The sequence below is a fragment of the Gossypium hirsutum genome, chromosome A02 (assembly GCF_007990345.1).
Source record: "Gossypium hirsutum isolate 1008001.06 chromosome A02, Gossypium_hirsutum_v2.1, whole genome shotgun sequence".
Lineage (NCBI taxonomy): Eukaryota > Viridiplantae > Streptophyta > Magnoliopsida > Malvales > Malvaceae > Gossypium > Gossypium hirsutum.
This window is the reverse complement of record NC_053425.1, coordinates 99024614-99096702: the sequence shown is the minus strand read 5'-3', so window position 1 is coordinate 99096702 and position 72089 is coordinate 99024614. Positions and strand designations below refer to the sequence as shown.

The 72089-nt window shown below is 32.9% G+C and overlaps 1 protein-coding gene, 1 long non-coding RNA gene, 1 other non-coding gene and 1 pseudogene across 3 annotated transcripts; all 4 read right to left on the bottom strand.

The window, feature by feature from the left end:
- Positions 1-753: 753 nt before the first annotated feature.
- LOC121217201 (small nucleolar RNA R71) lies at positions 754-859 on the bottom strand. The gene has a single exon (XR_005913349.1). It is a non-coding gene; the product is annotated as a small nucleolar RNA R71 (small nucleolar RNA).
- Positions 860-27146: 26287 nt separating this feature from the next.
- On the bottom strand, positions 27147-35837 carry LOC107952317 (cyclin-D3-1-like; annotated as a pseudogene).
- A 1397-nt stretch (positions 35838-37234) lies between these two features.
- Positions 37235-42908, bottom strand: LOC107951679 (uncharacterized). Its single transcript, XR_001698552.2, has 3 exons — positions 40536-42908; positions 40151-40255; positions 37235-37603 (listed from the first exon to the last, which is right to left on the bottom strand). It is a non-coding gene; the product is annotated as an uncharacterized lncRNA (long non-coding RNA).
- Positions 42909-45157: 2249 nt separating this feature from the next.
- LOC107952318 (chaperone protein dnaJ 20, chloroplastic) lies at positions 45158-45625 on the bottom strand. The gene has a single exon (XM_016887581.1). The coding sequence runs from the start codon at positions 45623-45625 to the stop codon at positions 45158-45160; it is 468 nt and encodes a 155-aa protein (XP_016743070.1).
- Between the last annotated feature and the right edge of the window lie 26464 nt (positions 45626-72089).

The following is a 72089-nucleotide window of genomic DNA, read 5'->3' as shown; positions in this document are numbered from 1 at the left end:
TAAATATTTATTACTTGTTACGAATCACGCGATCAAGTTTTTGGCGCCGTTGCCGGGGAACTGAAATATTAGGAACACTAAATTTTTATTACTTTAGCCATTTATTTTTCTTTCAATTTTATTTTATTTTATTATTTATTAATTTGCTTTTTCTCTCTCTTGGAAGGTTTTTATAGTTTATGATTAGAAGAAACCCGTCGGGGCCATTACTTTTTGATAAAGAATTCGATCGTACAATTCGCAAAAATCAAAGAGAAATAAGGCAGAGCTTAAGATACACGGAGAACGAGAGAGAAGATGATACTAAATCCCCAACCGACGAGATGGCTGAAAACCAAGGCAATCAGCTACCTCCTACAATTGCTGCTAATCAAAATCCTGCTCCACGTACTATGTATGATTATGCTAAACCTTCTTTAACAGGAATTGAATCTAGTATAGTTAGACCTGCTGTAGCTGTAAATACTTTTGAATTAAAACCTAACACTATTCAAATGATACAGTAGTTTGTTCAGTTTGATGGTTTGCAGGATGAGTATCCCAATGCTTACTTAGCAAATTTCCTGGAATTTTGCGATACATTTAAAATCAATGGCATTTCTGATGATGCCATTCGTCTTCGGTTATTTCCCTTTTCACTGAGAAACAAAGTTATACAGTGGTTGAACTCGTTACCACGAGGGTGTATCACTACTTGGGAACAAATGACCGAGAAATTTTTACTAAAATATTTTTCGCCGACTAAAACGGCTAAATTACATAATGATATCTCTTCTTTTGTGCAGATGGATTTAGAAACACTTTACGATGCGTGGGAGAGATACAAGGACTTACTGAGAAGGTGCCCTCACCATGGGTTACCACTTTGGCTTCAAGTACAAACATTCCACAATGGCTTGAATCCCTCGACTCGGCAAATGGTTTACGCAGCTGCTGGCGAAGCCATCAACAATAAAACACCGAAAGATGCCTATGAATATATAGAGGAGATGCCACTGAATAACTATCACTGGCAAGTTATGAGGACTAAGCCAACAAAAATAACCGGCGTTTATAACATCGATTCAGTCACCATGCTCTCTAATCAGGTAGAACTTCTCAATAAAAAGATTAACGGCTTACTTCGTTCTACGCAGGTACATCCAGTAATGAGATGTAACTCAAGTGGCTGAGGTGTGCATACAGAATACCAATCCTTCAATCCTACAACTAAAGAAGAACAAGTCAACTATATGGGTAACAATAACTTTCGATCTCAAAATAACCCATATAGTAATACCTATAATGCAGGTTGGAGGAACCACCCAAATTTCTCCTGGGATGGTCAAGGGAATCAAAAGCCGCAAAATCCTCAGCCACCTTATCAACAAGAGAAGAAACCAAACCTTGAATAGATGCTTTCTAAATTCATCTCGGTGTCAGAATCTCGTTTCCAAAATACCGAGACAACACTTAAGAATCAACAAGTATCGATCCAAGGATTAGAAACTCAGATAAGCCAGCTTTCTAAACTAATCTCGGAAAGACCACCAGGAAATTTATTTAGTAATACCAAATCCAGAAAGCATGTCAAAGCAGTTACACTAAGGAGTGGGAAAGTGTTAGGGGGATCTGAAAAGAAGTTAGCACAAGAAGCCGTGGAAAGCGAAAGGAAGGAAGAAAAACTCGAAAATAGTGACAAACCAGTACCGGAGGAATATTCACCACCGGTTCCATATCTAGCAAAATTTAAAAAAGATCGCATTGATGCACAATTTGGTAAGTTTCTTGAACTTTTTAAGCAATTACATATCAACTTACCTTTTTTTGAAGCTATCTCGCAGATGCTTACATACGCAAAATTTTTGAAGGAGCTTTTCACAAATAAAAGGAAGTTTGAGGACTTATCTACAGTAGAACTCAACGAGGAGTGCTCCGCCATACTCCAAAATAAGCTCCCAACCAAACTAAAAGATCCAGAAAGTTTTACTATCCCTTGCTTAATTGGTAATCTGAATATTGAAAAAGCACTAGCTGATTTAGGCGGTGGTATTAATTTGATGCCCTATAAAATGTTCAAACAACTTGGTCTTGGGGAACCTAAACCCACTAGGATGAGTATTCAATTAGACGATAGATCTATTAAATATCCCAAGGGTATTATAGAAGACATACTCGTAAAAGTAGATAAATTTATATTCCCTGTTGATTTTGTAGTGCTTGACATGGATGAAGATGTAATGACCCGAATTTTTACAGTTATCAAAAAAGTACATTTTCGGGTCTCCGTTTCAAAAAGATAGATTTGTAAATATTTATTAAAAATATTTACGAAGTTAAGAGAGTGATTAATTAAAGTTTAATGAAGCAAATTAGCTTAAATAAAGGATAATTAGATAAAAGGATTAAATTGAATGAAGTGTGAAAGTTTAATTATAGAATAAAGAAAATTAAAAGGACTAAATAAGTAAATAAACCAAAAAGAGAACCAAGTGTATGGTAAAAATAAAATACAAGTATAATAAATATAATACACACATTTGTAATACATATATTTATTTGCTTATTATTTAAGTAAATATTAATGTATTTATTATTATTAAATTAATATTATATGATAAATAAATAAAAAGTTGACAAATGTATGGTATGTATAGTGACATGTGTGATACTAATATACATACATTTGTAAAATACATGTATATTTACTTATTATATAAGTATATTATTAAATTATATATTATTATTAAGTAAAAGATATTTATATAATAAATAGATTAATGAAAGACAAATGTAATAATATATGTGTATACAAATGTAAAATAAATTTTGGATATTAAATAGATATTTTATTATAGCTATTATTAAGTTATTATTATAATATATATATAAAAGAAAAGAAAAAAAGAAGAAGAAAAAGAATAGAAAAAGCAAGAAACGATGAAACGAAACAGAGAGCAGGGGAAAGAAAGAAGGAAGGAAAAAAAGAAAGAAGGAAAAAGGGAAAATTGGGATTTCAAGGCTTGAAAGTTAAATAGGTAAGTCAATTTAGCCCTTTTTACTTAATTTTGATGTTTTGGAAGCTTTGGGACAAGGTTTTGATGAAATTAAGTGAATATTTTGAAAGTTATTAGATTTTTAAATATTGTTCATGTTGAATAAAAAGATGAATTAGGGGTTAGATTGATAGGAATTCAAGTTAGAAATGAAATAAGGATTGAATTGTAAATTAATTCATAAGTTTTATGTTGTAGGGACTAAATTGATGAAATTTCGAAATTAGGAAAATATGCTGAAAATTTAATAGTTAAATATGAGTTTAGTTAAAAATTGAGTAGAAATAAAGTATGAATTAAGATAGAAAAGTAAGTGAATTTAGTTAGAATTAAATTGAAATTAAAAGTAGAAAATCAACATTTTGCACTAAGACTATTTTGGACAGCAGCAGTAGTCTAAGTTTGAAAAATCCCCCAAAATTGTAGAAATTGAATTAGAGGATTAATAAAATATGTAATTAAATCTTATTGAGTTTAGTTTCTTATAGAAGAAACAGTGTAAGCAATTGAATTGTGAATTATGAGATATAATGAATTTTGTGAGACAAGGTCAGAATGAATTCGGGTTCCCCTGTTCTGACTTTGAAAAATCACCAAAAATTGAATAAAAATAATTAGAGGCTTAAAGTTATATTTTTAGAATTCATAATGAGTCTATTTGTAGGAGAAATCAATGGGAATATTATCCGAGTTCTGTACTGTAATATAATTAATTTTTAGTGAAGAAGGGTTGGAACTGTCAGACAGTAGAATAGGGGTGAATTTAAAGAAAAAAATGTACCTAATGGCTAAACTAAAAATTATGAAAATTTTATGGTAAGAATATATATGAGTCTAGTTTCAAGAAAAATTAACAGATCTTAATTTTGAGTTCCGTAGCTCGAGTTAGAAATAATTTAGTGACTATGACACAAATGGACAGCTTGAATATTTATAAAAGTAAATAATAAAAATTATAGATAATATTACTTACAAGTGTGTTATATACACTAAGGATGTGGAATGGAGAGGAGGAGGAGGAAAAATATGTATGAATATTCATCTAGCATGGTTAATTTGCATGTTTTAGGCTCAGGAACTAAATTGAATAAAAGTAAAACTTTATGGGTAATTTTGTAAAAATGTCAGAAATGACCAAATTGCATGAAATGGATTATTTTATTATTTAAATTACAAAATTGAATGAAATTATTAATTTAGTTCAAGATCGGGGGAAAACATGTTTTAGGGATTAAATTGAAAAGTGTTGAAATTATGGAAAATTCTGATATTTTATAGAATTCATGGATTGTTATCAATATGTATGAGAATAATATCTAGAAATAATGATTAAATTGTAAGAATTTTATTTTCCTGACCCTAAGGATGAAATCGTCATTAATTAAAAGTTTAGGGGCAAAATGGTAATTTTTCCTAGAGCATTAATTAAATGCATTAGAATATGAAATGAATGAAAATGATAATCAAATTTATTTATAAAGATCCGGACGACTCAAAAATGAGACTTGATCGTGGAAAATAAAAGATATCGGATTAATGAAATTATAAACACAAACAAGCAATGAGGTAAGTTTGTGTAACTTGAATTGTATTTTAAATACTTGAAATATGTGGTTATGTGATGAAAATATGATTTGAATGTTCAATTCATGATAATTGATGAAATATTGCTAATACTCAATATAAATTGAAAATAAAGCCCGGTTGAGTGAAAGGAAAATTCGATGGATCTCTGAAAAGGAATTGACGGTAAAAAAGATCTAGCCCGGACGGGTGATCCCATTTTGATACAGCCCTCCCGAAGAATACGTGTAAAATGAATTTAGCCCGAACGGGTAATCCGAATTAGGGTCTGAATTTAGCCTGGACTGATAATTCAGATCCAAGCTCATTAGAGTAATTGTCATTGCAGGGGATTTAGCCTGGACTGGTAATCCCGACAATACTCTATGAGTTTATATTACAGGGGATTTAGCCTGGACTGGTAATCTCACTGTAAGGATGAGGTTCGCGGGAGTGTGCTCTCTGATATAAAATGTGTAAGACCATGGTTGAAAGATACCATGGTAACCTGATATGAAATGTGTAAGACCATGGTTGAAAGATACCATGGCAACCTAATATGAAATGTGTAAGACCATGGTTGAAAGATTCCATGGTAACGTGATATGAAATGAATAAGACCATGGTTGAAAGATACATGGCAACGTGACATGAAAAGAATAAGACCATGGTTGAAAGATACCATGGCAACGTGACATGAAAAGAATAAGACCATGGTTGAAAGATACCATGGCAACATGACAGAAAATGAATGAGTAAGACCATAGTTGAAAGATACTATGGCATCATGTCAAAGATAAATAAGACCGTGGATGGGAGACGCTATGACATCGATTGAACAATTGACATTCAGGTAATACTTATCAGATGACGAATGGTTATATGAAATAGTTGTGTGAAATGTTTACAAGAACTGGTCATATGGAAATATATGTACAAAATAGTTGAATGGAATAATTATGAAGATAAATAAACAAAATAAGTATAAGTACATGGAATATAATTTATGTCATGTTTGATATAAACTATTACCGGAATAAATATACATAAAATATATGGAAATGATGGAGCTTGAAATATTGATATAATGAAATGAATGATATATGCTTATGAAGAAACGGTAAGAGCATGATATGTTTCATGACATGTACATATATGATTATCTTTGTTATGTTTATACAAGGAAATTATGTAAGTTGAGACTATTATTAAACTCAAGTGCGATATGTAGAGAAAATAAGTATATCAATGTTGAATTTAGATGAAATGTGTGCAAGTATACTAACAATGATGTTGTTTGACGCTTAGACAAGTGCCAAACTATTGATTGAGCAGTAACATGTTTAATTATAATGAGCATTGAAATAGTAAGTACTTAGATGAAAATAAAATTTAAGATTTTGCAAAAATTTTTTATAATCCCGATTTAATTCCGGTTGGTTTCTAATGTATGTTTGGGGCTTCGAGGGTCCAATAGAGAGACGTTATGATTATTTCTAAAATATGAATAATAAATGACTCAGAATTATCTGAAAATGTTCAGTAAACTCTGGTAATGCCTCGTACCCTATTTCGACAATGGATACGGGTAGGGGGTGTTACATTTAGTGGTATCAGAGCTAACCAGGTTTAGCCGATTCGAGGATTAAGTCGAGTACTAAAAGGAGTCTAGAGGTACATGCCATAATTAAGTCGAAATTGAGTTGGGATCGAGTGCTGATATATTTGTTTGGAACTGTTTTATAGTTGAAAATGTTAGATGAACATATCAATGGTATTGATTACGAAATGAATACTAGAGACGAGTAGTCTCGTGAATTAAAAAGGAAACTGAATTGGTAATAGTGAGTATTAACTTAATAAGTGATTAATTGCTAAATGTTGACTGATGAAATGGTAGATAAAAGATGATATATAATTATTTAGCGTTATGACTGATGCATTTAGTGAGTAAAAAGAAACTGTGTTTGCTACGACATCTACCCTCCTGTTTCTCAATCGGTTCTCGAAGTGCTTTAAGGTACAAGGATTGATCGAACGGGTAAGTCATCTGCTATTAATACTCTGTGAACATAGTGTGGAAGAATTGACCATTTTAATTGGAAATGATCTTGGAAGAATTGAATCTGGTTAGAGAATGTTATCAGGATTATAAATGAATTGTTCTGTACACTGATTTGATGTTAAAAAGGTATAATATTTTTATTAAAGGATTCAGCTTACTATTTGGAAACTTTTTAAAAAGGGTTCTGACAGAAATATATATACTTCGGTCAGGGATTTCTTGATCAGGGATGTGAAGAATTTTTGAAGCTTAAACAAAGTTATATGATTGAAACTGTGTATGAAAGGAATTTGTTAAATGAATAAATGTATCAGAGAGTGTATTCTGACAGAAACTGTAAGGTATAAATGGTTTGAAGATGATTTAAATGAAGACATAAAGCTGAAAAATGTAGAATAAAGAGTGGAATATGTACTGGATATAATTCTTTTGATCATTATTTTAGTGATTACTCGAAGCAAGCTGAAAAAAAAATATTAATCAAACTTCAAGACTGAGTAACACAGCTACCATGTAACACCCCGAATTTGGGCCTAGAAGTATTGGGCCTTGAGTGGGGGTCCGAAAGGAGGTTGTATATAGGTATTTAATTGTACAATGAAATGAAACAATTAAATGTTTGCTTTAGTGGTTAATGGCTTTGAGAAGTGTTGGAGAATTCTTGGGTTTAAACTTGGGCTTTAGCAAAAATTTTGGTATTAAGTGAAAAAAAAGACTTGGATGCTTGGATGAGGGCCTTTTAAATTATTGTGTTAAATAAATGACACAAGGAAGCTTGTAGTCTAGTGGTTGTGGCGTCATTAAGGTTGTATAGGAGCCTGGGTTCAAGCCTTGGCTCTTGCAATTTATTTTGGTTTTTTTAAGGGAACCTGGACTTTGGCCTTTAGACCTTATAATTAATTGGGGATAAAATATAACACAAAAAGCCTTGTGGCTTAGTGGCAAGTAGCGTGTGGAGCATCTGAGGGGAGGCATGGGTTCGAATCCCATGGCAAGCAAGGAGCATTTATTTTGCTAACAGGGGGCGGCAAGAGTTGGTGTTGAATTTAAACTCTGATGTTGGAGGGATCCCACATCGGGAAACTAACATAAGAGTGGTTGCGAAGCTAGCTTTAAATAGAGGGAACCATGAGGAGAGTAAAGGTACCTTTCTTGGCTGATCCCTTTCGCTGCTGCGTGCTCGTTTGGGTTGGGCGTCGACTAAGAGTGCTCGGAGCTTGGATTAACTCCAGTCACCAATCAGGTGTGTATTTCTCGCTACTCTAGTTGTAGGATGGCTATTTCGGGCCGCATAGGCCGAAAGGGGTCATGTGGGCCTAATGGGCCTACGGGCCTAATTGGATAAGTTGTTTGATTGTGTAGTAAATATTAAACTAGGCTAGCTGAATCTCATATCTATGGCTAGATTTGGGTTAAAAGGGCCACACGAGCGTGTGGGCCCATTTGGGCCGAGAATAGGCTTTAGGCCCATTCGTATTGTTATCCCTGTTTAGAATACTTTAGTTTACCAAATTACTGAAATGCCCTCAAATTGTAAAATTACCAAAGTACCCTCGATTTATAGAATTACAATTTTATCCTCGATTTACAGAATTACCGTTTTACCTTCGATTTATAGAATTACCGTTTTACCCTCGATTTATAAAATTATCGTTTTACCCTCGATTTATAAAATTACTATTTTACCTTTGATTTACAAAATTACTAAAATACCCTTGGTTTACAAAATTACCAAAATATCCCCGATCAGTAAAATTATCAAAATACCCTAGTCTGTAAAATTGCTAAAATACCCCTAGTTTGTAAAATTACCGGAATACCCTCAATTTGTAAAATTACCAAAATACCCCTAGTTTGTAAAATTACCAAAATACCACTGGTTTGTGAAATTACCGAAATACCTTCAATTTGTAAAATTACCAAAATACCCCTGATTTACAAAGTTATAGAAATACCCTTGACTTTCTAAAAATTATGGAAATACCATTGGTTTACAAAATTACTAAAATACCCTTGATTTGTAGATTTACCAAAACACCCTTGTAGGATGAAATGACTAAAATACCCCTAATAGGTAAAAAGACCGTAAAGCCCCTATAGGGTAGAGTGACCGTAATACCCTTGTATGGTAAAATGACGAATTTGCCCTTATGTTCCGTATGACTGATGTGCTTAGGATTTACATATATTGATATTGGATTAGTTAAGTTTGAGTGACAGGTGGTGGTTATCGTAGGCGATTGATTTTGGAAACGTTTCAACTTTAACCCGTAACAGGTGTGTACTAACCCTCGTAATAGCTTAGATTAATATTTGCTGAGAAGCCGAAATGCTAAAATACCGGTATTTTAGGAACTTTTAATGTTGTGTTTGGGTATAGATGCGATAAATACGATAAGATCGGTGTTTGGATCGATGGAACAGGTAAGAACTCAATTTTGTGCAGATGGTAAGTTGGGCCTCAATGGGCTGAAATTGGGCCCAATGGGCTTTCGGACCCATTTGGGTAGAATTGATAGAAAATGGAATTTTGGAAAAGTTGCACGTTAACACGGTTAGTACTGTTGTAAAATTTGGGTTAAGTAGGCTAAATTAGCATTCGTAGGGCCAATTAGAGGTTTTGGGCCCAAAAGCCCGAATTTGATAAAGTGGGTTAAAGATCATTATTTAAACACTCGGAAATATTGATAATTGTAATGAACCTAGAAAACCCTGATATTTGGTAAAATTACGAAAATACCCTTATAATATGAAAAATGACTGTTTTGCCCTTGTGGGCAAGTGACTGACTTGGACTGTGTGGTTGACGGATTGATTGTGAATATATGTTGGTGATATGAATGACTTGACTGTGATTGTTTATTCAAATATGGGCATGATGTAACATCCTGATTTTCGGATTTATTCGCGATTTTCAATATTTTGTAATGATTTTAAAATTTTGTATTTGGATGTGAAATTAATATTTTTGAGTAGGTAAATGGGCTTATAGAAGGCCCATGTGTTGGCCAAAACCCGGTTGGATTTTTGAATTTTGGACTTAAAAAGGGTAGGGGGTTCTGGCTAAGTGGCCCTTAAGTGGAGTGATGGGTAAATTGCATCACAAATGAGCCTCTGGTAAAGTGGCAAGGGTGACGCCACTAGGCTCCTAAAAAAGTGGCGTGTGGAGCATTCGGGAAGGCATGGGATCGATTCCCTGTGTTGGCAAATAGATGCATTTATTTTTAAGTGCAGGAGGGGTAAGTGTTGGAGTCCAAGTGGATTCTGCTAAAGGAAAGTTTGAATCAGTCCAGATGCTTGAATTCAGGAGTGATAAGGGGAGAGATTTAAGGGATTGGGTGAGAGACTGGGAGTTGGTCGAATTTAGGGAATTGAAGAGGGAAAATTCGGCAGAGGGTTTAGGTTAATATTTCGGCACCTAGGGCTTTGTGAGGTGTCGTTTTCTTCTGCTCAGGCACCACAAGGGTTTTCTTTTTCTCTCTTTTCCTCTCTAGCCGAAACTTTCACCTATCCTGTTCTTCTTTCTCTACTTCCTTCTCCAAAGCCGTCCATCAAACCTACTATTCATCAGCACCTTTGCCGAAGTCGCAAAAGCCGAAATCCTGTGATCACTACTTGTGCCGATTTCTTCAAAGCCAGGTCCTTCTATGTTCTTTTGTTTTTATTAATCTACGATTATCTTTTCTTAATCCTAGATACTTGACGGCAATTCTACTTCAAGGTCATAGCCTCATATCGTCATCTCCTTCACCACCCAAAAGCCGAAAGTACCATTGGTTTAGGGGCTTATAGCCGAAACTTCTTCAACCCCTGGATTCGGGTTTTACCATTGTTCTAAGGATTAATCTGCACCGGATTGCGTGGAAATCAAGTAGGAGTAAGGGGTAAGTACTTATCATCTCAGATCTGTTCTTATTTTACGATGTTAGGAAAAGCCGAAGTCCCTAAAAATTAGGGAGGCTGTCGATTTGAGCATAAGGCTTTAAGGGTTTGTAACTGATGTTTTGTTTTGGTGATTAGAGTCTTCTTAAGCATTGGATCAAAAGCGTGAATCATTGGAACAATCGGATTCGGAGCTAGCTATCGATTTCGGCAAAAAGGTAAGGGTTCAAAGGCTTTTTAGGAACATAGGTCGACTTTGGTTGAGCAAGTTTTGGGTTTAGTGATTACGGTTTGTAAATAAGAACTGTGCTAATCAATTGTAGGACATCGAAAGGGATCTCAGTAGCAGTCGTCGCGAATCAGGTGTGTACCGAACACCCTTTCTTAGTTCAATTCGGTAAAAGTCGAAATGTCAAAATTTCGGCATTTCATGGGCTTGTGAGTATGCGAATGCTCTCAAAGACGTAGAGTAATTGTTAGATCTAGCACCGCAAGGTGGTAAGTAAGTTTGTGTGACGTCTTAACATACTTCGAAAAAAGAGGGCCTCGATGGGCCAAAACTGGGCCCAATGGGCTTACAGACCAATATGGGTAAGAGATGGGCAAAGTAGCATGTTAGTTAGATGGTGGAACCAAATTGCATAAAATGGCTAAAAATTTCTAAAATAACTTGTGTAGTTGCGTAAGTACGAAATTACCCCTAAAAAGCATAATTACCGAAATACCCCTAGGGTTTAAATTAGCTAAACTGCATGATTGATTAATACTGTATTGTACATGATATGCTTTATTAATATCTGTTGCATGGGATTGGGGTATTGATGGAGGAAGTATTGAAAGTGGTTCATCCACGTACTGGAGGCTTTGCCTCAACTTACTGATATTTGAGCACCGTTGCTGCATCTGTGGAGTGTAGGGTTGGGTGGGTTGAGATATTCCCCACATGGAGTGTAGGGCTGGTACGGGGCGGTGTAGCGGTTGGTGGGTTGAGTAGTCTCCCCAGATGGGTTTGCATGCATTACTATTATTGTTACCTATGTTACTGAACTGGGCCTATGGGCCACACTGTTTTGTAAAAAGGGGCTAAAGCCTTGCTATTGTATTCTGAAAAGGGCTTCGGTCCACTGTGTACTGTTATCTGAATGAGGCTTAGGCCCAATGGGCTCGAGCTTATTTGGGCTTTGGATAGGTTTCTGTATACACTGAGTTTTCCCAAACTCACCCCTTTTTTCTTCCATCCTTGCAGGTGAGCCCTAGTTGGTGGACTTGGAGCTAGGCGGGATTCGGAGTGGCCACAGATTTTCTGCAAATTCATTTTCTTCTGGTGAACTAGATTTTCCATATTTTCGTTTATGGTTATGGGTTTTTCTTTTTTGTAATAAGGCCGCTAATTATTTTTATGGTTTGGGTTGTTTCTTTATTATTTAATTCTATTATGATAAAACCGATCTATGATAACTAACGAAATAGATTAGCTCTAGGACGCGTTTTCAAAAAGATTAAGTGATTTCAAAATAACACGAATACGAGTAAGACTTCCGCTAAGCAAACGTTTTCAACCTTAATCATTTTCTTAAGATGGACCTAACCAAACGATTTTCTCAAAATTATACGAGATGTTAGAGTGTGGCAATGGCGGTGTGCATGTCTAGGATTGGATCCGAAGGGAGCTTGGTACTTAAGCAGTCCGACGGACTCACCTCCTCTTCTTCCTGGTTCCCTACCTGGTGCACAGCTTCCATTCACTTTAACCTATTTTTAAAAGTGTCTTTTACAACACCAACTAAGCTTTTCCAAGCTAAGTAATACGGAATATTTTGAATGCTTCGATGTGGCGCATCAGATCCGGTCATAACGTCTAGGCCGGGTTTGGGGTGTTACACATGACATTCTGCATACATGACATGTTACATTGGGTTGGGTTTTTATATGGATGGAGGAAGTGCAAAAGGGCTTATGCCCCAGTTTATTGAAAAGGGCTTATGCCCCAGTTTACTGAAAAGGGCTTATGCCCCAGTTTATTGAAAAGGGCTTATGCCCCAGTTTACCGAAAATGGCTTATGCCCCAGTTTATTGAAAATGGCTTTGCCCCAGTTTATCGAAAAGGGTTTTGCCCCAATTATTAAAGAGGCTAGGCCTCCAGATATATGATAAAGCAGCTATGTTGCCAGTGGTGTGTTGGATAGGTGGGTTGAGTTATTCCCCACATGGTGTGTTGGTTGGTACGGGTGGAGAGTAGCGGATGGTGGGTTGAGTAGTCTCCCCAAATGGGCTTGCATACATTCATTGGTATTTCATGTGATATTGAAATGGGCTTGCATACATCCATTGACATTACATGTGATATTGAAATGGGCCTAAGGGCCATACCGTTTACAGTAAAGGCTTCGGCCCAATGATATGATTTATGAAAAGGCTTCAGCCCAGTAACCGTTAAACGAAAGGCTTCGGCCCAGTATATGTCAAGACTAAATAGGGTTCGCCCAGATTGTACTGATATTGTGTTTTCACTGTTTGTTTGTTATTGGGATTACACACTGAGTTTTTGTAAACTCACCCCGTTTCTAACTGTTCAGGTAATCCCTAAGCTTAGATGGTTTGGAGCTGCGAGGGACTCGGAGATGGCCACACTACTGTTTTTGTTTCTTTTAATTGCAATAAGTAGCCGATTTATTTCTTTATAAGTTTTATCTTATTAATATTATTGTTTGGTTTTGGGTTGTAATAAGGCCATTTTAATTATTTTTCTGGGATTATTTTATTTTTAATAACTTTAATCTGTTTGTTAATAAATGGGCTAGACTTAGGACGTGTTTTCAAAATGATAATTGTTTTCAAAATAACACCACGCCACGATTATCCGATTTATCAAAGATTTCAACTTAAATAAATTACAACTCGATTTAACCAAGTGTGGCAATGGTTGTCGGCATGTCTAGGATTGGATCCATTAGAAGAGCTTGGTACTTAAGCAGCCTTTATGGCTCACCTCCTCTGTTACGGATTCCTACCTGGTTCCCAGCTCCTATTCACTTTGTTAGCTTAACAAAAGTCGGTTTTTAAAGCACTAAAATGAAACATGGGTTTTTAACTTCAATGTGGCACATCAGATTCGGCCATAACGTCTGGGCGGGGTTTGGGGTGTTACATACCAGAGATAGATCATCCTGTAACCTCAGAAATATGAGTGATAGTCGAAATGTGATAAAGGACTTCACTGCAAAATATGAAGAATGAACATCAGCCAGGGCATATGTTAATTGCATATAAGAAGATTTATCTCTACTGGATGTTATACAGGAACTTTCTTCTTTATTGACACTAATATGATTATTTTAAATTGATCTTGGTTTGAATATTCCTATGATTACATGAGTTCAGTATCCATTAAAGATTTGCCTGTTGGGTTTGCTGAAATTTTTGGATTGAAACATTAAATTATTGGATCAGTATTTATGGGCTGATGAGATCTGCAGGAACTGTTTGATAATGATACTATTGTTTTTTAATCGATTTGACGTTATTATTGTTTGATGTGACTTCAAGAATGGAATGATGAAATGTTTTGTTTCGAATTAGAGGAGATTGAATGATTTGTCTTTGTGATATTAATAATGTCAACATAGAAATGTGCCAAAAAGGGGTTATGGTACTTACTTTGCTTAGGTATTGGATATTAAAGTATTTAAGTTAAAATTTAAGGCAGTGGCAATAGTATGTGAAAATTTTGATATGTTCCCAGAAGAGTTACTTGAATTACTGTTGGTTAAGGAAATTGAATTTCCGTTCTTTTTTTTATCTGAGATTATAGAAAGAGTTGGACTGGTAATGAATTGACTGGTTTTACTTCTGCAATTACAGAAAATTTTATGAGATTTTTCAGGATTTGGTACTCAAAAGATATTGAAATTTGACCTGATTTGTTGTATGAAAAAGAAGAACCGATTCAGATACTAGATTGAAAGATGAAGTTATAATACTGAAGAAGCAACATGGGAACCGAAAGAAACAGTGAGATTTCTGTATCCCACTTCTTTTTAGGCAAATTTCGAGGACGAAATTTATTAAGGGGGAAGAATTGTAATGACCCGAATTTTTATAGTTATCAAAAAAGTGCATTTTCGGGTCTCCGTTTCAAAAAGATTGATTTTTAAATATTTATTAAAAATATTTACGAAGTTAAGAGAGTGATTAATTAAAGTTTAATGAAGCAAATTAGCTTAAATAAAGGATAATTAGATAAAAGGATTAAATTGAATGAAGTGTGAAAGTTTAATTATAAAATAAAGAAAATTAAAAGGACTAAATAAGTAAATAAACCAAAAAGAGTGCCAAGTGTATGGCAAAAATAAAATACAAGTATAATAAATATAATACACACATTTGTAATACATATATTTATTTGCTTATTATTTAAGTAAATATTAATGTATTTATTATTATTAAATTAATATTATATGATAAATAAATAAAAAGTTGACAAATGTATGGTATGTATAGTGACATGTGTGATACTAATATACATACATATGTAAAATACATGTATATTTACTTATTATATAAGTATATTATTAAATTATATATTATTAGTAAGTAAAAGATATTTATATAATAAATAGATTAAAGAAAGACAAATGTAATAATATATGTGTATACAAATGTAAAATAGATATTGGATATTAAATAGATATTTTATTATAGCTATTATTAAGTTATTATTATAATATATATATATAATAAAAGAAAAAAAGAAGAAGAAAAAGAATAGAAAAAGAAAGAAAGGATGAAACGAAACAGAGAGCAGGGGAAAGAAAGAAGGAAGGAAAAAAAGAAAGAAGGAAAAAGGGAAAAATTGGGATTTCAAGGCTTGAAAGTTAAATAGGTAAGTCAATTTAGCCCTTTTTACTTAATTTTGATGTTTTGGAAGCTTTGGGACAAGGTTTTGATGAAATTAAGTGAATATTTTGAAAGTTATTAGATTTTTAAATATTGTTCATGTTGATTAAAAAGATGAATTAGGGGTTAGATTGATAGGAATTTAAGTTAGAAATGAAATAAGGATTGAATTGTAAATTAATTCATAAGTTTTATGTTGTAGGGACTAAATTGATGAAATTTCGAAATTAGGAAAATATGCTGGAAATTTAATAGTTAAATATGAGTTTAGTTAAAAATTGAGTAGAAATAAAGTATGAATTAAGATAGAAAAGTAAGTGAATTTAGTTAGGATTAAATTGAAATTAAAAGTAGAAAATCAACATTTTGCACTAAGACTATTTTGGACAGCAGCAGTAGTCTAAGTTTGAAAAATCACCCAAAATTTTAGAAATTGAATTAGAGGATTAATAAAATATGTAATTAAATACTATTGAGTCTAATTTCTTATAGAAGAAACAGTGTAAGCAATTAAATTGTAAATTATGAGATATAATGAATTTTGTGAGACAATGTCAGAATGAATTCGGGTTCCCCTGTTCTGACTTTGAAAAATCACCAAAAATTGAATAAAAATAATTAGAGGCTTAAAGTTATATTCTTAGAATTCATAATGAGTCTATTTTTAGGAGAAATCAATGGAAATATTATCCGAGTTCTGTATTGTGATATAATTAATTTTTAGTGAAGAAGGGTCGGAACTGTTAGACAGCAGAATAGGGGTGAATTTAAAGAATAAAATGTACCTAATAGCTAAACTAAAAATTCTGAAAATTTTATTGTAAGACTATATATGAGTCTAGTTTCAGGAAAAATTAACGGATCTTAATTTGGAGTTTCTTAGCTCAAGTTATAAATAATTTAGTGACTATGACACAGATGAACAGCTTCAATATTCATAAAAGTAAATAATAAAAATTATAGATAATATTACTTACAAGTGTGTTATATACACTAAGGATGTGGAATGGAGAGGAGGAGGAGTAAAAATATGTATGAATATTCATCTAGCACGGCTAATTTGCATGTTTTAGGCTCAGGAACTAAATTGAATAAAAGTAAAACTTTATGGGTAATTTTGTAAAAATGTCAGAAATGACCAAATTGCATGAATGGATTATTTTATTATTTAAATTACAAAATTGAATGAAATTATTAATTTAGTTCAAGATCGGGGGAAAACATGTTTTAGGGATTAAATTGAAAAGTGTTGAAATTATGGAAAATTCTGATATTTTATAGAATTCATGGATTGTTATCAATATGTATGAGAATAATATCTAGAAATAAGGATTAAATTGCAAGAATTTTATTTTCCTGACCCTAAGGATGAAATCGTCATTAATTAAAAGTTTAGGGGCAAAATAGTAATTTTTCCTAGAGCATTAATTAAATGCATTAGAATATGAAATGAATGAAAATGATAATCAAATTTATTTATAAAGATCCGGACGACTCAAAAATGAGACTTGATCGTGGAAAATAAAAGATATCGGATTAATGAAATTATAAACACAAACAAGCAATGAGGTAAGTTTGTGTAACTTGAATTGTATTTTAAATACCTGAAATATGTGGTTATGTGATGAAAATATGATTTGGATGTTCAATTCATGATAATTGATGAAATATTGCTAATACTCGATATAAATTGAAAACAAAGCCCGGTTGAGTGAAAGGAAAATTCGATGGATCTCTGAAAAGGAATTGACAATAAAAAGGATCTAGCCCGGACGGGTGATCCTATTCTGATACAGCCCTCCCGAAGAATACGTGTAAAATGGATTTAGCCCGAACGGGTAATCCGAATTAGGGTCTGAATTTAGCCTGGACTGGTAATTCAGATCCAAGCTCATTAGAGTAATTGTCATTACAGGGGATTTAGCCTGGACTGGTAATCCCGACAATACTCTATGAGTTTATATTACAGGGGATTTAGCCTAGACTGGTAATCCCATTGTAAGGATGAGGTTCGCGGGAGTGTGCTCTCTGATATGAAATGTGTAAGACCATGGTTGAAAGATACCATGGCAACCTGATATGAAATGTGTAAGACCATGGTTGAAAGATACCATGGCAACCTAATATGAAATGTGTAAGACCATGGTTGAAAGATACCATGGCAACGTGATATGAAATGAATAAGACCATGGTTGAAAGATACCATGGCAACGTGACATGAAGAGAATAAGACCATGGTTGAAAGATACCATGGCAACCTAATATGGAATGAATAAGACCATGGTTGAAAGATACCATGGCAACGTGAAATGAAAAGAATAAGACCATGGTTGAAAGATACCATGGCAACATGACAGAAAATGAATGAGTAAGACCATAGTTGAAAGACACTATGGCATCATGTCAAAGATAAATAAGACCGTGGATGGGAGACGCTATGACATCTATTGAACAATTGACATTCAGGTAATACTTAACAGATGACGAATGGTTATATGAATTGGTTGTGTGAAATGTTTAGAAGAATTGGTCATATGGAAATATATGTATAAAATAGTTGTATGGAATAATTATGAAGATAAATAAACAAAATATGTATATGTACATGGAATATAATTTATGTCATGTTTGATATAAACTATTACCAGAATAAATATACATAAAATATATGGAAATGATGGAGCATGAAATATTGATATAATGAAATGAATGATATATGCTTATGAAGAAACGGTAAGAGCATGATATGTTTCATGACATGTACATATATGATTATCTTTGATATGTTGATACAAGGAAATTATGTAAGTTGAGCCTATTATTAAACTCAAGTGCGATATGTAGAGAAAATAAGTATATCAATGTTGAATTTAGATGAAATGTGTGCAAGTATACTAACAATGATGTTGTTTGACGCTTAGACAAGTGCCAAACTATTGATTGAACGGTGACATGTTTAATTATAAGAAGCACTGAAATAGTAAGTACTTAGATGAAAATAAAATTTATGATTTTGCGAAATTTTTTTTTATAATCCCGATTTAATTCCGGTTGGTTTCTAATGTATGTTTGGGGCTTCGAGGGCCCAATAGAGAGACGTTATGACTATTTCTAAAATATGAATAATAAATGACTCAGAATTATCTGAAAATGTTCAGTAAACTCCGGTAATGCCTCGTACCCTATTCCGGCAATGGATACGGGTAGGGGGTGTTACAGAAGATGTGGAAGTACCCTTAATTTTAGGGCGCCCATTCCTAGCTACTGCTAGAGCCGTGATTGACGTGGGAGAAGGTAAATTGGTACTTAGAGTAGGTGACGAGGAAATGATCTTTAAAATTTATGATGCTATGAGATTCTCTAGGGAACAGGATGATTCATGTTATTTCATTGACTCTATTGATCATATTACTCAAGACTCTTTTCAGGAAATTGTGCAAGAGGAGACGACAGAACCGTGTCTAGCTCAAGACGAAGAGATAGGTGTGGAACCTAATAACCATCCATCAAGACGAGTAGAATATGAGGGTATTAAGATAAACGATGAACTTAAGAAAAAACCCTCGATTGAAGAGCCTCCCAAACTAGAACTTAAACAATTACCAAGCCATTTAGAATATGAATTCCTTGGAAATAATTCTATATTACCAGTTATTATTGCTTCTAATTTGCAACCCAAGGAGAAAGAGGAATTAATCCAAGTATTAAAAGAACATAAGAAGGCCATAGCATGGAAAATTTCTGACATTAAAGGAATCAGTCCTTTTTTTTGCACCCACAAAATTTTAATGGAAGATGAATACAAACCATGTGTGCAAGCTCAAAGACGTCTGAACCCCAACATGAAAGAAGTTGTAAAAGCCGAGGTAATTAAACTTCTAGATGCTGGAATTATTTATCCTATTTCTGACAGTTCTTGGGTAAGTCCAGTGCAGGTTGTCCCCAAGAAAGGAGGTATGACGTTGTGACCAATGAGAAGAATGAAATAATCCCAACAAGAACAGTTACAGGATGAAGAGTTTGCATAGACTACAGGAAATTGAATGACACCACAAGAAAAGATCACTTCCCCTTGCTATTCATTGACCAAATGTTAGAAAGATTATCCGGACACATGTATTACTGCTTCCTAGATGGACTCTCTGGTTACTTCCAAATCCCAATAGCTCCTGAAGATCAAGAAAAGACGACATTTACATGCCCATATGGTACGTTCGCTTATCGTAGAATGCCTTTTGGATTATGTAAAGCCCCTGCTACTTTTCAGTGCTGTATGATAGCTATATTTGACGAACTCGTGGAAGATATCATGGAAGTCTTCATGGAAGATTTTTCAGTATTCGGAAACTCTTTCCATTTCTGCCTTAAAAATTTAAAACAAGTTTTAATAAGATGTGAAGAAATAAACCTTGTGCTTAACTAGGAGAAATGTCACTTCATGGTTCAAGAAGGTATTATACTAGGGCATAAAATTTCTAGTAAAGGGATTGAGGTGGATAAATCTAAAGTAGATACAATCAAGAAATTACCACCTCCTAGTTCAGTTAAGGCTGTTAGAAGCTTTTTAGGACATGCTGGTTTTTATAGAAGATTCATTAAGGATTTTTCTAAAATAGCTAAGCCTTTAGCTAAATTGCTAGAAAAAGATATACCTTTTAACTTCGATCAGGAATGTTTAGAAGCATTTCATACTTTAAAGGATAAATTAATTAATGCTCCAATTATAATTGCACCTGATTGTAACTTGCCATTTGAACTAATGTGTGATGCGAGTGATTTTGCAGTAGGTGCAGTACTGGGACAGTGAAGAGACAAACATTTTCAACCTATCTATTACGCCAAAAAAGCCTTAACAGCTGCACAAGAAAACTATACTACTATGAAAAAAGAGTTGCTAGCTGTGGTTTTTTCTTTTGATAAATTTCGATCATATCTCATATTGTATTAAGTTATTGTTTACACTGACCATTCCGCCCTTCGCTATCTTTTAACTAAAACCGATGCAAAACCTCGACTCATCCGATGGATTCTCCTTTTACAGGAATTTGACTTGGAAATTCAAGACAAGAAAAGAGATGAAAATTTAGCGGCTAATCATCTTTCCAGGCTTGAGAAATCCAATATAAGAGAACTAGATGATGTGGAAATAAATTATTCGTTCCTTGAAGAATAATTTTTCGCTAAATCTAATTCCGAGGTACCTTGGTTTGTAGACATCGCAAATTTTTTAGCTGCTAACATTATCCCAAAATGGTTAACACACCAGCAAAAGAAGCGATTCTTTAATGATGTAAAAAACTACTTTTGGGACGATCCATTTCTGTTTCACAGATGTGCAGATCAAGTCATCAGAAGATGCATTACAGGATAAGAAATATCAAAAATATTGGAACACTGCCACTCAGGGCCAACCGGAGGACACTATAGTGGAACTAAGACCGCATACAAAATACTTGAATTAGGTTTTTATTGGCCTTCATTATTCGAAGACGCTATCAGGTATGTTACTTTATGTGACAAATGCCAACGGACAGGCAACATATCTAAACGTGATGAAATGCTTCAAAACTATATGCTTTCTTGTGAAATATTTGACGTGTGGGGTATCGATTTCATAGGCCCATTCCCCAGTTCATTCGGAAATAAATACGTCTTAGTAGCAGTCGACTACGTGTCCAAATGGGTAGAAGCCCAAGGTCTACCTACTAATGATGCTAGAGTGGTAGTACGTTTTCTTAAAAAACTCTTTTCGAGATTCGGAACACCTAGAGCAATTATCAGTGACAGTGGCACTCATTTTTGTAATACCCAATTTGACAAAATCCTTAAAAAATACGGAGTTCATCATAGAACAGCCACCCCATACCATCTTCAAACTAATGGACAAGCTGAAGTAGCAAACCGAAAACTCAAACGGATCCTTGAAAAAATGGTAAAATCAAACAGAAAAGACTGGGCAACAAAATAGATGAGCCTTATGGGCTTACAGAACCGCTTTTAAGACTCCTATAGGGACATCACCTTACAGACTTGTTTTTGGAAAAAGTTGTCATCTCCCATTCGAACTAGAGCATAAGGATTTTTGGGCTATTAAATTTCTAAACCTTGATCCCGAACTTGCAAGAAAAAACAGGTTGATGCAGTTGAACGAGCTAGATGAATGGCGAGCCAATGCATACGAAAATTCATGCCTATACAAGGGAGCAACAAAGCGGCGCCATGACGTTCGTTTAAAGTAACGGAAACAATTTGAAGTTGGAGATCTTGTCTTACTATACAACTCAAGACTCAAATTGTTTCCTGGGAAACTAAAATCATGATGGTCAGGACCCTTCGTAATTCAATCTATTCATCCATATGGCACGATAGAGGTAAGTCACCTATCATATGGTACTTTCAAAGTGAACGGACAAGTCTCAAACTTTATAATGGTGAGGATTTTAAAGTCGATGGAGAGGAGCTACGACTCCACAAACCGCCCTGAGTATACTAACAAGGTAACAGTCGAGCTTAGACTATAAACAAGCGCTTCTCGAGAGGCAACCTGAGTACTAACAATTTTAAATTATTTTAAATTCAAGTTTTAAACATTTAGGTCACTAACAGAGTATTTGAAGCACAGGTTCCCAACACCACACGGCCGGTAACACGGCCGGTAACACGGCCGTGCTTAAGGCCGTGTGCCCAACATGGAGGGAAACACGATCGTGCGATACGGCCCTGTGAAAACAGGGTACATGATTTCCCCAAAACACGGGATGCGATACCTCCCCACGGCCGTACGACTTGGCCGTGGATGAACTTCATAAGTGACCACGGGGGTGGGATTGGAAAACCACGGACGTGAGACACGCCCGTGCCGTTCAGCCATGCACAACACTACACGGGCGCGCTAACATAACATACGGGCGTGGGAGAAGCGAACAAAGCTAGGCACGGCCGCTCGACATGGCCGTGTTTGACACACGCCCAAGATACTTCGGCCTGGGATAGTAGTCGGGCACGACCCAACTCGCGAAATTTGAAAAACACGGGCTCACCCTCAAAGTACACAGGCGTGGTCTTAGGCCGTGCAAACCTCCCCTATATAAGCAAACCACTGGTCATCTTCTTCCCCTTTTCAAAAACCTAGCCGAAATATACCATTCTCCACTTCCAAATCCCTATCCCAGCCACCCTCTCGTCCAGTTCATCCGGCGGCTTCATAGGCTGACATCTCTGAGCGCCTCACCCGAGTCGAGCAGCAGTGCTTTCAATGATTCGACAACAATGATGCTACTCTACAGTAGATTTGTCAGCACATCCACATCTCATCGCCAGTCCCACCTCTCGAACCATCCAGCGATGCAGATGTTTAGAATTATTTATTTATTTATTTATTATTTTATGTTTTTAATTTTTAATCGAAACTAATTTTTATTTCTATTAGATTTTATAATTTTATTTCTTTTTTATTATTAATCTTGGTTATTTCTTCTCGAGTCATTATTCTTCCTAATATCTCCAAAAATAAGTTCCTAATTTTATCCCAGTTATATAGAGCTCTTAAACTCATCATCACATAGGAACTACAACTCCACCAGGGAAGATTCTCCACGACTGCCATGTCCTGCTCGACCACGACCATAGCTACCAATAGATATAATATTCTTTTGGCGCAGGACTTATGGCCTAATGAACCTCTACGACTGCCAGAGTATCCTCCTCCACTCTCAAACCGATCACTTTCCAAAGATCTAAATTCGAGGAATTCATCATACAGGAAGTTTCACTTCTCTCCCTATCTTATTTTTATTCTCTAACATCTATCTTTGTCATTGAGGGCAATGTACATCTTAAGTGTGGGGGGGGTATTTATTTCACTATCAGAAAAATATCCCTGAATAATCACATTGTTCTCATGAAAAACTCGCATATCATATTTAGGAAAAATTTTAATTGATTTATGATTTTGATTGATATATCTTGAATTAAAACATAGGGATTTATGCATTGATTATTTAAACTTTAAGACATTAGAGAACCAAGCATGATTAGTTGATTTTTAAGAAATTAAAATTATAGGTTGTTTCCCCAAGTCTAGGTATTACTTTGAATTAGAATTCACAAGTCTAAACATCAAAAAGCCATAATTTTTGTGATATTTTTCGCCTTTTGAGCATCTATTCATCGTTTCATGCTCACTTTTATTATTGCTTTGAGTGTGTCAATATTGAACTGTTATTCTAGAACTTGCTTGATTATGCATGTCGAGACCACACCATTTGATTTGATATATCAAAATGATTAAGGCACTTAGGATTAACCCACTCATGCCATGAAAAGCCTACCTCCACGATTAACCCCTAGTAAACCCCCTTGAGCCCAACAAACCAATTCTTGTATTTCCCTTAATATTAACATTTAGCCCATTATTGTTGAAATCCCCTAAATTAATCCCTATTTTTGTCGAGATTTGAGTTGAATGGATTGCCTAGCTATGTTTTGTCTTGATATTTAGTCTATATTATTTAACTTGTTCTGAAAAAAAAAACTATGTATACATATCTGTAATTTCATATTCTAAGATCTATTGTACGCAAGTGAAGATTAACTCTTTTTTCTAGTTAAGGCAACTTTTCTAGTCAATCTCGATTCTAACCCTTTCTTTCAGCTTGTGACCACACCCCCTAACCAAGCCTCATTACAACCTTTTAAAGACCTTTTGATTGATGTATCAACTTAAATTACAGTAGTGGAGATTTGATTTTCATGCAAGCCTATGGTAATAACTTTTCATTATTGACTATTGAGTGTTTCATTTATTCTCCTTAAACACCTCGAGTGATTTGAGTGAATCTTTAGTGAGGATGTGAAACTCTGTGATATTCTGAATCAAAGGAAATTACTTAGATGCGAAGAGACACCTATGTTTGCATGATTAAATACTCAACTTGGAATGTTTGAAACTTTTATGTTCTTTTAGTTAGATTCTCAATGTATGATTACCTATGGATTATTTTGAGATATTATCGATAAGAATTATAAGTTGAGGAGAATTTATTTTGATTATGAGTTGAGGGTTTTGTTTGAGGATAAGCAAATGCTGAAGTGTGGGGTACTTGATAAACTGTAAATTATACATATTTTTACCCCATGTTTAATGCATTTTACAGATGATTTCTCATTAGAATTGGTGAATTTGATGCTCCTAATGCTTTAATTTCATGTTTTGTACTCAGGAGAGCACCAAGAGTCAAAAGGAGCCAAAAAGGGACAAAACGGACCAAATCGAGAAGATGACACGGCCTAAGCCTTGCCACACGGGCAGCTCACACGCCCGTGTCTTTCGAGGGTGTCGACCAAGGCTTTCACGATTCACACGGCCTGACCATTGACCCACACGGCCATGTGAAATTTAACGGATCAAACACGGCCTGGCAATCACGTCACACGGCCGTGTCACACAGGCGTGTCCCTGCTGAGCCCAAGTTAAGTCCAATTCGGAAAAGGCCACTTTGGAGGGTTTCTAGGCATTCCAAAGCCTATAAATACGCACTAGATGAGGAGAAAATGGGAAACAGATAAGAGAGGTAAGAATTACCCCAAGGAAGCCGATTGATCCATCTCAAAAGCCAAATTCATCATCAGGACTGAAGATCTCTCCTCAATTTCCCTTCAGGAGTTTTGGGTTTTCTTTATGCTTTGTATTCTTTATTCTTCTGAGATGTTTTCTTATTTAGTTATGAACTAAACCCCTAAATACCTAAGGGGAATGAAACCTAAGACGGATCTTATTATTATTTTCTAAATCGTATGATAAATATTTAACTTGTTCTTAATTATGTGTTATTAATTCTTGTTTTGATATCCCAGGATACTGATTCAAGACACGCTCTTATTCAAAGGAGGAATAGACTGTGTCTAAGAGTACATTTTTCATAATTAAGCGGAGTTGATTGCGCGCCTAGAAATAGGGTGACAAGATTTTGCCGGATTAGGGTGAAACCTAATAAGGGGATCCTTAGATCGAGTTAATGCGACGCTAAAGTGTTAATTAGAGAAAAGTCTCGGTTATTCAATCTAGGGATTAGACGTTATTAGTCTTGAATAGGGATAATAACATAACTTAGGGATCTCTACGGAACAAGTTGAATGAATAAATTGTCCGATTCGGAGCCAGAATAATAAGTAAAGTCTAGGTGGATTTTTCCTTAGGTATTGTCTCAAGTCAATCGATTTTCCCAAAAGCAATTCCCCAATTCTTTTCTCTTCATGTTCTTAGTTTAAATATTTAGTTAATTAAAACAAATCATTTTATCCTTAGGCTAGATAATAAAAAGATAGTTATTACTAATACTTTTGGTTCCCTTGGGTACGATATCCCAGTCTTGCCATTACAATACTATTGTTTGATAGGTGCGCTTGCCTGTTCGTCGTGATAATAGTTAATCTAGGTCTGATCTTCATTATAAATATTTATTACTTGTTATGAATCACGCGATCATAGCAAAAAGTCAATATTAGAGGAGACTATCTAAAAATACAGTATTTGATTGACAAATTACAATCTCAACGCTAAACATCTTGGCTTAAGACTAAGTTACATTTTCCTAAGCCTTGGATTATTATGTAGACTCAAGAAACTGGTCAAAAAATCAATGTTCTTTTTCTTTTATTCAGGGTTTGCTAGAATTGTTGGGTAATCGCATTAATATTAGATTAAAGAGAATGGGAGAGCTTAATCCAAAGGCCACTACTCTATGCTCATCATGGCAGGAGAATCTATAGAATCCAAATTGGCATCCAATTTTCAAGAGAAACTAACAAATCTAAAGTTGGAATGGGGTGAAGAGATTTATAATGCAGTGGTAACAGCTTTGAAAGAACTTTTTTGTAGTAACTTATTGCAATATGCTTGTAGTTGAAGTTTCTTATAGTGAACATCATGTTGTTTATTCAGAAGAAATTTCAAAGATTTTAGTTTTAGAAGAAAGTATGTACTGTAGTCTTCAGATTGGGTTTTCAAAGATGATTATGTTAACATTTTGATCAAACATAATGAACAGTTCTCTTGTTAATGTTTTTGTAACAATTTAAAATGTGTCCATTGTTAGGTCATTTAAATTTTGTATAATCATTTAAGGTAAGAATGTAAATGAGATATTAAAAAAGAATTGAATTTTATATGGTTTTTAATGGCGTTTGTAGGGAAAGCGTCACTAAAGATCATATTTTTAGCGGCATTTGTAAGGAAAGCACTATTATAACAAAAGGGGCATGCTAGTTTTGGTAAATCAGAATGCCAAGAAAAACTCTATAAGCATCGAATAATGTATCATAAACCAAAACTGTAGAAAATCATTCATGTCAAAGCTACTAGAACAATTGGATACCACATTGAAGAAAATTCAAAAAATTCTTTAAAAAGTTAATATATTTTCATGGGCTACAGCCAACAAAGTCTACAAACACTCAATTGAGTAATGACAAACTTATTACTTATTTTCGGGCTCTATTTTTATTAAAAGGTAGGTGTTGCTCAGACGGTAAAGACTTCTCCACCTTTCTCTTGCATGCATTTTGGGGTTGAAGTCTTGTTGACACATCAAGGATGAGCTTGTAATAGTAGTTTACTTTTTCCTGTTTCCCACCCAAACCAACAGTTATTTAGTGCAATGGAAAGATGCATAAGTAATGACAAACCTTTTACTTCTTTTCGAGCTCTATTTTTGTGATCTACTTTTCTTAAAAGGTAGGTGTTGTTCAGGTGGTAAAGACTTTTCCACCTTTCTCTTGCATGCATTTTGGGGTTGAAGTCTTATTGACACATCAAGGATGAGCTTGTAACAGTAGTTTACTTTTTCCTGTTTCCCACCCAAACCCAGCAGCTATTTAGTGCAATGGAAAGATGCATAAACAATGATGGAGAAGACACTGTATCAACTACCTTACTAATTTTAAAAACACTCAGCAGCTAGTTTTGGTAGTCAATGAGGTTGAAATCAACTTGGTTTAAGGCGTGCATCATGATGGAAATAGCCAATACAGAGGGAAGATAATGGGTGGATCTTGAATCTGAAAAAGAAAAACACCTGAAGCATAAAAATGGAGCAAATAGTGAGGAGAAAAACAGACGCAGAAATGGAAATATGGACTTACCAAAGATTACACAGGGAAGGAGACATTTACATCACTTAAGAAACTCGCAATGGTGGTGGGTTTTCGACCCAAGTCTTCTGATGATGAGATCTAGAAATGAAAGGGGTGTAACTAGATGCATCTTCCATTTGAGCGTCGAGAGCACCAAAAGCTCCATTCTACGTATATTTTTGGCCTCGAAAACATACTTTATGTCCACATAAAATAGAGAAACATGTTAGTGTGATGGTTTTGAGGGTGGAGGTTGTTGTTTTGAACATACTTGTAGGAGAGGCACATGTTTTGTTTCTTCAACTTTTGCAGCTAAAGTGAGGCAAGTGATAGCCAAGAGTTGGACCATCCATGGCTTATCTATTTGAAGCTGAAAGGTGCTTAATAACCTATCCAAATAGTTAATGGAAAAAACAACCATGAGAGTGGTAAGTGCATAAGAAGTTTGAAGAGGAAGCACCGAAAGATGAGACAGAAATTTAAGTAGACAGAACCATTAGCCCCTCTATTATATGAGGTTTCTTTATGTCTTAGCTAATATCGGTGTACTTTTAGGGTCTACTTAGCTATCTGCCATTTCTTTTTCAATTTTAGGCTTTTTTTTCTTGGGTTTCTATAGATTTTTGAATTTGGTGCTAATCCGATAGTGGAATGATGTATCATTGTTGAGAACAATGAATTGAAAAAAAATAGATTTTAAGATTTGGAGTTTAATTTGAATTTTCTCTTCCAGTTTCCAATATAATAAAAATATTTCTCTGCTAGTCTGCAGTATAATAGAAAGAACCCTAGTTTTGTTGGATGATTTGTTAGAAGACAGCCTTAGACCCAAAGGTAAATTTAAAGTAATTAACTGAGAACATTGACACTTTACCTGCAGTTTTGCTGGAACATTGAGAACCAAGAAAGTAGTCAAAATACATCTGAACTAGAACGTATAACTGAGGTACCCATATCTGGCATCTTTTATTTGCTTATGCAGTTAACATGGCAAGAATAAGTATTTTGAGTTAGTGAATATTATGGATATGTGCCTTGAATTTCCAACATCATTTACAACTTGGCATTAGTTGGCTCTGACAATTTGCCTAATTTTTTAACACTTGAGATCAAATTTCCACAAAGGAAATAACAGATATATGTTGTTTGATTAACTTATTGTCAGGACTTTGTTATTCATGTTACTATTTATACGGTTGTGTATTTAAAGGAAATTGATCCAAACCATTTTTTTTGAGGGATTTAACAAGAAATCAAACTCCTTATACACTATATTGCGCAGTAGCAGGCTTGCTGGGAGTCAGCGAGCTCCATTTCTTAGACATTTCCTTTTGCGAATGAATTTTAATTCATTCTTTAAGGTAGAGATAAGTGCAATCTTACCTATACTAAAGAACTTAGATCCTATACCATTCTTACAAGCTGTTTTGTTTCTATGAATAGGCAACTGCAAGGGTGTGCTGAATGTTTTCATGGCATTTTCTTCTTTCAGGTGTCTAACATGAAAGTAGAATACTTTCCTCCAAATGTGGAAATTATATTAAAAAATGAAATACCTACATATTTCTACATTCTAGTCTCAGGAGCAGTGGTATGTTATCATTATTTTTTGAATGTTTATGCCTACTATTTAACCTAAGATGCAAAACCTAAACTTTCTGAAACTACAGGCCTTACTCATATACAAGAACGGAATGGAATAGGTATGACTTTCGCTAAGTGTATAAATTCAGAAGGATTGCATTTATAGACTTGGAGCATAATATTCTCTATATTACTCATACTCGGGTGTAAATATTAAATACAAGAATGTAACTAATACGAGTATGTTCAATTCTTTTTGAAGTTTTTCCATGCATTTGGAAGGTCATTAGAGGGTTAATGTGTAACACCCCTCACCCGTATCCGACGCTAGGATAGGGTTTATGGTGCTACCTGACTTAAAACTCAGCCAACTGTATAAAACTGGGCCGTGAAATTTCAAACAATTTAAAAACTTCTCTTTTCACAAGCAACGATCTCGTATATGGGCTTACGAGGCCCAATCATATATCCAGGGTTGTTTGCAACCCAACCGAGACCTCATGAAAACTTAAAAAATTTTTGTGTATCAAGACTCCACATGTCTATGTGGGTATAGAATACACGACCATGTTTTAGGGACATGCCCGTGTCCCGAACCCGTGTCTGAAATCATAACCATTCTGCCAAAACCACACGGCCCACGAACACACCAGTGCCCTATAACCGTGTCCTTCACACGGCCAATACTCACAGCCGTGTCTCTTGCCCGTGTACTACAAGCATGCATGTTGACTTTATGACACGGCCTGGGCACACGCCAGTGTGGCCTACCCGTGTGCTAAATTGACTTTAAAAATTTAAGTGCAGGGGACACACGGCCATAACACACGCCCATGGGTGTGAACCGTGTGTTACACACGGCCTAGACACACACCCATGGGTGTGAACAGTGTGTCACACACGGCCTAGACACACGCCCGTGTGTCTTACCCGTGTGGACAAACTAGGCTATTTCCTAAGCCTTTTTGTCGCCCATTTTGCACAACCTACACGAGATCATTTCAATATATAAATCTCATCACAATGGGCACTAATTCATCCATAGAAAGAACATTATATGCATTCATCAAAATGAATAATAGCGATTATTCCAAGCTTGATTACAAAATGAAGGGCCTTTGACTTAAGCCAAAATACATGAATCATTCTCTTAATATAACATACTAGTCTAGCCCTATACATGCCACCATCAAAAATATAAATCCAACTATACCGGGTATTGCGGCCGATAGTGTGATCGATATCTCTGACTTTAAGGGATCTTTAAGTTAGCTTGATAACACTGAAAGAAGAGGGAAATGAAAGAGGGTAAGCATAAAGCTTAGCAAGTTGCATATAAATAAATATACAACAACAATCTCACTATTAGTCATCATACTTATAGCTCAAAGGTAAACATAATTTAACTTACTCATTATCATCTACTCGAGTCACATTCTCTAAATTAAGCTCGTTACTCATGCTTATCATACGGGTACCTGTACCACTCACAACATGATTATTCTTTCTTTATCAAAATTGATCTATAACTCTCATCATTGAAATGTTTGGAATACTACTAGATATTCTATGAACTTTCAACATGGGATATATTGCCAATGCCATGTCCCAGACATGGTCTTACACTGGCTCTTATATACGCGTGCTGATGCATGTCCCAAACATGTCTTACACTAGCACAACTCTTAGCTGATGTGTGTCCTAGACACGTCTTACACTGGCTGTCTCTATCAAGGCCGATGCATGTCCCAGACATGTCTTACACTGGCACTCATCTCTACGCCGATGCCATGTCGCAGACATGGTCTTACACTGGCTATCATAGTATAGCTGATGCATGTCCCAAACATGTCTTACACTAGCCCTCGTTTGGATGCTGATGCCATATCCCAGACATGGTCTTACACTGGCTCTCATAATGTAGCCGAAGCATGTCCCAGACATGTCTTACACTGGCGCACAAATCACCCAATGCCTTGGCACGAATATCCAGTTTGTATCATAATGTTTCAACGGGATATTTCTATTATATCAAATATTACTAGACATTCTCAACTCATAACTTGACAACTCATACAATATCAATTCAATGGCGATATGAATACAAGCATTAACAGTGTAGTTGTATCATTTACATACAACTTACCTCTGTTTACAAAAAAGTACTTAGCTATTCAGTTTAGTCGGTTTGCTTGGCCTTCCCCCGATCTAGGGTCGGATTTGGTAAATCTTGATCTATAATTACAATATGCACTCATTTAGTCATTAATTAGGATTAAGCAATCATAAAATTTACATCTTTGGTAAAATGACCATTTTGCCCCCAGATATTGGCAAAATGACCATTTTACCCTTATGCCCGAAAATCGATTTTCATCGAATTTATTTATATCTTAGGCCTAACTGAACTATTTTTACTATTATAGCAACTTCAAATTATCACTATTTCACATACTTATTAACTATTTTACAACTTATGCAAAATAGTTACTTTAGGTGTTTTCATGCTAACACCTTTTACAAAATTTGTTTATAACACAACTAGGACTCATATTCCTCCATAAAAACTCAATAAACATCACAAATCCTTTCATGGCAACACTCTAAAATCTTGACCATTTTGCAAGATATCACCCTCATTTGAAAACTCATGCTTCAAGGATCTCAAAAATGCAAAAATCATCAACAAAGGATGTGAGAATCACTTACTTGTGAGAGCTTTTAGTTGCTGAAAATTTTCAGCCTTCAAAACTCCATTTTTTCTGATATTTTCGGTGGAGAAGAGAGATGGAGAAGAAAGAAATGATAGCTAGGCTTTTAGGCATTATTTTATCACCAAATCATGACATCATCCACCTAATACTTTGACTATTTGCTTAAAACCCATCACATGGCTGGCCAACACTAACAAAAGGGTGTAATTGCCCTTTAAAAGCCCTCAATTAAAGTTCTTTAGCTATTTAACTCATTTGGGTACTAAAATGCAACTTTTACCTTTTATGCGATTTAGTCTTTTTTCGAAATTGGGATAGAAAACATTAAAGTTAGCTCACCAAATTTTTCATGCACTAATAAAATCATACTATAACATCAATAAAATAATAAAATAATTTTTCTAACTTCAGATTTGTGGCCCGAGACCATTGTTCCGACTAGGCCCTAAATCGGGCTGTTACATAATGGTTATATTCTTGTATCTTGTTTAAGATGTAGAACATGAATACTTCCAAAAAAAAGGAGAGTCAAAGAAACAAATAATATTCCTATTGGCTTAGAAAAAATGTGAAGGGAACTACAATTACAGATTTTCCTTTTGCTTTTGGTCTTTCTAATGTTTCTAGAGACAGGAGTGGGGTAGGCTCTATCAAAGTACGATTTTCAACGTGTAACAGAGATATTGTTGAAAGATGAACAAAGTGAAGGATGCTTTGTTTTAATATCAACCTGAAACTAAAAACAAAGCAAGTCAATTATTGACATCTTTTACTAATAGCCTAAAAAATGCACATGATGAATTAAACTAGGAGCTGCAGATATGGCAGGAGAAATTGGGGTAATTTTCAATATTCCCCAACCTTTTACAGTGAGAATGAAGACGCTCTCCCAGATTGTTCGGATAAGTCATCACCATTTCAAACAAATGATTCAAGCACAGAATGAAGATGGAAATATTATTATTGGTAACTTCATGAAGGATTGTAAACTTCATCTATCTCCACATATAGGCAATTTATAATCATGTTTACAGTATCAGCAGGAAAAAATTACAAAAGCAAAAGGGATTCAAGATGTGACCTATAAGTGAAAGTAAATTTTTAGAGGAAATCATCCACATAGGACCTAAAGCTGTTAAAGAAAATGTTTTAGCTAAAAGATATTTAAATTTGAGTAAATGGTTCCATGATTAGTTTGGGGGTAAAAGTAAGCAATGAAACCTCAGTTCTTTACTCTGACTCCTCTATTCACAGTACTTGCAAGGTTTAAAAGAAGATGTCCTAGAGGAGATTCCTTTCCTAACAGAATTGCTAGTTGACCAGAATCAAAAGTTATATTTTCATCCTAAAGTTGAACCTATTAGAGAAATGTAAGAATATGAGATTTTATTTTTTTCCTTTGCAGCATACAAAACAAAATGAAGAGCAACAAAACAGAGAAATATTGGATTCCCAAAATGAAAGTCCAGAAGGTAAATAAAGAGCACCATCATTAAGTATGTATAATAGAAGTAAGAAATTTCAAGCATATACCATTTAGAATGCTTTAAGTGCTTATAGCTTAGGGTTTACACAACGATAAATTATAAATTAATTGAAGAAGGATATAGCTCTTGTTAATTTTTTGAACTCAAACAATTTAAAACGTGTCCATTGTTAGGTCATTTAAATTTTGTATGATCATTTAAGGTAAGAATGTAAATGAGATGATTAAAAAAGAATTGAATTTGATATGGTTTTTAGTGGCGTTTGTGGGGAAAGCGTCGCTAAAGATTATGTTCTTTAGCAGTGTTGTGGGAAAAGCGTCGCTAAAGGTCATGTTCTATAAAAATGCCGTAAATTTAGTGACGTTATCTATAGCGGCATTTTTTGAGACGTTTATAAAAACGCCGCAAATTGTTTTAGGTAAGAGCCTCTATAGGCTTAAAAAATGTCGCTAAAAACCTATTTTATGTAGTGATAGTACATCACTTATAAAAAAAATGATAGAAGCATGAAAAGACTTCATTATTGATTTAAAAGGAGCAGCAAATTGAGAGTACAACCTTATCAAATGCTAGAATAATAAAAATGTACCCCCTTTCGATTAGAAGGGCGAGGGTCAGTTCCTTCTTGGTAATGGCATGTCCTCTGTTTAAGCCCACAGACAGACTAGTTTTAGGTTGACTTGGAGCCATCACCTAAGAGAATCATCACACATCACGGTAGATCAAAAATGAAATCAGTCTACGAAAGGCAAGTTAATTTTGTAAAACTCTTATTCATACCAAAGAAGAATGGAATGTAATTCATATTAGAGATCCCAAACAAAGAGCTAGGGGAAAGTAAAGAACAACGCATGGGGCTATATGCATTATAAATTTACCAAACAAAAGGACAAGATTTGCTTATCTTTATATAATTTATATCAAAAGGGGCATGCTGGTTCTGGTAAATCAGAATGCCAAGAAAAACTCTAAATACATCGAACAATGTATCATAAACCAAAATTGTAGAAAATCATTCATGACAAAGCTACTAGAACAATTGGATACCATATTGAAGAAAATTCAAAAAATTCTTTAAAATATATTTTCATGGGCTATAGCCAACAATGTCTACAAACACTCAATTGAGTAATAACAAACTTATTACTTTTTTTCGGGCTCTATTTTTATTAAAAGGTAGGTGTGGATCAAGCGGTAAAGACTCCTCCACCTTTCTTTTGCATGTATTTTGGGGTTGAAGTCATGTTGACACATCAAGGATGAGCTTGTAACAGTAGTTTACTTTTTCCAATTTCCCACCCAAACCCAGCAGCTATTTAGTGCAATGGAAAGATGCATAAGTGATAACAAACTTATTACTTATTTTTGGACTCTATTTTTGTGCTCTACTTTTCTTAAAAGGTAGGTGTTGCTCAGGTAAAAACTCATCCACCTTTCTCTTGCATGCATTTTGGGGTTGAAGTCTTATTGACACATTAAGGATGAGCTTATAACAGCAGTTTACTTTTTCCTGTTTCCCACCCAAACCCAACAGCTATTTAGTGTAATAGAAAGATGCATAAACAATGATGAACAAGGCACCGTATCAACTACCTTACTAATTTTAAAAACACTCAAAAGCTAGTTTTAGGAGTCAATGAGGTTGAAATCAACTTGGTCTAAGGCGTGCATCATGGTTGTAGTAGCCAATACAGAGGGAAGATAATGGGTGGATCTTGAAAATGAAGCATAAAAATGGAGCAAATGGTGAGGACAAAAACAGGCACAGAAATGAAAGTGGGAACTTACCAGAGATTACACAGAGGAGGAGACATTCACATCACTTAAGAAACTCACAATGGAGGTGGGTTTTCGACCCAAGTCTTCTGATAATGCGATCTAGAAATGAAAGAGGTGTAACTAGATGCATCTTCCATTTTAGTGTGGAGAGCACCAAAAGCTCCATTCTACATATAGTTTTGGCCTCCAAAACATATTTTGTGTCCACCTAAAACAAAGAAACATGTTAAAGGGTGTGATGGTGTTGAAGGTGGAGGTTGTTGTTTTAAACATACTTGTAGGAGAGGCACATGTTGTATTTCTTCAACTTTTGTTACTAAAGAGGGGCAAGTGATAGCCAGGAGTTGGACCATCCATGGCTTACCTCTTTGGAGCTGAAAGGTGCTTAATAACCTGTCCAAATAGTTAATGGAAAGAACAGCCGTGAGAGTGGTGAATCTATTTATAGCACTGACTTTAAGTATCCATTCCATAGCCTTTTGCCTATCCGTTACTAGGGACTCATGGGTTCCCACATAGAAACAAGGCGGCTGCTGTTCTGCTTCTTTGGCAAAAAATAAAAGAAACTCCTCATCTTCCTGCTGGTGTTCATTTTGATGTATTTCCATAGCTTAGTCATATTCTTAAGAAGGAAGAAGGAAGTGATGGAAGAGACTGTAGAGAGGGTAATAACATATTGAGTTTTTAAATAAAAAATTAAAATATTTTTAAATAATATTATTATTTTAATTATGAAATGACAATTTCAAATCAAACAAATACTATTACATTTTTTAATAAAAAATATTTTTTTTATATTTAATGCTCAAAAAATAAAAATTCTTTTTAAATACAATATAAAATAATTTTATGGCCTACAACAAACAAAGGAAGTAGTTAGTGACAGGAATAATCTGTAGGAATTCAAAAAGAGAAAAATTGGGTGCTAAAATGTTAGTTAATGAGAGAGTTCTTACATCATTTACGGCGTAGGCAATAGCTTGTCTACAAGCAGTTCAGGTGGGGTTAGAAATTGGACTCCGACATGTTATCATTGAAGGAGATGCACTCAATGTTATACGATAAGTAAAGGCACTAAAGAAGGATCGGTCAGTACTATGTTCGTACATACATGATATTCAAATATTAAACAGAGATTTTAAGGAATATCGTTTTTAAAAAATATCTAGATCCAGCAATGGAGTTGCTTATGAACTTGTAAAAGGAGTAGTTGAGTGTCTTAGGAGTACAGACCTGGGATATCAACTGCCGAGAAAGGCCATGATAGCACTGGAGGAAGACGTAAGGAGTTTACTAATGTTGCAATGAGATGAGAAGCTAAACAAAAATGGGGAATAATGTTAGAAATGAAGCACCATTAAGTACTTAAAGTAAATATTTTGATGATAAATAAGGAAACAGTAGGAGTAATGAGGGGAACAGGGCATATGAAAAGAAAATTAAGGAGCCTAGAAAAGAGTTTCTAGAGATGGTGCAGGTAATCAATAAGAAAGCCTCGGAAATGATAAAAGACTTTTTGAAAATGGCGGAGGCTGGTTGGATACCTATGCTAGGAATTGGAGGTTTTCCAAATAGGCCTGGTGGACTTTAGTCTTTAAGTTTTTTTGGGCTTGATATAAGCTTTTGCTTTTTCTAGGATTTGTGATCCCAAATAAGTGTTTTGTTTTTTTATTTGGTTTTTGTAATTAACATCGGGCCAAGGTCCATTTTTTATAACAATGTCCCAAATTTTATTTCAAAAAAAAAATGTTAATGTTGGTCATGTAAAGGGTTGGTGTTAGTGGGTATATCTCACATTAGTTAGGTAAAAGCTATGTTTTTATATAGTTTTACTTCTTGCTCTTATTGAGAAATTAGGTCATAGGCCTGTTAGAAATAGTTAGTCAATTTTAACTGATTCTATTATTAGTTTACAACAATTATTTCCCTCTGTATATGTATAAATACACTACTCCTGTAATCATTCAATTCAAGTAATAATTCACAAAGTTCTTTCTCAAAGTTAGTATAGTTAAGTTCTTACTGTTATTTACTATTCTCTAAATGTTGCAATAATTCATAAATTCAACCAATAAGTCAAGGATGTACTTCCGTTGACAAAGATAAAGTTTACTGTTTGACAAGATGTCACCTCAAGACCTAAAAAATAGTGAAGAGACCCCATGTCTTTGAGTGAGAACTCAATGTAAATTCGGTGAACAAACGTATCAATCTCGAGGGAAGAGTTACCTGTAATAATGATGTCATCAACATAAACCAAGACATACATACAAGACTTATTAGTGATACAGATGAATAAAAAAGCGTAAGGTTTAAAAGGCATAAAACCAATGGATACAAAAAATGCCTTCAACTTATCGAACCATGCCCTCGGAGCTTGTTGGAAGCCATACAATACTTTGTTCAGCCGACAGACAAGAGGTTGCCCATTTGCATTGGTTTGAACATAGTCAAGGAGGTGACTCTCTAGAACATTGAGAAGAATAAGAACTTAATTATACTAACTTTGATAAAGAACTTTATTGCTTGAATTGAATGATTATAAAAGTAGTGTATTTATACACATATAGAAGGAAATAACTGCTATAAACTAATAACATAATAAGTTAAAATTGAATAACTATCTCTAGCATTCACTTAACTACTATAACATTGAGACCCGAAGAAGCTGTCGGAGACGAAAAAAAATAAAAAGACAACGGTTTGGTAAGGATATCGACAACCTGATCACATGCAGATACCTCAACAACAACGAGAAACCCATTAACAACCTTCTCTAAAAAAATCGAGCTCAACATGTTTCAACTTTGAATGAAAGAACAGGATTGGCCGCAACTGCCACTGTATTGAAGTTATTACACAGAGGGTCGGTTCATCATCAGAATCAAATCAAAGTTCCTGTAGTAAAGATTTCAACTACGTAATTTCAGTAGCTGTAACAACCAACCCTTGATGCTCTGCTTCAGCTATTGACTTGGACACAACTTCTTGTTTCTTAGGGCACCACGAGATGGGATTCCCGCCAAAATACACACAATACCTAATGGTGGATCAACGATAATCAAAGTCTAATCCCTAATTTACATTGCGTATCTGACTAGAGACAACCTATTGGAAGATCGTATATGCAATCCATAGTTAACAGTGGTACAGGGATAGCACAAAATGCGTTTGATTGCTATAAAGTGACATTGGTCGAAGTGTGCATAAACTGAAAAATACGAGTAACAACATATACAATGTTAGGTTGAGTGAGAACCACATATTGTAACACTTTGGCAATAGTTCAATACTCATGAGGATTATCATGCAGGTTTTCCACATGTTTAGACAGAGGACACGAGCTAATCATAGGTGTATAGACGCCTTTAGCCTTGTCCATATGACAACGGTTTAATAAGTCAGTAATGTACTTTTGTTGACAAAGATGGAGTTTACTGTTTGATGAGAGAGTCACCTCAACACCCAAAAAATAGTGAAGAGAGACCTTATGTCTTTGAATAAGAACTCAATGTGAAGTCGGTGAACAACCATATCAATCTCAAGGGAAGAGTCAATGGACAGAATGGTACGAATTGTAGCCGGTTTAACAATGGGACTGAATGTTTCACGAAAGTCACACCTAGGAACTTGTGAACAACCTTTTTCAACCAACTGTCCTTTTCAACGAGCCACCGTACCATCGAGATTCTTTTTTATTTTAAATAACCATTTGCAACCAATCGCCTTTCAACCCAGAGGTAAGGGAGCTAAAGTCCAAATGTCATTATGAATCAAAGCATCATACTCTTCTTAAGCAATCACCTTCCACTCCTTACTAGCAAAAGCTTTGTCAATAGTACGCAACTCTCATTCATGAAGTTCAATGGTAAGTACCTACGATTTAAAAATTTTGGCCTTCGACCAAGTGACCATAGAATGAGTATTGCCGAGATGTGGTGGAGAACCAACCACAGTAATAAGAATTTTCGGTATGGGAGAAGTGTTGGAGTCACAACTCAAGCTATTGATATCATTGTTATTCAGAAGAGGGGAGTCTAGAGCATATGTGGGAATAGGGGTTGGCGAATAATTAAACGGAACATCACTCGAGCTCATCGTCCATGGTGGAGTAGATTGCATAAGAGGAAAAGAGGTGGTGACCCGATCGGATACCAGAGAAATAGACGAAGCATTAGAAGGAAACAAGAACCGGTCCTCATCAAATACTACATGTCGAGACACAAAAATCTGGGCATCTGGAGCAAGGTATTGATAACCTTTGTGTTAGGAACTATAGCCAAGGAAAGTACACAGTTGAGAGTGAAACTCTAACTTGTAGTGATTAAATGGACAGAGATACGAATAGCAACAACACTCAAAAATATGAAAGTGATCATATATCGGAGGAGTGCCATAAAGAACCAAGTATGGGGACTGATGTTTAAGAACCGAAGTAGGCAACTGATTGATTAAATAGACAGTACACAAAAACGCATAGCCTCAATATTTCATTGACAAATTGGCTTGAGCAAGTAATGTGAGCCCAACTTCTACTATATGATGATGCTTTCTTTCGACAATTCTATTTTGCTCAGATGTGTGGGGGCACGTAACATGATACAGAATTCTATGTTGAGCTAACAGAGATGTAAAAGAGTGAAATTCACCACCCTAGTCACTCTAAAATTGTTTGATGTTTCTGTCAAACTGAACTTAACCATTTTTTGAAACTGAATAAAATAGTCAATAGCTTGAGACTTCTTTTGAATAAGAAACAACTAAGTAAACTGGTTAAAAACATCAACAAAAGAAACGTAATACCAACTATTTCCATAATTAACAACAGCGAGTCCTCATAGACCAAAAACAACTAAGTCAAACAGATGATGATATACAATGATGGAATCTAAAAACGATAATTTGTGTGACTTTCCTTGTTGACAAACTGTACATACATGTTGCAATGTTTTAGTATTAACAAACACATTACAAGCTTTTAAAATTAAGTTGACAATGTTCGAAGATAGATACCTAAGTCGACGATGCCATACTCAAGTAACTTGGTTTTGGGAGACATGAAGGAATTAGAGCCCAACTCAGTATTAAGGACAGACATGTCAACACCTCGAACGAATCCTACATCAACCAGGGAGAATCGGTGTAAGCCCTCATATGTGTAACCTTGAAGCAAAATTTCTTGGTCTGTATATCCTTTACAAGACAATGAAATGGGTGAAACTCAAAAAATATGTTATTATCTGGAGCAAATTGTGAAACCGAAAGCAATTTTTTCAAATTTTAGGCACATGTAAGACATTAGTAAAATGCAACAATTTAGGAGAGGTAAAAATTTTACGATGGCTCAAACGTTCAATATTAGCACACATACCATCACCCATAAGTAGTAGAATACTACCTGAATATTCAATCGATTTATTCAACGTAGTGGCTTCCTAACACACGTGATTAGTGGCATCCGAGTTAGGGTACCATACAGTCGGCTCACCAGAACTAATTGACATAAGAATATATAGCTCAGCAGAATTTTCAGCTTGCAAAACAGGCCTTGTAGCATAATTACCATCAGACCCAGTAGCAGGCCTAACCAGATGGGATGCAGAAGTCCAAAAATTAGGCCAACATCACGTACAACATTATGAACAACAAGTACCTTAGAACCCAAATGTGCAGGCCTATATCCGGCAATATCACCAACACTTGGGTACCCAAAATTGTGTGGCCCACTTGGAGAAATACCTAAAGGACATGAATGAACATAAGGAGGTAGACTGGCATACACGGATGGCCCAGTGGGCAAAGACCCATAAGAAACATTTGTAGAAACACTATAAGGGAAAAATGAACTAGGGTTAGCCACCAAACCCTCTTAAAAGACCAGATATGCAATGAAGCCGGTAAGTCATAGGATGATGACAGAGGACTAAACATCAACGCCGGAGGGCTGAACGAGTTCACCGGAGGACCGTCAATTGAGTGGTCAAAGTGATAGTAACACATTTGAGTGAGATGCCCAAGTCTCTCGCAGATCTGACATTGTAGTCGACCATAGTTGCTTCGGCCATGAGCACGATAAGCTCTGCGACCACCATGAGAAAATAAACCCATAACTCGAGAATCAGACATCGAACCCGTCAGAGGAGCCAAGACCGAATCAAACACTTGGGAATGCTGCACCAGATTAGACTGAAGAGGGATCTTCGATACAAAACTTCTTTGCTGACTTTCACACTCCAACAGAATATCCATAAGTCGATCCAATGCCAAAGGTTCCGATGAGAAAGATGCAACCATAATAACCGAATCAAACTCCATTAGAAGACCCGCAATAACAATATTTATTTACTCATCGTTCGACACAGGGTGATCCAAAACAACAAGCAGATCACACAATATCTTGATCTGAGTCAGGTAATTTTTTACAAATAAGTGTCATTTCTTTAGCGAATGTAACGCATGTTTCAGCTGAGACACCTTAGCACCGGATGTTGCTGCAAACAACTGACAAGCCTTGCTCCAGACATCATGAGCTGTAGCGGCATCGTAAAAGAGGACAATTGTTCGTCACTAATTATGGATAAGAGCCACAAAGCAAGGAGTTTGTCTTGTTGATGAAAAGAAATAAAATCGGGATTAGAGAGCAACTTCCCTTCAGGGTATGGTATGAACTGAGGTGAAATCGAAAGCGTTCCATGGATATAACCAGTAAGACTATATGCATCTATAATGAGTTTCAACTGATGTTGCCATTAGATGAAGGTTTCTTCTTTAAGTTTGACTGTGTCGTGTCTAAGAAAGAATTGCACCACTCGATAAATTCGATCGCCATTAAGAGCACGCGGTGAAGAAGAACGAGGAACAGGAGCAGAGGTCGTCGGAGTCACTTTATTTGCAGACATTTCGAGGGAAATAGAAGTCACTGAACACAGCGAAAGACAGCCCAAAGAACCAGTGACTGACACCGTGAAATAGTGTGTACAAGAACAGTGAAGAATAGTAAAAACTTAACTATACTAACTTTGACAATGGACTTTGTAAATTATTGCTTGAATTGAATTATTACAAAAATAGTGTATTTATACACATACAGAGGGAAATATCTACTATAAACTAATAACAAAATCAGTTAAAATTGACTAACTATCTCTAACAAGGCCTATCACGCTTGTGTTTTGTCGTCGCTTGCCCATTCTTGTCTGTCTTAGACACGTATTGCGTGTATATCTTTTTGGATAAAAGTTTTATTATTTTTTGAAAAAATAATATCTTTAAACAGTTTATTTTTTCCAGTCTGAAAAATCTAGAATTTGGCTGTTGGGCAGAAATAGTGGGACAATTTCAAAACCGTTCTTGCATTTTTTACTCTTTTTCCTCTCCCCATTTATCATTTTGCCCTTCCATTTTTAGTATAAATAGAGAGCTAATTTTCTCATTTTTCACACTGAAAGAAAACACAACGCTCTCTGAAAAGCTCTTTCCTCCTCTTCTTTTCCGATTTTCTTAAACACTTTGTCGGTTTTTCCCCTCAATCACTTTAAAAAAAATTCTGCCTAGGAGTTTGAGTTTTAAGCAGAACTGACTATGACCCCTCCAAAGTTTTTTAGGAATTAATCATATTGTGGTTTCCCTAAGAAGAGTAAGAATTAATCATACTGTGGTTTCCTTGAGAAGAGCAACACCAATCGAGTTTCATCTTCCTTATTTGGGTGTACAAATATCGAAGCACTATGTTAACCGTGGGGGACGACGTCCACTACACAATTACACTAATCAAGGTGAATTCGTTTCTAAAACAGTGATTTACCACGGCATAGTAAATTTTTTATTTCTTAATTCATTTATTTATTTTCTAATAAGTGCTAATAGATTTTGTTTTGCAATTTATTTTTTCAACAGTTAATTCTTCAAATCCAAATCATAATTACCAATCTAAACCAGATCGTATATACCACAAACATATTACCAATCTAAACCAGATCGTATATACCACAAACTATCCTTCTATTACTTCCTTACTTAGTCAAATTAATGAACCAAAATGAAATGTTTCCCCGTTAGGAAAAACTAGCAGCAGAGAAAACAAACTTTCTACAAAAAGAACCAAAAAGAATAACATAATAAAATATATTAGCATTAATATACTATTTGGTAACTGAATTTAGTTTCAATATTTAATTTGGTATTTAAGTTTTTTTATTCCAATTTAGTATCTAAGTTTGGCTTTATTGTTGACTTTGGTATCTATATGTTTTTCAATTTGATACTTGAGTTTTTTTTTATCTCAATTAAGTAGTTGAGTTTGACTTTGATGTTCAATTTGATACTTGATACCTATGTGTTTTTCAATCCAGTTCATGAGCTTTTTTGTATCCCAATTAAGTACTTATGCTTCTTTTTTTTTTAACTGGAGCACGTGTAAAGCATTCATTGAGCCACATAATACCATTTGGTCTAAGTATTAAATTAAACATTGAATCCAAACTCAAGTACAAAGTAATGCAGTAATCCAAGATTTTATGTGAAATAAGAAAAAACAATGACAAAGTCATACGTAAAAGTACCACAAAACCCCCTATACTAAACTTTGGATTGTATTTTAGCCTTTCTACTGAAAAATAGGCAAATTAGTCCCTGTATATTAGATAAGTGAGCAAAATAATCCCTTTGTTAAAATATGTTATTTATATATAAGGTATAATAACAAATTTAGTCCTCAACCTTTACACAATTATTCAATTTGACCCCTACTCCTTTATTGGAAGTAAATTAGAAAAATATGAAACTAATTAGGCTAAAGGGTAAAAAAGGCCTTAGTAACAAATTTAAAAAAAAAATCAATTAAGCCCTTTTAAAATTTAAAAATTATTTAAAAATCATAAAAATTATAAACAAAATTTATAAAAAAAAAGTTATAAAAAATCTAAAATTATAAAATTTTTGTTAAAAAAAACAATACCTACCCATTAAAATCTATTGGTTAGAAGATTTCTTTTAAAAAACTGACCCCTACTCTTTTGTTGAGTCGGTACTGTTATTTTTAATAAAAATATATAATTTAAAAAATATATAACTTTTTTTAAAATTTTGTTCATAATTTTAAAAATTTAAAATGGCTTAATTAAATTTTTTTTAATTTGTTATTAAAGCCTTTTTGACTATTTAGCTTATTAGTTTAAAAAAAATTTACTTCCAATAAAAATGTAGGGGTCAAATTGAATAAATGTTTAAAGGTTAAGAGCTAAATATATTATTATACCTTATATATAAACACCAAAACAAATATTTAAAAGTACAATTTTAATATAGAGGCTTTTTTACTCACTCATCTAATGTATAAAGACTAATTTTATAAGACTTTTAACAAAAATCATTTAATACATTCTAGAAAGATTTAAACCGATCAAATATGAGTGAAACCCATAAAAAGAAAAACAACCAGGTCCTAACTAGATAAACATTATTGAACCAAATCTAGAAGGTACCAGATGAGTTACATTTGAAATTTATTACGGTATATGCAAGAAGGTACCAGATGAGGTATTTTTAACTGGATAAACATTATTGATCCAAATCTAGAAGGTACCAGATGAGGTACTTTTAACTAGATGAACATTTGAAATTTATTCTGGTATATACTGCCCACTGAATTACATTAACATGAAACAACCCATTAGTATGAACTTTCAGATAAAGCTTATAACCTTTACTCCAATGATAAAAAGATAATACTAATAAAATGAAGTTCAGATTATTAAATCTATGGGAGAGGCCCATGAATTAGCAATTTGGGTGTCTTAGTGCCACTTTGCTCAATATAAAATTAAGTTCGTTAAATTTCAAGTCCCCCACTCCCTTAGTGAGGCGCCAATAAGTGCACAAAAATAGGTTCTTAATTGTCGATTAACTAATAATGGAAATTAATGTATATTAACAATATGATTAATACAAATATCTGACTTAAACATCCAACATCTATGCTTTATTCTTCTAAAAGAAAATTAATGCAAAAGCCTTCAATTTCTACCTGTACATATTTTGCCTCCTCTGCATCCTAGCATGAGACCGTTTCTTTAATCCATCGAGTTGTTTTTCCCAAACATCTCTCGGAAATTTCGATATTCTATCTTCCATAAAATAATTCCTAGCTCCAACTAAACCCAATTCGTAATCATACAGTTTACGAGAAATTGGATCCGAAAGCGTCTCGTAAGCCATTTGGAGTTCCAAAAACCTTTTCGTGGATTCATCTTTGGAGGAAGCAGGACAAACGTCAGGGTGGTATCGAAGAACCAAGCTTCTATAAGCCTTCTTTATGTCATCCAAACCTACATTCTCAACAGGGTCGAGACAAAGCACTTGGTAAAAATTAGTGTTCCCTCTTTGCATGCATAACTTATCAGCTCTTCCCCTACATGATATAACATGAACCTTATAAGGCTTTTGCCTGATCCTGAACATGAAATCCGATGTTGTTGTTGTTGAAGCCATTGTTTTGGTCGTATTGAGATTCATTTGCATGCTTTTCTGAGTTTGAGAGAGAGAGAATAGAAGAGTTAAAAATATATATTGGGGGTCAAGTGTGTTTAAGAAAACAGCTGCGGGATATTTATATATAGAATTAAAACGCGGTTTCGGCTCCACTTGCCTTGGTTTTGGTAAAAGGCTAACATTGAACGCAATTTTGGCATGAAGGCGTCGTCCTTGGTGGGATGATTCTTTTATTACTATTTTTTTTTTACCAATTTGAGGGCTCACGTTGGTTTAATTTTTCTGTTAAAAAATATTATATTTACTGATTAACTAAATGTTTTATGTGTTGCTATATAAAATTTATAAATTAATAGAAAATTTGTCTGGAATGATATAGACCAATCAAAGTTTTAAATACTTATAATCTAATCGGGTAGATTTTAAATTAATTTTCAGCTCCAGTTATACGTTTACTTGCAACTAAATTTACTAATTAGCAGTATAAAAAAAAGAAATTTTTTACATTTAGAAATTCAGTAATTCATTATAAATTTATTTATATAAACTGATATGTCAAGTTACATTAAAGTTGCATTTGAACAATTAAAAAATTAAAGTTTTAACGGATTAAATTTTCAAGATTTTATGGAACATCCAATGAAATTAGATTAAATAAATTAAAGACATTATATAAAATTTAAGAATTCATAAAAATCATTTAAGGAGTTAAGGAAAAAAATGATAGTCATTAAATTGGTTTTGTAAGAACAAAGTAAATCTGAAATAACTAAGACATTGAAATTAATAATTAAAATACAATTTTATAATTTTTTTTAGCTAATTATATTTTAGTATTCGATGAAATCAAAGTCCTTATCAAAAAAATGGGAATAGTTGTCGTGTCCAATAAAATAAAAATTGGCAAAAGAAAATAGTGATCCCACGTGATCAAAGGCTGACCAATCATAAGCTAAGAAAATGCAGAAAAATGTTATAAGGTCAACACCAGTGGAGCCGTTAGTTTCATGAAATTGATTATTTTAACCAAAGCAGAAAACATATAACAAGACAAAATTCTAAGGGAACAATTAAAATATTAATTACCTTAATCAAATTATAGCTGTTCGGCTACATGTGTTTGGTAGCCTAATATTCTTTTTTTTCTTAGTTAAATTTCACTAAACAATTAATAAGTTTACGTTTTAATTATTCAATTTCAAAAAGTTATATAATGGTTATAAAACTATTCGGAAGTTTTCAGAATTGTTTGAAAGTTTTCTTTAAATCACTATGTTGCTATGTTCCTTTTTTTAAAAAAAATTAGCTAGTGAGCTTTAAGCAACAATTCGACAATCGTTACAATGGATTAGCACCCATCGATGAGTAGAAGCATGTACTTTAGATCCAAGTCGTTCTGATGGTCAGTGTTATAGATCAAAAAATAAAGTTGTTTGGATTTTGGTTAATAGATCCATTATGTTCAAAGTTCTTTCATGAAAAAAAAAAGCTAAATTCTAGAAGAGAAAGGGAAGGAGAGTGTCACATCCCAAAAAATGGGTTAGTAGAAATTGGGTTGGTGAAACCAAAAGTAGACACATCTTGTTTTTGGTTTAAGGATTGTGAAAATTCTATCAAGTGAATTAATGTGGTTCAGTGGATAGGCGTTGTGCTTGTATGTGTGAGGTTATGGGTTTGAATCCTTCCCTTGAATTTTTATTATTTTTTGCCCTAATCCTCTCCTTAAATCATATAGCATAAATAATATTTTCGCTTAATTGATGATAAGAATGAGTTTGTTAGTTCAATAGTAACGCTTTAGCTTATGCTTTGGTCTTGTGTTTGAACCCATGTGTTTGTAAAGTGGGAATATTTTTATTCCCATGCATTGTGCAGACCATGTGGATGAGTTTGGGTCAAATTCAAATTGTGGATAATCTAATTAGTTATCCGTTCTCACGTTCTTCTCCCCCACTCTCTCATTTTTTTCCATTTTTGTTTTCTAAAAACTTTGACTGCTTAGGAATTTCTCTGGCACCGTTTTTCTTTGATCCATTTTCTATTTTGTCGTTCTCCTTCTATTGTCTATTTTCTTTTTCGGGTTCTATCGTTTCGTGTGGCTTAACAATCATTCTTCTTCGTGTAAGTTTCAATGGTTTCTCTTTCATGGATATATTTTATTTCGCTAGTTTATTCGAGTGCAAAAGGTTTATTTGATTGTTGGTAAGGGGTCAATTTTGAAGAATTTTCTATTTTGTAAGGCAAGGATCGTAAGGTACGTACTTCTTCGATGAACTAAGTGTGTTTGGGAAGAATCTCTGCTCTAAGGTATGGATTTGATGTTAATTGGGGTTGTTTTGGGTTGTTAGGGTCGTGTACTCTACTGTTTGGTAGGAAATTTTAGGGAGTATAGGTTGTTTCCTTGTGTTTGATTCTCGTTTATGATGCTAATTCGCTTTGTGGGTGTCGTTTTAGGTGTTGGAATTACTATTGTTGTGTCGACATAAAAAATGAATAGGTGTTTGACTCGAACTTGTAAAAACAGTGAACAACAGAAAGTCGAAAAACTCATTGTTGATGTCACGCGGTCTGGGTTAATTGGGTCGTGGGAGGTGTGTGTGAGGCTGTGTAGGCCACACGGGCTGGCCGATTGGGCCCACTTTCTGAAAATTTTACCTAGGCCCGTTTGACTTTGAAATTCATAATTAGACTTTCCATAGGGCCCATATTGCTTAATTAAGGCTTGGAAACAAGGTATCTGTTAATATGCTTCTGTGTATGATATGTTTAAGGTATGTGAAATATATTTGCATGATTTGATACTGATAGTTCTGATGGTATGTCCTGATTCGCTATGTCTATATATGTGTGTATGATGTGTGATTATGTTAAATTGTATTTTTGAATTGGCTATATGACCTTGCATGTGACATTGTGGCTTTTTTGGTTAAGGTGATTTGTTATTTTGATTTATCTAGTTGCGAAGCATGAAATCACATGCTTACTAGTTTTTGTTAAGAAGATGAATGCATGTTCAACATGCTTATCATTTTGTTTCAGTTTATGCATGCCATGTCACATTGCATGAGGTTGAGATATCATGGTATGGAAGAAGTTCTGACAGTTTAATGATATGCATTATCTGGTGGCTTATCCACATTTCTGTCTGGCAGCTTGTCTGCATTTATGGTGGCTCAACCACACACATATGTTCTTCTAGCAGCTTGGCTACAATATAGTGGCTTGTCCACATATAACCGATCTAGCAATTTTAACTGCAACCTCTAATGACATTGGCCTCTGGGGAACTCTATTTGGTGTGTAGCGGAGTTGGATAGGATGTTTTCTGGAAAAAAAACCTGCATGACGTTTTCTGAAAAATACTGCATTGGCATAAGCACGCATTCTCAGTTTTGCTCAAATGATCATTATGAAATTCTCTGCGATTTTATGAATTGTTGGTTGTGTTCTTTGAATTCTTGGTTTGAGATTGTTACACGCTAAGCTTATTAGCTCACCCATTTGTTTAATCTTTGGCTTTTTAGGTAATCTTTGGACTTAGGACCGGACGACGTGCATGAGCTTAGATTGTTTTCTTAGTTAATTAAAATATGGTGGTTTTCGTAATTATCTATTTTGGACTTTTGGGATTGTAATATGTTTCTGGGTTTTTTTTTTAGTTTTTTTTATTCATCGGTATTTGATATTTCCGAACATAAACTGTAAAATCACACGAGTTAACAAAATGGATTTTGGTTTTCAATCCTCTATAAATTAAGTAATTTCTTAAGTGTTTTTATGTAAATGAATAAATAGTTTTTAACTAATGTTTTTCATATTTATATTTTCTAAACACTCATTGAAATAAAAAATTTTCAAAGGAGACCAAGTTAAGAGCTATTTTGTAAAATAAATAAGTTTTGTGTATAATTTCTAAAATAACATGCAATGGTTTTGCTAAAAATATTAATTTGAGAATTCTCGACTTCAAAAGCTAGGATTAAACTTTTAGGTTTTCTTTAAAAGTTAACTAATGTAATTCCTCTATATTCAGTCATATCATCTAGGCCAAGTTTGAGGTGTTACAGAAAGCTTTTGATTGGTACAAGCAATGCGAAGAGAGAAGGACATACAACAATGATTTTAATAGCGTATTGACTTGAATGAAATTTTTTCAAATAGACTGGTGATTATTTTGTAACTTTTTAAAGTTAAATGACTAAAATGTATCTTATTAATAATTTAGTCACCTTTGATGAAATTTACACTTTCTTGTTATAAAGAAAAACAACAACAATATCAACATCAAGAAATCCAAATAACAAGACATTAGCTGAAACACGAAGGGTTCGTAGAAAATCTAGTAGGGTTTTGTCTTTATACCAACTTTTTATGATTGAATTTTAATTTCCTTTAGATCTCTAATCAGATTTCTATAAACAAAGATATAAAGAAACAAAATAGCAGATAGGTATCGACTTAAAAAAATGAAATTTAAAAAAAAAAAAGTCATTTATGGTAAGCGGTCAAGAATATTACAAATAAAAAAATTATTGGAATAAGTTGTAGTGACATTTGAATTAAATTTGAAATTTGAAATTATTATAATTAAAAATATTTATCTAAAAATCATTCTTTTTTTAAACTCTAAAATCAGAAACGAAAAAAAAAACATCTATAATTATAAAAAATTTAATATTATAAAACTTAGATAAAACATTCATTTCTAGTCTATGTAATAAATCAATGAAAAAAATACAAAAATTGATTTGGAAATTTTAAGTCTTTGAGCTATAGTCTCCATATTGAGCAACCGGCCTACTTTAATATAAGTAAGGGTGTGTTCTCCATTACTTTTGGGATGAACTTTTTCTAAAAAGTGCTTTTCTCTTAAAAGCAATGAAGAACACATATTATTGGGGTAACTTTTTCAACTTTTGGGATGAGCTTTTTTAGAGATGAAAAAACAATAAATTTTAGTTTTTCAACCAAAAAGCATTTTTGGCTGTTATTTTACCTTTTTAACCTTACTTTTTGACTTAAAATGTGTTTGATGCTATTATTTTGTGTTCTCTTTCTTGGTTATTTAATATGAGTTTTACAAATGTGTTAAAAGCATTAATTAAAAATAAAAAATATTTTTTAAAATAATACAATTGTGTCAATATCTAATTACAAATATTTAATTATTATATTTAAATATTTAAATATAGTTTATATATTCTAATTAAATTTAATAAATAATTAATATTAATTACCTAGGAATATTTAAAATTAATATTATATATTAAAATATTAACAATAAGTTATAATAAATTATTTTTTTATATTTTTACTAAAATATCATAATATTAACTAATTTGAACATTATTTAAATACATATTTGTTACTTTATAATATCATGTCTAAAATGGACATTTTACTTTTCAAAAGCACTTTTTGACAGCAATATCAAATACTTAAATTTTTCCAAAGCACTTCTCAAAAGTACTTCTCAAAAGTATTTTTTAAAAGCACTTTTCAAAAGCAATGAAGAACTAAGTTGGTATTGTTACCTTTTGACTTTTGAAGTATTCTGCTAAATTATAGGAGATTTATTATTTCTGTCTCCAAAAATAAGTTTTTTAATTTTGTATAAAAGTATAATATGAATATGATTCCCAAAAATAATAATGTAATAAACGTAATGCATTTAATAAATTTTTACTAATTTTTTTATTTTAATATTCAATTTGATTACATTGATCATATGTGTATTCTAGTAAAAAGACATAGGTACTTAATTGGGACAGAAGAAAAACTCAAGTACCACTTTGAACATTAAAGTAAAACTTAGATGCTTGTATGGGGCAAGGAAAAACTCAAGTATCAATTTTAAAAATATTCAGTAGCAAATTGAGCATTGAAACATTTCATTCTTTAAGATTTAAAGGCATGTTCGAACATCAGAGTAATTGGATAAAAGTGTAATTATTATTGTAGTAATTACACCCTCTTGTAATTACAAGAATTCTAATTCTCTAGACGCGCGTGTTTAACTAATAAAGTGTAGTTACATCATAATTTCTTATGTAATATTTAGTAGTATAAATTGTTATTGCACAATTATATAATTTTAAATTCTAAAAGGATATTAATTATTATAAAAGTTATCAATAATACTTGAGAAAAAATTCTCTGAACAAGTAAAAAAACCTAAATCAAAACATTGTATATAATACAATAGTCTAAAAATATATTTGGCAATATAATTACTAATAAAATTAACAAGAAATTAAATGTCCTAAGCAATTTTATCTAATTAATTTAGCATTTCATCTTTGCTGAGTTATTCTAACATTAAACTTATACCTATTGTTATCATCAATTGATCATTGATTAAATATAAATAGTTTAAAATTAATAATAAATACTATATAATTTAATTAAATTTACTATAAATAATTTATAATAAACACTATATTTTTTTAATAAGTCAAACGAAATTATCTTTCAACAATAAAAAATTTAAATTATTTAAATGAAATTAGTAAAATAACATATATATTTTTAAATATACGTTCTAAAATTAAATTACTATTATCATTTTATAAAAATAACTTTTTAAACTCAAATAATGTAATTGGATTTGAGTATGATTATTTGTAATTACCCACGCAATTACCACAATTCTCCCTTTCTCCTTCAGAATGTAATTAAAGTGTTCTAATTGCATCTGATAATTATTGTAATAGATAAATAATTACAAATAATTACATCTATATGCAATTATGCGGATTAAAATATTAATTGCCTAATCAAATTATTGCAATTGGGGTACCTGTGTTTGGTAGGCTAACATGTTTTTCTTGTAAAGAAAAACAACAAAAACCAATCCTAATAACAATACATTTAGCTGAAACACAAAGTTTATGAAGGGTTGTTTATTGTAAGTGGTCAAACTTAGATAAAACATTAACTTTTACTCTATGAAAAAAAATACAAAAATAATTTGGAAATTTGAACACTTGGGGTTATAGTTTATACTCTTCTCCATATTCAGGAGCCGGCCAATCAAATTTTAATATAATAAGTTGGTAGTGCTACCTTTTTTTTTTTACTTTTGAACCATTCTGCTAAATTATTGGAAATTATTTTCAAAAGTAGCACATAGGATATTTCTTCCATCCCCTAAAAGTTAGATATAGTTATTTAATTTTGTATAAAAATATGAATATGATATGTTTAATGAATTAAAAATAAGGGTAAATTATAAAAATAGTTATTTTTTTGTCCTATTTTATATTTTAGTCATTTATATTTGAAATATTATGCTTTAGTCACTTACGTTATCGTTTTGTTACAAAGTGGTCACTCTACCGTTAAACTCTATTACCTCCATAACAGCAATCCTACGTGGCAGTTTAAATAGGTTTTAAATGCCAACTTGGATGTTCAGTTGCTGGGACGAAAATAGGTTTTTAATTAAATAAAATTAATTTGGACTGCCATGTAAGACATCCAAGTTGGTGCTTAAAACCTATTTGGACTGCCGCGTAGGACTGCTGCTAGGGAGGTAATGAAGCTTAATGGTAGAGTGACCACTTCGTAACAAAACAATAACGTAGTGACTAAAATGTAACATTTCAAATATAAGTGACTAAAATATAATTTGAGACAAATAAAAGTATTTTTTTTATAATTTACCTTAAAAATAATGTAATAAACGTAATACGTCTGACTCATAATTAATGTAATATATTTTACTCGTCTATAATAATTATATTTAAAATTTAAATGTAAATGAAGAATTCTTCTATATACCTTGTGTTAAAATGATAACATCATATTATGTTATAATTATTTTCTTTAATTAAGGGATAAAGTAATAAGAAATAAATAATAAATAAAAAGATTTAATCTTTGTGGATCACCAATTGAAAAGTTTATCTCTCAAAAAGAAATATTTTATTGATTAACAGTACAAAAATGTTCACCTCCAATCTGTTGTAAACAAGTTCAAACGTTAACTAATCTAGAAATTTAAAAATCAAAACTTGAAGAGAAAATTTTGAAAACTAGAATTAGAACTTGAAGAAAATCTAAAGAATGTCGTATTGGTTCAGAAGAATATTCAAGAGATAAAAAAAGATGCTAAATTTTCTTTCAAAATCAAGTCTAGAAAACGGTCTCAACTATCCAAGATCAAAGTTCAAAGACTTTTGAATTTAAACACTCTCCAAACCCTGTTTTCAAGATAAAGTCTTGAAGATTAATGAATCCAAATAAAATCAATTTCTCAAGAAAACATCTCCTCAAACTAAGTTTCAAAATTAACTATCAATGATCCTTGAAGGAACCGGTATCCATCTAATATATATTAAGATTATATGTTCATTTCATATTTCATATTTAGAATAAATTAATATATATTTTAGTAAATGAACTATATATCATTCTTCAATGTAGTATTTATGAGATTATTTTGTTCTTGAGTTCAACAAATCTTCTTTAATTCTACATTCCTAATCAAGTTTAAATTCAATATTCTCATCTTCTTTTGTTATTTTGAAAAAAAACATTCCTATAATTACATAATTTATTGAAATCTCTATTTAGAAACTCGAACATTCTCTAAAGTTTTTTTCTTTTTTATAAATTATGTATATCTTTACCTTCTTCTTGAGTGTTGTTGCCTCCATAATTTAACCATTTTGAATATTTTTTCATTATTTTTATCTTGGAATTGATTGCCTTTCTACCTCTGAGCACGGATTATTTTCTTTTGAGCTAATAATTTGTCTTATTAAGACATGAATTTGTATAGAAGTATTTTTAGTTAGTATATAAGATTTTATAACTTTCTTAACGTCATTAAATGCAACTGCTGATTATTTAAAAATGTTGTAAAAATGGATTATCTTTTGTACATTGTGTTCATGTTGGTTTTTCTTTTTACGAGAATCTAAAACATTGATTATTCATTCCTTGTAATTTTTTTAAAATGTAAAATGGATAATGATAAATGATAAATTTGGATAATGAATATGTAAAGGTTAATTTGTAAATATTTAAATCTATACTGTCCATTTTCATCTTATAAATAAATCTTGTTAGTATAAATCTTCGGTGAGGAAATCTCGAACACGAACGGAACTCGAACAGAAGAAGAAATAGGACAAGGCTCCAAGGCGGTATCAAGCCACTATCTTTAAGGTTATATTCGCCCCCACCTATCTTCGGTGTGCAAACGAGTTTCAAGCAAATTAACCTCGATGATACAATGAAACCAATGACTATTTGTATTTTGCACTGACGAGAATAGTCACTACACACTGAGCAATGTATGACAAGGAACTCAATTTCTATAAAGGATTTCTGCAGTAATACTTTATAGAATAATCTAATAATATTAGAATATGAAGGAAGGAAAGAAACAATATTAGAATTTGTTGGTATAATTTTCAAATGAAATCTCATTCCTATTTAGAGGAATTTTCATGTCTCTTCATAGAAACATCTTTCATGAATAGGTGTCTTTCTGAATAATAATGTCTTTAAAATAAACACATAATTATTCATTTAATTATAACTATTCAAATAATACTATTTAAATAGTTATAATTCTTTTTCAAAAAATTAAATAATATAACTTTTTAATTCATTACACCCATTCATTTATAGTTATTGGAACACTATAAATATTTGAAAATATTCCAACAAATCTATCTAAGGATTAAGAGACTCATCCAAGTTTGAAAACCCACTTGAAATATAGAAATGTTTGAAGAAAAATATGAAGCTAAAAATTGGGCTTGAGTAAAAGCTCAACCTGATCGATCTATATATAATATATATTTATATTATTATTTAAGTTCTTAACTAAATTGTGTCACCTTCAACTGGGTCACCAATTCGATTATGAAAACTATAGAAATGTCCTTTCGTAATTAAAATAAATTATATTATTTGATGGTACTTTAATCTTTTTATTTAAAACCAATAAAAATAATGCATATTGTACAATTTGAACCCAAACCAATTACATTAAAATCTTTAATTTACCACTCAACTAAAGCTTTATTTTAATGTTTTTATATATTTTAATTTTATTATGCATACTTTATTACTTCCATCAATTGTATATATTGATAATGTATTGAATTGACGTCACAAGTTAATTCGACACTAACTCATAAACAACTTAATCTATTTTTTTAATATTAATATCATATATATTTCATATATTATTAATTAATTTTAAGTCATACATTTCATTATCTATTGTATATTATTTTTAAATATATATATGCATATTTAAGTATATTCGTCTAATGGATAAAAAAACAGTCAAGAGTGCTCTCTCTGGCGATTCAGAGAAATAGTTCGTAACTATGGCTGGGTTGAGGGTGAGTTGTAACGGCCCGTTTTCAGTGAAATCGGAATAGTAATTTTGGGACCATAAATCTGACGTTGAAATATATATTTTAGTATTATTTTAATGTCTACAACATGTTAGTAATATGGTATAAAAATTTCGTTAAGAAATTTTATTGTTTGCATGCTTAATTTGATTAAAAAAAAAGACTAAATTGTAAAAGGTGCAAAACTGGAGTTCTATAAGCTAAAGGGATTTAAAAGCTATGAAATTAAATGGTTAGAGGGTTTATGTTGTAATTAAACCATTTACATGTTGAGTGGACAAATATGGACATTTATTAGGTGATTTTAAAGGTTATATATCAAGGTTAATTAAGTAAATTAGTAAATAAGTAATTAAAATAAGATAAAGAAAAGAAAGATATCATTTTTTTTCCATCTTCACCACTGAAAGTCAAAGAAGAAAAACATCATGGAAGCATGCTAGGTTTGGCCATGGCATTCTAGCTTGAATGTAAGTCGTTTTTGTCTCGTTTTTAATGATTTCTATGTTTTTGGAGTCATTGTAGCTTAATCTAGCTAGCCCAAGGACTAATTTACAAAATTGTTGAATGCCTAGGGTTTTACCATGAATGCATTTTAGTTTTTTGTGATGTTTAATGGAAGAAAATGAATCCTTATTGTTAGATAAATAACTTTTGTTAAGTGATTTTTGATAAATTTGTCAATTAGGGGTTAAATTGAAAAATGTGAAATATTCATGGTGTAATTTGTGAATTAATGAAATGTGTGGGCTGCAATAAGCTTGTATGATATTTGGATAGGCTTGGGTAGGGATGAAATTGCATGAATTTCATTTTACGAGCCTAAGGACTAATTTGTATAGAAATTAAATTATAGGGGTAAAATTGTAATTTTTTTAAAATGTGAATTTGAGTTAAATTGAATAGAATGATTATTGAATTGAGCTGAATTTATTCATTTATATCAAGATAAACCACATACAGCTTTAGATCGAGACAAAGAAAAGGCTTCGGATTAGTCGACTTCATTTTTTCTACGTTTATCATCGAGGTAAATTCATACGTTTAAGTTTCGTTTTTATTTTATGAATTGGATGCTATTATTGTATAATATTAAATTGAGTGTTGACGAAAAAATCCAACGGTGTAACATCGATCATTGACAAATGGAAAAGAGATAGCTTTGGCTATTGATTATGAAAAGGATGGTGACGATTATCGAACTATGACAAGGGATGGCTTCGACTATTAAACTATGAAAAGGGATGGTTTCAACTATCGAACTACGAAAAGGGATAGCTTCGGCTATTAAATTATGGAAAAAGATGGTGACGACCATCGAATAATGAAAATGGATGGTGACGACCATCAGATTATGAAAAGGGATAGCTTTGGCTGTCGAATTATGAAAAGGGATAACTTTGATTATCGAATTACGAAAAGGGATGGGTCAACCATTGTATTATTACCTCGTGTGAACTTCAGTAAGAGCTTTCAATGTAAATTACATTAGTTTGATAAAAGGTAAGTAATGTCTACCTTATAAAAGCTAAGAGTATGAATGTACATATATAAGTTTTTGAATTAGTTATTCTCATGTTGGATTGGGTTTACATGCTTTGTGGTTGTATATTGTATTGGCAATGTTAAACTGTATGTGTTACGAACTTACTAAGCATTACATGCTTACTTTGTGTTAATTTTTCTGTGTTTTGTAGTTGTTGGAAGCTCATTCAAATTGGAAAGTCGTCGGAGATCTATCACACTATCTATCGGCTCTTTCGGTACTTGCGGATGTTTTGGTTATAATGGCATGTATAGGTATTTTGACTAATGTTGGCCATTTGTTTTGGTTGTTGGAATAACCATATGGTTTGGCTTGTGACTTAGCATTTTGATGTTGATATGAGCTTAGTTTATGACATGTAAATATTAACCTTATTATGGTCAATGTTTGGGTTAATATGTTTGAATTATGATAGATAAATATGCATATTGTATAAGCCTTATAACTTGTTGTGGTTTGGTATCTTGTTATGAAAGGTATATAAATTTCTATTGATGTTAGTGAATGAATGGCATATTTTATACTATTTGATAGGCTTTGGTAAGGTAATTCAATGGTTTGAATTTATGCAAGTTTAGTTGAAAGTTAGATAGTCATTTTAACCAATTTGAATACATGGTTAAACATGTTTATATATTGTACTTTGAGGTGCCTAAGGGCATATTAGTTGTATGATGTTATACCATATGTATATGACTTGTTTATGCTTGGTTTTGGTGCCTTATTAAGGTATGTGCATATGTGCATTTTGGTTATACATACATGTTAGTTTGGGTGAGAAAATGGCTTGTAAAATGGCCTATTTTTTTTGTCCACATGGGCAAAGACACGGGCATATGTCTCAGCATGTGTGACAAACGGCCAAGTGGGATGCCATGTGTCCCCTGTAGCTTTTGAAAGGTTGCAAGTCAAGCTGTTACACGGCCTAGCACATGACTTGGCACACGGGCGTATGGGGTTATTTTGAAGGGTACACAACCTGGCACACGAGCGTGTAGCTTGGCCGTGTGACCCATGTCAGTGAGTTACACAGGCTGGGACATGGCTGTATGTCCTTACTTCGAATGCCCACACGGCCGTGTGTTTCATGATTTTCTAAAATATTCTCTGACTTTCTGATTTAGTCCCGACTTGTTTCTAACATGTAATTAGGGCCTCGATGGCTCGTTTAAGGGACAATATGTATGTTTTGAATTGGTTTCAATGTGTTTATTAATATGATTTAGAAAGTTTGAAATTTATATCCGTTTAATTTGAAAACTCCGGTAATGCTCCATAACCTTGTTCTGACGACGGATACGGGTTAGGGGTGTTATATGAGTGATGACTTTGATAAGGGAGTATGATGAAGGACGAGATTTCCCTTCTTAAGGACGAATTTGTTTAACTATCAATGAAGAGTTCATCGGTGGTCCCAGTTGGAAATTTGTCGTTAATATGTTCTGTTTGGACAAAAAAGTCTTATAATCCTAATAGTTTCAGGGCGCAATTAAAAAAAGCATTTGGAATACGATGAGGAAATTTGAAATCAAAGTGGTAGGTCAAAATCCTTCTTGATTCCTTTTGGTAGTGAAGAGGATTTGGATGGGATATTAGAGGGTAGACCATGGTTTTTTTTACGTCAACTTATTATTTTTTATAGGTTAACGAAACATGTTAATAGAGATCACATTTGCTTGGTTTGGTCTCCTTTTTGGCTTAAGATTTGTCCTTGCCTACCTAAATGTGATAAAAAGGACCTTATGCATGCTATTGGGTCGACTTTCGGGGGGTGATTTGATTAGAAATACAATGAGATTTTTGTCGCCTAAAGACATAATTTGATGCACAGAAACCTTTAAGAAGAGGCATTTTCATTTCAACGAAAGTATGGAAAAAATTTTAAGTGCCTTTCAAATATGAAAAGCTACCAATATTTTGTTTTGGCAGTGGCAAAATGAGGCATGGACTAAATGATTGTGAGGAAATTTCAGCCAAATATAAAGAGAATGGAGTTGATGAATTTTCTTACTCTACAGCGCTAAGGGCAGAATAGTCGCTCGTAGGAAAGGAATGTTTACATTTTTGGTCCTCTTCGAAATAAATGTTGCAACAGTGTAACTATACAGGGAGGAAAAATGATGTGAATTAGGAAATAGGCAAACTAGTGAGTTTTTGGAACAGAAGATGGCGGAGGTCTTGTAACATCCTAATTTTCAGTGGTGTCAGAAATAGTGATTCGAGACCACTAAATTTGACGAGAGAGTTCGAAAATTATGTTATTTATTATTTACAAGTCAAATGTGATTTTAGGAATACTTTTGAATTAGTGATTTGTGTTTTAGAAGGAATTATTAGGTTAAGTGATTTCGAAAAATGAGGTATCGAGACCTTAATTTCATAAACCGAGCCATAAATATTTTTATAAATATTTACGAAGTGTTATTAAGTTATTATTAAAGTTTCGTTAGAAAATTTTAACGTTTAGATAGTTAATTAAATAAAAAGGACTAAATTGAAAAAGGTGCAAAACTTTCTAATTAAAGAAATAGTAATTGAATGGCTTAAAAAGTAAATAGGAAGGACTTAATGAGTAATTTAACCTAAGTTAAGAAGCTAAACGGCGTAAGTGTAGAAAATGAAAAAGAAACAATGTGAACTAAGGACAAAATTAGAAATTTTGCAAAATTAAACAAATAAAATAGCAATTAAAGGAATATCTAGACATTTCTTCATATTTCTTCAGCCAAAAACACCATAGAAGGTCTCTAAAAGCTGGTTTTTCATATTTTTCTACAAGTGAGTTCAATTCTTGCTCTTTTCTTGAAATTTTTGTATTTTTAAGATTTTTATAACTAGGTCCAATTGTCTATTTCATTAGTTTTTTATTTTATGGTTAATTTTGAAAGTTACCATTGATGAGTGCTGGATGTTTATGAGGAATTAACATGGAATTGAAGCTTCAATTTGGTTATATGATGATTTTATCAAGTAATTTTAATAGAAATTGATTTTAGGATCAAATTGTGAAAAAGATTAAAACTTAGGGTTCGGTATTAAATTATGTTTATCAAAGGCTATATAATAGCTTATAATATTTATATAAAGTGTTAATTGAGAAAAATTAGTTTATTTGATAGGCTAATTGGTGAGCGACTAAATTGCAAAAACTATAAAAGTTAGGGTATTTGTGTAAATTTTGAAAATTGAAGGGTGTAAATTCTGAAGTGAATTAGAATTGAAATATATTCTAATGAATAAATAAATTTTATATTTTAGATCAAGAGCCCGTAGATCAACGAGAAAAAGGGAAATTAGCATAATAGTACCTAACTACTACAAATTCCACAATTTAGCCCAAGTAAGTTCGTATGGCTAAACTTTAATATTATTTGTTAAATTTGATGAATAGTAATTTTTATTTATTCATATCATTTGTTGAAAATAACAATTATTGTTAAAATTATTAAATTTAAATGAGTGTTCGAAGTGAACAGAACATAGGATTGAGTATAATCGTTCAATGCAATAGAAGATTTGACGGTAAATTACTCATATCAGTAAGACGTTCACCAATTTGATAAAGGGTGGTAATTTGGTAAGTGACATATGGAATTATTGTTTGTAGACTCAATGGTATTATTGAATTTGAGATGAAACAAGTGAATTCATCAATTAAAGTTATGGCTGGTAGGAAATGTGAAATGAATGGTTTACTTAAATGAATTGTTGTTGTATGTTCAGTAATATTCTTTGTAGATTTTGTTATACACTTTATGGTTTATATAGCATGTATAGGGTTGAATTAGAAAAGAACTAAATTGAAGTATGGTTGTGAATGATATTTATACATATATATATTTGTATGCAAGTAATTAGTAGAAGATTTTGGTAAATTAATGAAATGAGCTATATTGGTAAGTTAAGTAAATGAGTTTTGTAATGTTAAGTTATGTTTAAAACATGATTTTTGGCTTGTGTTGATTGCTTGATTTGGGCCTATTTAATGTATTATAATGTTGTGTATAGGTTGATATAAAAAAGGGTGAGAAAAATAGCCTTAAAATGGCCTATTTTCGTCCACAATGGCAGAGACACGGGTCTGTGTCTCAGCCCTGTGTGACACATGGACGTGTAGTCTGGCCGTGTATCCCCTGCATATTAAAATTTCAATACAGAATGCCCAGGTTTTTACACACGGCCTAGCACATGAGCATGTGGCTTGGCCATGTGACCCTTGCACTTCGCACACAGTCGAGCACACGGGCGTGTGGTTGGCCGTGTGACCCAAGTCAGTAGCTACCCTAATTTGAACATGAGCTTAGACACGACCGTGTGCCTCACATCAAATGCCCACACAGCCTAAGACACAGGTGTTTTACTTGGCCGTGTGATCTACATGGCTTAACCATACGGATGTGTGTCCCCTATTCTTAAGAAAAATTTTAAAAATTTTGAGAAAAATTTCCTGAGTGTCCAGTATAATCTTGATTCACTTCTAAAGTGTATTTTAAGCCTCGAAGGCCCATCTAAGGAAAAAAAATGAGTATTATATGAATGATTCTTGATCTGTATAATAAAAGTAATGAAATATTTGTAAATCAGTCTATAAAGTCCAATAATGCTCCGTAACCCTGTTCTGGCGACGGATAAGGGTTAGGGGTATTACAGGTCTCGTTGGAGATGGAGCGAACAGCTATAGCAAAAAATCCTTCAATTTTGGAAACTGCTGTTAATTACCAGAATTTAGGGAATTTGATGCCTCCTTCACTCCCTAAAATTTTGGAGGATACATTGAGAGGGGAGTTGTCTAAGGAGTTAATTGAGGATGATATGCAAGGGGAATGAGATAAGATGCAATCAAAGTTGGGCCCCATTAATCTATATGTGGAATTTTGTTATAAAACAAAAATTACTAGTTGGAAACGTGTCGCTAAACTAAAAAATGAAAGTTTCAAGAAGGACCAAGTGGTATAGGAAAGTGAAATATGGGAATAATGGACCCTAAAAACGTGGGACAACAAGTTTTGAAAAGGGAAAATGATAAAAAATAGAGAATTATGGAAGGAAATTCTGATGTTCTTGGGGTTTTGAAAATGGAGTCAGATTCGTTGGAGCATATTGATGTTTCTTTTCAACAAGGATCGACGACTGCCAATTGGTAAGCCGACCGGGAGCAATAAAAATCTTATGTTGGAATGTTTATGGATTGGGGAGTCCACGGGTAGTACGAAGACTTCGACAAGTGGTGAAGTCTTATTATCCCCGTTTGGTCTTTTTTTTGGAGACTAAAATTGATGAAAATAGAATTGAGAAGGTGAGACAGTGTTGTGGTTTTAATTATGGGATTGAAGTGGGAACGACTGGTTCAAGGGATGTGTTATGTCTAACTTGGAAGGAGGACGTTAATGTTGAGTTGAAGAATTATTCAAAAAAATCACATTGATGTACTCATAAAAGAAAATGTTAATGATAAGCAGTGGCGTTTTACTGGCTTCTATGGTGGACCTTATGCGTATTTTAGAGAAGAAACTTGGAATCTTTTAAGAAGGTTAGAGAATGATAAGAATTTTCCTTGGATGGTGTACGGAGATTTCAATGAAATTTTATATTCTTTTATACTCATAAAAGAAAATGTTAATGATAAGCTGTGGCGCTTTACTGGCTTCTATGGTGGACCTTATGCGTGTTTTAGAGAAGAAACTTGGAATCTTTTAAGAATGTTGGTGGGCTACCAAGGGAGGAACAGAGAATGGAGGCTTTTCGAAGAGTAGTTGATGATTGTAAATTAAGGGTTGTGGGGTATTTGGAAATTGGTTCACTTGGGAGAGTGGAAACTTACCTGAGACTAATATTAGTGAGAGGTTTGGATAGATGGTTGCTAATGAGGATTGGTTGAGCATGTTCCCTCACGCGACAATCAAACATCTACTGCATTCTGTCTCGGATCATTACCCAATCCTTCTTAATATTGTTAAAGAATCAAGGAAAAACAAGGCAACTATGTTTAAATTTGAGGCATGGTGGACGTTAGAAGAGTCTTTTGAAAGAGAAATTACGAGACTTTGGAATTTGGCCAGAGGTTCTATCTTTGAAAAATTAAAAGATCTAAGTACCGGTTTGATTAATTAGTAGAAGAGGATGAATGAGAATCGTAATAAATTGAAGTATGCCCTTTCTAAAAAATTGGATGATCTTATGATTGAGGATCATGATAATGATAATTTGGCGGCACTCACTGATGTCAAGATTCGATAGAACTTTGAACTTGATAAGGATGAAACTTTTCGAGAACAGCATGCAAGAACTAATTGGCTTCATTTGGGAGATAAAAACAGTACTTTTTTCAATAGATACACTTCATTTCAAAAAATGAAAATACTATTGAAAGTTTGTAGCGTGAAAATGGTACGTTAGCAAGCACGAAGGATGAGATTGGGGAGCTTGCTACAGATTATTTTCAAAATCTGTTTTCTTTGAATGGGATTGGGGATCTATCGCATATTTTATCAAGGGTTAATACAAGCATCTCTGAAGAAGAGAATCTCTTCCTTTTAGCAAAGTTCATGGAAAGGGAAGTTTACACAGCTTTCAAAGAAAGGGCCCCACAAAAGTTTCGAGGTTTGATGGTTTCCCAGCTATGTTTTTCCAGAAGTACTAGCATATCGTTAAGAATGATATTCTTACTTACTATTTGGGTGTTCCTAATGAAGGTAATGATCTTGAACTGCAAATCTTACTGAGATCGTTCTTATTCCTAGAACCCAAAATTCCAAAAACTTAACAACTTTTAGACCCATTAGCTTATGTACTGTTTTATATAAAATTGTGGCAAAAGTTTTAGCAAATAGACTTTAGAGTGTTGTTAAGAACTACGTTGATTATGCTCAAAACGCTTTTGTACCGAAGAGATTGATATTTGATAATATCTTACCTGCTTATGAATTGCTACACACTTTTCGCCAAAAGTGTACTGGTAAGAAGGGCTATATGGCAGTAAAGTTAGATATGAGTAAAGTTTATGGCAGGGTTGAATGGATTTTTTTAGAAGCTATAATGTTAAAGATAGGTTTTGTTGCTGATTGGGTAAGGCTCATTTTAAGGTGTATTTTTTCGGCTTTTTATTCAATAATGGTGAATGGTTGCATGGGAAGACGTTTTTAGCCTTCAAGAGGCCTTCATCGTTCCTTTTTTATTTCTCATTTGCAATGAAAGACTTTTAGCCTTGATGAGGCTGGCTATAGAGGAGAGGTTTTTGAAAGGGGTACATGCTAGTAGAGGAGGGCTTAGAATCTCACTTTTTTTTTTTTTTTTGCAGATGATAGTATCCTTTTTGGGGAGGCAACAACTAGAGATGCTCTCTTATTGAAAGATATTCTTAAGGAATATGAAATTTGTACTAGCCAACTTATTGAAAGATATTCTTAAGGAATATGAAATTTGTACTAGCCAAAATATGAACTTGAATAAATCATCAATTTTCTTTAGCTCAAATGTGCCTGAGAGGGAGAAGAACCGAGTTTTAAATTTTATGAGAGTGTATTTTTCAAGCAATGCTGAGAAGTATTTGGGGTTGCTGAATATGGTAGGTAGAAATAGAAAAGCATCTTTCCAAAGTCTAAAGGATAGGATTAAGGTGAGAATGAGAATTGGAGTACAAGGCTATTGTTACAAGGAGGAAAGCAAATCTTTATTAAATTTGTGTTGCAAGCAATTCCCACCTATACAATGTCGTGTTTCTTATTGCCTAAGTCTTTTTGTGGTGAAATTGAAAGCATTATAGAGAAATATTGGTGGCAAAAAGGACAAGGGAAGCGTGGGATTCATTAGTGTGAATGGAGGCATATGTGTAAGTTGAAGGAGGATAGAGGGATGGGTTTTAGAGACTTGGAAATGTTTAATATTTCTTTGCTATCCAAACAGGGGTGGAGGATTATAAATCGTCCAAATTCACTTATTACTCGAGTGTTGAAAGTTAAATATTTCCCAATATCTGATTTTATGGATGCTTAATTAGGGACGAATCCGTCATTCACATGGAAAAGTATTTGGGCAGCTAAAGGGGTTTTAAAAGACGGCTTATGTTGGCGTGCGGGTTTGTGAATAAAATCTCTGTATTTGATGATGCATGGATTCTTGGTAATGCAAATTTTAGAGTGTCTAGTAATAGTTGAATTTTGCAGAATTTAATGGTGTCGCGATCGAAACTGGAAGTAGGGGTTAATAAGAGATATATTCATGCAGTTGGATGTTTGATCATATTCTTCGGATTCTGCTTGCTCAGGACGCCTATGAGGATTTTCTGACCTGGGGTGGGGAGCGTTCAGGGAGTTCTCGATTCGTAGCGCCTACAAACTATTACAAAAAAATTTGGAGGATCCTAGTGCTTATTCATTACAGACCAGATCTAGTGATTTCTATAAGCTCTTATGGAAACTAGTCCTTCCGAGAAAAATTAAAATTACATTCTGAAGGATTTCTTGGAACTATCTATCTATGTTTGCTAACTTAAACTCTAAGAAGTTAATCGCAAATGCTTGCTGCCCTCGGTGTTTAGGTGTGGACGAATCAATGGATCATCTATGCCGATGTTTGGTCAAAGTTAAACTGTCAGCAATTTTTGAATAACTATAGTCTAGAGTTTAAACAATGGCTTACTTGGATTTTTGAATCTTGTACTACCCATCTGAGGAAGTTAATCTACTGTGCACTCTGGGTTATTTGGAAGGATAGAAACAGAAGGATTTATGAAAAGAAAGTCATTACAGGTAAAGACACTGCAAATTTTATTTCTAGCTATATAGGAGAACTTGAAGGGTTGGAGAAATATACCAATACAAAGAGTAAGGAGATTGTTACTTGGATAACACTGACGAGTTTAGTCATCAAAATAAACTTTGATGGTGCTTTTGATGGTCGGAGTTTTTGATCAGCGTCAGGAGTGGTTGCTAGGGATGAGGGTGGAACAGTACTTTTCGCTTGTTTGAGTTTCCATGAGGGAGTAGCGTTGGCCTTCGCTGCTGAAGCTTTAGCGTGTCAACTTGTGGTGAGTGTGGGTGTTGATAAATTAAGGAATGGAGCCAAGTCATTATCGAAGGGGATTCATTAGCAGCAGTTAAGAAATGTAAGTCTTTGGAATTTGATAAATCACTGATTGGTGTTTACATTAGAAATATTCAACAAATGAAGAATAATTTTCAAGAAATCAGTTTCAATCATGTTCCAAGATTAGCAAATGAATTTGCTCATGTTCTTGCGATAGAAAAGCTAAAAGGGGGGAAATTGATTTACCTAGAGGGGAATGCTTTTTCGACTGTTGATACCAGAGGGTGAGGGGGAGGCCAAGAGAATCAGATTGAAAGAAGAGGGGAAGGAAATTGAATGAGGGTAAAGAGTTTTTTTTTTTTTTTTTTCAGAAGTTTATTCTATCTGTTGGATGCTCCTTCGTTTTTTGTGAAACCATCAATTATGAACATTGAAGAATTTTTGAGACGAAGAAAAAAGCAATGCATTTGATTGGGTGTAAGGGTCGGTGCGCCTTATTGCTTCTAGATTCTTCCTGTTTTGGTTTTTGCGTAATCTTTTTGTTTTTTGTATTTTCAATTATTGTTTCTTTTTTGTATTTTTGGACTGTGTTTTTGGACCTGTATCTGTAATGTTTAGTTTTTGGATCAATGAGAAAACAAAAAAGGCCAATCTATTTATATAAAAAAAAAAAACACCTTCATCTATTTTTACAATTTAAGACTAACTTTATTCGAGTATGATTTCAAGGAGCACTGAGGGTTTATTTAAAAGCGTGCACTGTGTTGAGAAAATCTTGCCTTTTTCTTGTGTTTTTTCACATGATTACAATCTAAATTGATTTTCACGTGCTTACATATATGTAGATTTAGATATTTAAATAGTGGTTGTTTGCTATTTCAATTCTATAAAAAAAATTATGCTTTTTGTTTGTTTAATTCAATCTTTTTTATTAACAATTTTGTCGTTGAAAAAGTACAGCGGGCCAGATTGGGCAACCCAAATTATAGCTGCTAAATTTAAAATTTTGAAAATAGCAATGAATTGTAAAATTTTATATAATACTTTTTTTAACATTAATTTCACAATAGTTGTTATTATATATACTCTCTTTTTTTTTATTAATATGTTTTAACATATTTGAATCTACATCTTTTTAGACTCAATGTCAATCAAGTTAAAACTCAATTGATTATATAATATTTTATTTAAATTTGTAAATGTCTAAATCTTATTCAACAAGGCTTCATTTGCATTGGTAAATCCCCGTTTTGGTTCGAGTTTACCTTTTAAAAATTAGGTGTGTGATATCTAATTAATTATTTAATTTAGTATTTGTAGTAGTTTTTTTATATTATTTTTTGGGTTTATAGTTTTTCTCCTAACAATGCTATTTTAATGTTTAAATTTGTATATCTCCTTGAAAATATAATATACCCAACATTTGTTGATATAAATAATTTTAATTCAAAAAATATATTTTATAGTAGGTTTTTAGATATTTATTCATTATTTGAATTTACATTGATTTATGTTCCTCTATCCAAATTCATTATTCATATAACTTTATTTATACAGATAATGAATTTGAATGTATATAAACTTACATATTTGATTATTTTTAATTTTTATATTTTTCAAAATTATTGAATGAAATAAATTCAAATATTTAACAGATACCACTCTTTAAAATGGATGCAATTTTTAGAAAAAAAAACATAATAAAAATATATAAATTGAATATATCAAAAAATTATAAATTCAAATTAAAAAAATTACAATATCCAATCCCTAGTTAATTTAGGGGGGAAATACTAATAAAATTGTAACTTGTAATTTTGTGCCTTGGGCTTTGGTTTAAGCAGGCTCTCTCTGATGACTTGTATTTGCCTCAAATTAAGCATAAGGATCCATCCAATTTTTTGTGGTGCAAAATTGAGAAATTGTATGGGCTTCTCCAGTCCACTCTTTTACAAGGAGCCAAATGGGCCAACAAGAAATCAATGTGCTTTTCCAAAGCAATATTTAGGCTCCATAAATCAGTGAGAAAAGCTTACAAATTGCACAGAAAGGAGATAAATTCTAGGAAATTTCTAAACTGCTTCACCAACATGCTATTTCATCTTTTTTTCTTTTCCTTTTTAGTTTCAACTTGATAAAATATTCTTGTGATCATCACGAGTCTTTGTCTCAATATTCCACTAAATTCATGTAAATTTATATAAATTATATTGGTTAAATACTCAAATTGAGCCTAACCTTTCAAGGGTTGTTCACGTAACGGTTAAATCTTTCAAAATACTAATATAAAGGCTTATCCTTTACAAAAGTGTTTAAATGAAAGTTAAACTTTTCAAAGTACTCGAATAAGGCTAATTTTTTTTTAAAGTGCTCAAATAAAAACTAAACATTTTTTAAACTACTCAAATAAGGGTTTCTCAAATATCGTATATCAAGTCACAAATTATGTTTTTATTATTTTCTTTTATCTTCAAGCAATATCTAATTCCACTATTATGTATTTTATTCTAAATAAGTTAGAATTTATTTAGTTTTTACTTAAATTGGATTGAAGTGCGTGAAAAATCTTTATTTGAACATTTTTATAAAGGTTAGGCCCTTATATAAACATTTTAAAATGTTTTGACCCTTATGTAAGCAACTCTTAAATAGTTGAACTTTGAGCATTTAACCAATTATATTTAGAATATCAAATTTTAAGCATGATAAGTGTTTAACTATTCCTATTTGTTCATTAAGTAGGGTTAATTCTACCCAACCTCTTCAAATTATATTCAGCTTTTAAATTGATTTTTAAAATTTAAAATATTTTAATTAAATCTTTCAAATACCAATATCATAGTAATTAAGCTTTTAACCTAAGGTGGTAAATATTAACTCAAATTTGATTTAAAGACATAAATCAATTTTAAACACATGTAAACCTACCACATAAGCCATTTGGATTAGACTTGTTAAAAATAATAATAGCCCTCGTAAATTTTAATGGCACATTTTTTTAAACACTTCAAATTCAAGTTGCTCATGTAGTACGCATAAACATGTTTAAGTTTTAATCTATGTGCTTTAAAATAATATTTAAGTTGACATTTAGGTGGAAAAGTGGAGGGATGAGAGGAGGGAGTGAAAAAGTGAAAAGAAATATAAGTTGAGTGTGCTTGGTAAGAAAGAAAAATGAGGGGAAGGAAAATAGGAGAGATCATTTTTCACCCTAATCCATAAAAACTAATCCTTCCAAATTGAGATGATGAGAGGAGAGATAATAAGAAAAATGTGTATATTAGTTCAAAATAATACATTTTTTAAATATTTTATTTTTTTTCCTTTTAATTTTTTCAACTCTACCAAGCAATGGAAGGGAAGAAAAATACTTTTTTTCTTCTTTCTTTCTATTTTCCCATGTTTCCTACCAAGTACATCTATGGAAAGAAAATTTATATTTTTTATCCTTTTAGTTTTCTACCCTTTTAATTTTCTTTCCTTCCAATTTTCTTTTCACTCTACCAAGTAAAGCCTTAACGTCCAAATCGATAACTAGGCTAATACGACCTAATTAATACTAAAAATTCTATCACATGCATAAACGTGTGAAAATAACATAAAATAAATAATGGAACGTAAGGTTTGAAAATAATAGTAACAACAACACATGCAATATTTACAAAAGTAAAATAAAAAAATTAGTTTAAATTGTGAGTAAATAAAATTTAAATTGGTAAATACATCATATTAAGAATATTAAATGTACTTAAATTGTTTATCATGGTATTGTAATTTTTTCTTGAGTTAGTATTGAGTTGACTTGTAACATCAACTCAATCTACGATATTATCAATGTATACAAACAATGTGGGTAAAACAATTTGTATAATAATATTGAAATGTATAAAATTATTAAAATAAACCTTTGGTTGAAGTAGTAAAGAAAAGATTTTATAAATACTAGTGGCAAAGACTCAAATCTCATCACATGCAACAAATATATATATATATATTGGTCTTGTTAACTATATAAGAAGACAAAACTACACGAGTAGTGATATAAAGGATAAACTATACCCAAAGTCATAAAATTATTAATAAGTTTATATTATGGTTACTCAACTTCAAAAAGTTACAAAATGGTCATTGAACTATTCAAAAGTATTCATTTAAGTCACTGAGTTGTTAAAATCGTTATTGTACGACTTTCTTTGTTCGCACTGCCTACAACAATCAAAAGCTTTCTTTCCTTATCTCTTCTACAGCCCAATTTTTTTTTCATAAAACATCTTTGCACATTACGAATCTATGAATCACAACCAAAATAATTTTCTTCTCTATTCTCTACCATTAACTGTTAGATCGACTTGAATCTAATGTATGTTCTTCTATTCATTGATGGGTACTAATCCACTAGACTGAGTGTTGAGTCATCTCTTGGATCTTGCTACCCAGGTTTTTAAGAAAAAAAATTAATAGCCTAATGACTTAAATAAAAACTTTTGAATAGTTCAGTGACTTAAATGAAAACTTTTAAATAATTCAATGACCATTTTGTAACTTTTTAAAATTGAGTGACTGAAACGTAAACTTATTAATAGCTCAATGACATTGGGTATAGCTTATCCTAATATAAATTATTTTATACATAGAAAGATATTTTTATAAGCTCATTAAACGGGCTGATGATTAGTTGACCCATGATACTAATTTAATTAAATGTTTAAATATTAATATAAATAATTCTAACCAAAAACTTAATTAACATAATGATAATTTAAAAACTCAATTAAAACATTTTAATTTTTAACCATAATATGCAACGTTTAGTTATAAGCATTATTAAATATTAAAATATGAACAATAAGCAATTGTAAGCATATTTAAATGTGTCCTATCATCTTTGATATAAGTATATAATTGGAGTCAACTAGAATCCATGTTACTTTCCAAGTTACAGCAAAAGCAAAGCAATAGCGGGAGTGGAAATGTGGGGGCAGGCAAGGCGACCCCATCTGGATCCTTCTTTGATGTTCGATAGCAACCTTTGGGAGTGTACAGTGCGACAACCTCTTCCCATCCCATGTGGAAACGTATACCACTTGTAATCTTCTATTTTGTGCGACCATTGTCATTTAAAGTAAAAACAAAAAAACTTTTTCTTTTAATTAATTTATACACATAAATTGAATGGGGTCCAGAAATTTTGTTAAAGTGAATATGTACCAACCACCAAATTTTCTTACTAAAGTCACATGCTTCAATTTACTTTTGCTACCTCTATGTACAATGTTTTATGGAAAAAGACCACACCTTTCCTTATCAGCTCGTGCTGTATTTACTGTATTCTCAAATCTTCCAGTTTTCCATAGTTTTATACTTTTCCAACTAGAATTTGATTGATTGAAACACATATAGGATTCTTCAAGTATTTTGAAGAAGTTTCTACTTCTTAAGTTATAGTTATTACATACCACAAATGAATAAATTAGATTTTTATATTTGAATAAGAAATTTATATTTAATTTCA

Coding starts and splice junctions, on each gene's coding strand:
- LOC107952318 (XM_016887581.1), bottom strand. CDS start 45,625: ATGGCTTCAACAACAACAACATCGGATTTCATGTTCAGGATCAGGCAA.